A 70,170-nucleotide genomic window follows, 5' to 3' on the forward strand; every position below is an offset into this window, starting at 1 on the left:
TTGTTCGTGCTTCTCTGCGGCAGCCCAGGCTCCCTCATGACTGCCCCATATGGCACCTTGAGGATGCATGGCTCACATCTCTGCCTGCAAGGAGCACCCAGTCTGCTGCACCCTGAAATCTATGGCCCAAATGTCTGTCCCCAAGCCAATGGCTGAGTGTAGCAGGCATCCTAAGGCATCCCTTCCTGGGAGACACAGAGCCCTCTGATGGCCAATTTTGGCTAGTGGGCTCCTCAAAGGGCACCCAACCCAACCAGATTTGGGTCATCATCCTGAAAGATACAATCCCAAACACAATCATTCCAATTGTTGAAATCCCCAAAGAGCAAAATCCCTCAAGTCTAAAATCCAGAAAGATCAAAATCTCAAAAATATAACTCAGGAAAGAATCATTTAAAAAAATCTTTGAAAGACTTTTGTTTTCATTTAAAAAAAGAAATTTATTGAGAAACATAAAAACATGACAGAGCTCTTTATACAATAATAGACCTCTTTATACAATAATATAGGCAATAATAGCATGCATACTCTTGCAAGCATAGAGACTCAGGTATTCTAACAACAGTCACAGGCATAACAGTTATGAGCAGACAAATATATTCATAAAGAGCTGGGCATGGTGGCGCATGCCCGTAATCCCAGCTCAGGAGTCTGAGACAGGAGGATCGTGAGTTCAAAGCCAGCCTCAGCAACAATGAGGTGCTAATCAACTCAGTGAGACCCTGTTTCTAAGTAAAATACAAAATAGGGCTGGGGATGTGGTTCAATGGTTGAATACCCCTGAGTTCAATCCTCAGTGCCCCAAAGTAAATAAATAATGAAAAAAAAAAACTGTGATGGGTTGCCACCATGTGTGCAATTGTCTGAAGAGCTGAGTATTCAAGAAAATTTTATCTTTCACAAATGTAGATACACACAAATTTTTTCTCTTTGTTTATTAAGGAAGTTTTGACAATTTTACACGTATGCACAGTGCCCGGACATAAAGTCAACATTGTGATAATTCCCTTTGCGTGGTCAAATTTGCAAAAGAAAATACACAAATGAATTTGAATTCTCTAAAAGTCTTTATATGGTTTACATCTTCAGTTTTGGAAATGATCTGAAGATGAACTACACAGCATGGAGAATTGTAAACAACGATGCTGACGATTTAAAATAATGGGAAAAATCTAAAAAAGGAAAAACTAAAAAGAGCAATTCAGCCTGTGACACGGTGGGTTTGAGGGATAGGTTACAGGCAACTGCACAGAGCTGTTCCCAAGAGTGGGTGGGCCTTCACAATCTTGCTTGATACCTGCTTTCCCCCTTTTCTTTCTTTCAGGGCACGGCTCTCCTCGGGGAGTCTGCTCACATTCCTTTGAACGTGCTGCTGTTCTTTCTGAAATTCTTTTCTGATTCCCTCGCTGACATGACTGTTCCCTGTTACATTTTCCATCTTTTATGCCATGACTCTGTGGCCGTGGGTACAGAAGCCCCCAGCCCCCAAGCACTCACTCACATACAGACCAAGAATGTGCCTGGAACCGCCCTGGTGAGGGGAGCTCAACTTCACTGCACAAGGTCTTCTTATCCCACTGTGCACATAATGATTTTTCAACCAGTCAGTAACTTCACTGGCGGCTTCAGGCAAAAGTGGCTTTAATTCATTAAAAGCCCCCAGAATCTCATCAGCTGGAAGGAACATCAACGCCGACAAATGAGGCATTTTTAAACTCAAGTTTTCATAGCTGGCTTATTGCGGTGGCCAATGCCTTCCCTGGGGCTCAGTTTCCTGCCCTCTTCTGTAGCTTCCCCCCACCCCCTGCCACAGGAGTGATGGTTTTCAGGAATTGTAGTTTGCAAAATATTCCGGATTTTAATCTTCCAGGATTGTGACTTTCAGAATTTGAATTTAGGGGAGTATGGTATATGGGATCAGCTCTTGGGAATCATGATCCGCACCACACAAGGACCCTCCTTCCTCTCTCCCTCCCTCCCGCCTGCCTTCCTTCCCTCTCTCCATCACTCAAGGTCCCACGTGACTCATTGGGACTTCTCTTTCCCTCTTTCCTGCCTTGGTGTCTGCTTTCTGGAGGGGCCTGCTAACACCCACCCATGGACTGGCTTCCTGCCTTGGGGGTCCATGGCCAGCCAGGTGGGGCCCTGCTTAGGGAAGACAGAATGGACTGCAGGATGGGCAGGGGTAGCCTCAGATGGTGACTCTGGCCTGCCCCAGCCTGGGCCCCCCTGAGGACAGGCTATGATGGGGGAGCCCCACCCTACTCCAGGGTCCCCTGGCCAGGCCCACTGCCCAGTGGTTCTGGGCCTGCCGGAGAGTCTGACTTCACATTCGAGGTGATTCCTATAGGTGCTGTCGGCTCTCTGAACTCTTTGCTGCTGGGCAACGAGTTCTTTTCTGAAGGGAAACCCCGGGACCACCCGCCCTAGGTCATCATGGATCATCCTCCTGGATTATGAGACAATCTGCCCCCAGGTCTCTGTCTCTGCCCCAACTCCGTGCCTAGAGCAAGAGTTCTAAAGCACAGCCATCACCCTGGGAAACTCACAGAACACTCCTCACCTCCTGGAGTCAGCAGATTACTCCCTCACCAGCCTCTGCTGGGCATGCAGGGAAAAGGGCTGTGGGCTCTGACAGCCTGACCTACAGCTGGGCTGCCCCCTGACTTTCAGGATGACCTTGGGAAAGTGACTTTACATTGCTGTTATTAAAACATTTTCTGGGTTGGGGTTGTGGCTCAGTGGTAGAGCACTTGCCTAGCATGTGTGAGGCACTGGGTTCGATTCTTAGCACCCCATATAAATGAATCAATAAAAAAATAAAGGTTCATCAACCACTAAAAAAAAAAAAAAATTTCTGAAGGTGGCTGCCGGGATCCAAGGAAATGCGACAGGTAAAGTGCTCAGAAGAGTGAGCAGAGGGTCCACTCTCAGCCTCTCTGCCTGATTGAGGGCCTGTCATTACTGGCAGGAGTAGATGTGGCCCTGAGGCCCCAGGTTGCAGTGCCCTGTGAGGTGGGCCCAGCTGGGTGTGGAGAGGTCAGAGGGCACGGGAGGAACCTGCTCGTGCGGGACATGAGTGGTTGCTCAGTGCTTGGTTCTGATCCCAGTTCTAGTCCCATCAGGCTCTGTGGCTGGATTGTCCCTCACAGTCCTGACCTGCCCCTGCCCACTGGCCACTGTGTAAGAGCCTTGTTTGCTGAGTTCCCGGTCCCGCCTGGCGCCAGCCTGTCCCACTCAGTTCAGCCCTTCCTCAGGGTTGTCCCTACAAGCCATCTTCCCCAACAAAAGGCCAGTGTCCTTGGGAGGGCAGGTGCTGCCCAGGCAGGACTGCAGCCCGGCCTGCCAGGGAGCTCTGGGCAGTCAGACCTCAGAGCAGCCATCCGGGCCTGGTCAGGCCAAGGGCAGGGCTGGCAGGTTCTTGGTTGATATTTTTGGTTTTGAGCCACTGTCCCCAGGAAGAGGTCAGGGAGGTAGGCCGAGGCTCGGGCCAGGGAGCCCAGGTGCATTTGCCAAGGTGGTGGCCAGAGGCCAGATGGGGGCCTCCCAAGAGGGATGCTGGCTCTCTTTCCTCCCCACTACTGGCCCCGGCTCCACCTCAAGCCTTTAGGACACAGCTTGACCTGAGGCCCAGCTGCAAAGAGCTGGAGTCTACCCCATTTTCAAGCCAGACAGGAAGAATCCACACTTTCACAGGGAAATCTGGGCTCCCCTTCTGCTCTCCCCTCTCATTTTCTGCTCTGTCAGCCCTAGAAGCTCCTGAGCAGGCCCACCGTGTGCCTCTCTGCTGCCAGTCTAGGCTGCCTACCCATCCCACAGGGCCAGACTTCAAACACACAACTGATCAGAGATGCCCTCTGGGGGTCACTTCTCTGAGCACAGCCTGGTCACAAGCAAGATTTAAGCCAGTGGTGGGCCAGGGCTACCAACCATCTCTGACCACATCAGTAAAGCCCACGTATCTAAAACAAGGGAGGAGAGAACCGTCTTTTCTGTTTGCTGCTCAGACCTGCGGGAATCAGACTACCTACAAATATCGGAAGGAGTGACAGAGAACAAGGACAAATAAATGAAAGTTTCAGAGACTAAAGAAAGCTATAGACTTCAGGACAACACGAGGATAGATAGAATTCTGTCAAGGATTTTGTGTATGTTGTATTTCCCCCCCATCAGGCCTTAAGCTCCTGGGGGGTCTAGTTCATCTCACTAACTGCTCCACTCTCTCAGACGCTCACTGCCCGTCATCACTCAGTGGTAGCAATAAATATCAGATCAATCAATAGATGGGTAGATGGATGAGTGTGTGGATGGATGGAGGCCGGTGGATGATGGCTGAGCAGGGAAGTTGATGGACGGATGGGCTGCATGGACCAGGATGGGTGAGTAAATAACTCTGACACCAGAGGGAAGATGGAGTGGGAACTGGTTTGACTCTGACCAGCACAAAACCTAGGCTTGTCAAAGGTTTCTTACATAGGATATCAACAGCCCTCAAGAGAAAAGGTGGATGACTTTGATTTCATGAACATAGGTCGTGCCCATTCAATGGAAGACATCACTTCAGAAATGGAATTAAGAAATGAAGCCATGAACTGGTAAGGTGGCACATGCCTGTAGTCCCAATGACTTGGGAGGCTGAGGCAGGAGGATTGCAAGTTCAAGGCCAGCCTCAGCAACTTGAACTTCTGTCTCAAAATAAAAAGTTTAAAAAAAAAAAAGGCTAGAATGTAGCTCAGCAGTAAAATGCCCCTGGGTTCAATCACCAGTGCCAAAAAGAGAGAAAGAAATGAAGCCATGAAGTGGGAGGAAATATTAAAAATATATACACATGAGCAAATATATCTTGTACATGTAAAGAATTCCCACAAATCAATAAGAAAAGGTAAACAGCCTGATAGACAGTAGTCAAATGACTGGTGCAGGAGTTTCACACACACACACAGACACACACAAAGGTATCCAAATGACTCATAAGCATGTGAGAAGGTACACAGCATCACTAATCATCAGGGAAAAGCACAGTAAAGCCCCAGTGAGATACCTACCAGACTGGCTCAAATTAAAAAGGATTGCTGGGGATGTGGTGTAACTGGAACTTTCCTATGTTGCTTGTGGGAATATAAATTGGTACAATCATTGTGGAAGACTGTGTGGCACTTATCTAGTAAACCTAAAAATATACCTATCTATGACACAGAAATTCTTCTCCTAGGCATGTATCCAAGAGAAATAAGCATGTATGTCCCCACTAATAGTCTATCAGAACCCCAAACTTGAAGCAATCAAAATACCCATTATCAGTAAACGGACACATGTAAATGTACTTCCTAACAATGAATATTACTCAGCAATAAAAAGGAATAAATTATGGATATACGTAATAACATGACATCATGCCAGAGGAAGATAAATCATATACTGTATGATTCTATCTGCAGGCAGTGCAAGAATTAGCAAAAGCTCATCTGTGGTGACAGAAGTCAGAGTTCTTTGTGGGGATGGGGCTCTCTGGAAGGGAACACAGGAGCCTTTTAGAGTCCTGTGAATGCCGCCATCTTGATCTGGTGTGGATGTGTGTAAACAGTTCTAACTTGACATGGATGATGTGTGCGCTCACCATATTTATATGTTAGACCTCAATAAAACTTTTTCTAAACCAGACACATTTCCTTTATTCTAGAAGAACTCAGGGTGCAGCAGGGAAGAGGGAGGAGCCCAAGGCAGTGTTAGTTCCGCCCTTCAAAGCCACAGGATCATCCAGATTCAGCGCCAGATGTTTCAGAGGAAACTTGTGGGAAGAGGCTGAATTTTGTCCAAGGCCAGGGGCTGCAACAAATGAGGAGGAGGAGGAGGAGGCTCCTACAGGGAAGTCTGTGGGATGGGGAAGATCAAGACCGGGTGACACACACCTGGGATCTTCCCACCAGTGTGCCTCTGGCCACGCACACTTCACCTGCGGAGATATGCAGGAAGCCTGCCAGGGGTTTCTGTGCCATCCTGTCCTACCCTTCACTGCCCCCTTTGAAAGGTTGTGACCCCTCATGTGCTTCCTGCCACTCTCTCGAATGGTGTTCCTGGGAAGGAGGATCTGTGTTGGCTTCTGTGCCAGCTGCCAGATGAAGTCAGAGGTATGTAGGAGCAGGTGGGGAAGGGAAGGCCACAGCTGTCTCCTGCCCCCAGCAGCCTCTCCTCTGTGACTCAGGGAGGCTGAGCTCCACCTTCAGGTGGTTCTCCACCCCCTGGAGCTGAGAGGGCTCACCAAGCTCCTGCAGCTCTCCCAGCAGCAATCACAGCTATAAAGCCTGAGGGTTCCGTCTGCTGACCTCACTGAGCTAAAATCACCTGAGCCCCTCCCCTCATGAGTCAGGGAGTGTCATAAGATATAGGCACAGGTGACAGCTTGTGAGGCCTCCCTGTCAGCCATGGGACCAGCCAGGACCTGAGCTGGTTCAGGCAGGAAGCTCACAGATGGAATGGAACTGGGCAGAGGGGTGATCACAGGTGCCAGGAGAGGAACCCTCAAGTTGCCCTCACCTTTTCCTCCTCTTGCCAATCAGGCAGCCATGGTGCCCTCCGTATGTCCTCAGCCTCCTGCCATCCGTCCTCCCTATTCTGCAGCCCCTGCCCTAGGACCAGGCTACAGCCTCTCCCCTTAGACCCTGCGGGAGCCCTTGCTGTCCTCCAGCCCCAGCCCCTCAGTCCAAACCACCGGAGCTCCCAGGAGGAGCACTTCCCCCTCCTGGGTCTAGAAATGATTGACACACAGTAAGATGCACAGACCTTAAGGGTGGAGTTTGAGGAGTGTTTACCTATACATATCCCTGGGCAACCAGCACCGCAGTCAAAGAGTCAGTCATTTTCATCACCTGGGAAGGTTCCTGGATCCCTTGCAGGCAACCAGCCTGCCTCCCAAACGACAAGGGTGCTGACGTCTACCTGACAAAGGAGTTTTGCCGAGTCAGGAGTTTCACAAAGAATGGTATTTCATATTAGTTACATAGCAATACTCTCTAATGTGTGGCTTCTTTTTTTCACCCCTCATTCAACTTTTGTGACTTTTATTGTTGGGTAAGTTTCCATTTTATGATTGTAACTCAATTTGTTTATCCATTCTTTTATGGGTCAATAACTTGGCTGCCCCTGTCTATGTCTGGATAATGCTCCTCTGACCTTTTGTAGACAAGCTTTTATCTGGACATATCTTTATTTCTCATGGGTAAGGAGCTATATGTTGAATTGCTGGGATGTATAGTCAATATATGTTATTTTTATAAGGAACTACCAAACTTTTCCAAAATAGTGGTCCCATCATGAACTGCCACCAGGAATAGGTGGAAGTTCCGGTTGCTCCACATATATGTCAGCCCTTGGCATTGTCAGTCTTGTGAACTTGAGCCACTGGAGGATGTTTTTAAAGGCCACATCTAAATGACTTACATGTCCATCAACTGGTGAATGGGGAAACAAAAATGTGGCAAATCCATGCGATGGATTATAATTTGGCAATAAAAAGAAATGCAGCATTAGCTGGGCGCAGTGGCCAACGCCTGTAATCCCAGTGACTCTGAAGCCTGGGGCAGGAGGAATGTGAGTTCAAAACCAGCCTCAGCAACTTAGCAAGACCCTAAATAACTTAGTGAGACCCTAATCCTAAATAAAATATAAAAGGACGGGGATGTGGCTCAGTGGTTAAGTACCCTTGGGTTCAATCCTTGGTACCAAAAAAAAAGAAGAGAGAGAGAGAGAGAGAGAGAGAGAGAGAGAGAGAGAGAGAGAGAGAGAGAGAGAAAGAGAGAAAGAGAGAGGGAGGGGGGAGGGAGGGAGGGAGGAAGGAAAGACATGAAGTATTGACACGTGCTACAACATGGGTGAACTTTGAAGATATGCCAAGGGAAAGGAGCCAGTCACGGAAGACCACATATTGTATAACCCCTTTTATACAAAATCTGCAGAACAGGCAAGTCTAGAGAGCCGGAGAGTAGATTAGCCCTGCTTAGGCTGAGGGAAGGGCAGGCCTAGAGGGTGATGGCTTATGGGCAAGAAGTTTCTCTTTAGGGTAACAAAGTGCTCTAAAATTCATTGTGAATACATTAAAAGCCACTGAATTAAAAGATGCTTTAAATGGGTGTGCAATGCGTATCAATAAAGTTGTCCAAAGACCAAAACTCACCACATCTAGTTAGTAGGGACCCCCTGTGCCCCATTCCACCACCAGTGTCCTCAGGGTAAAGATCCAGATGCCCAAACCTAGAGTCATCATCTCCCTCTTCTAGAGCTGCCTCCAGATGTGAGAGACACCATCGTGCCCCTGAGTGTCCGCACACGCTGTTCCCTCTCCCTGGAATGCTACCCGCCCCCCTGACTCATCCTTTCTGGTCCAGCTCATCTGACAGCCTTCCCTTCTCCTCTTTTGTTCCTTCATCCATTCCTTGTTGCAACATTAGGCACCTGCCATGTGCCAGGCTCTGTTCTGTACACCAGGGAGACAGCAGAAAACAAAGCAGACTAAATCCTTCGTGGAGCTGATGTGTCGTCTGCTGGACAGGCAGGGACTGAGCACTTAGCAAATGCACAGTCTTGTGTTCCAGGCCCCACCCTCAAACCTCCTCCACTTCCGAATGGTGATTGTCCCCTTACCTCCTACTTTTTTTATTTTTAAATGCAGTACCGAGGAATGACCCCAGGGGTGCTCTATCACTGAGTTACATTCCCAGACCTTTTAATTTTTTATTTTGAGACAGGGGCTCAAATTGCACAGGCTGGCCTCAACTCCAACTCCTGTGGACTTGCATGATTTAGCAGTGGGTCTCCCCTGCCAACAGGCTAGAAACTCCAAGAACTCCAGCTTGCTCTCCTGGGCACTAAGGCAAGGCTGATAGTGTCCTTCACAGTTTATATCCCCTTGCACAGTTCTTTTTTTTTTTTTTTTTTTTTTTTTTTAAAGAGAGAGTGAGAGAGGAGAGAGAGAGATAGAGAGAGAATTTTTTAATATTTATTTTTTAGTTCTCGGCGGACACAACATCTTTGTTGGTATGTGGTGCTGAGGATCGAACCCGGGCCGCACGCATGCTAAGCGAGCACGCTACCGCTTGAGCCACATCCCCAGCCCCCTTGCACAGTTCTAATCTCTATCTGATCAGCAAGCAGGGAGTTGGGGAGACACCATGTGAAGGCAGGATACTCACTGCCCAGATGAGATAATAAGACCCTGAGAAGAGAATGGCTGGATTGCACAGCTGCAGGACTGTGAGAGCAATCTGGCTTCTCTCACTCCCTGCCCTGGGCAGCTCCTTGTGGCCTGGCCATCTCTGAAGGCTGAGGATGGGTGAGCCCAAACCAGGGAGTGGTTTCAGGTCAGGCTGGGGCAGCAGGGGACAGGGGCAGCAGTGAGTCCTTTGAGCCTCATTCCCTGCCCTCAACCCAGCTCAGATGAGTCACTAACACCGAAGCATGAAGATGTCCCCTGGTCTCCTCCCCCAGTGGTCATGCAGTTCACAAGGAAAGCCAAGGACAGAGGCCTGCGGGAAGGCCTCCTTCGTGGAGTGTTTAATCCTCAGATGGTTCCAGGCAGCCCTCCTGGTGGCACTGTCTTCAAGCCTTGACATACACCGGCTCCTTTTTTACTTGTTCCTTCTAGTCTGTTCCGATGGAAGCAGAGATGGGGCCTACAGTATCTGGGGCCTTCCTGGAACCAGCATCCCAGGTCCTTTCTGGATTCTTTCTCTTTGGCTGTCTGGGTTCAGGTCCCAGATGGCTGGTGGCCTTCGAAGGAAACTAGTAAGAACCTGGCTACATCTGCTCTTGGTTCCTGACTCGCCCCTGGCCATCACCTGACCTTATTCACCTGCTCTTAGTCACTTGCTTTTGATTGACTACAGATAATACCTCTGCCACGTGGGTCCTTGGATCACCTTCTCCCAGGCTCAGTCTGTGGACATCTCCAAACTCCATTCTTCCCAAAGAGGTGGATTCGAGACTCACTCTCCTGCCTCTAGGTTGCTTGTGAATAACCCTTTCTTTTGCAGACCTTGCCATTTCAGTGATTGGCATGCTGCGTGGCTGGCCAGACAGGCCTGGATTGGTCACAGGAAGCACTTTTCTTCAGCTCGGGCCCCCTTCTGTGTTCCTGGAAATGTAGCCCCTGTGAAAGTGCTGAAGGGGGGGGGGCGACACTTGAAAGTCTCAGAGACATTGTGGCTGCGAAGAGGAAGCAGGCATTAGCCCATGGAAAGCACCTGAATGTTTTCCTCACGGACAAAAGCGGTTGGTGGGGATTCTCCCCAGGCCTCTGCAAAGCTTCAACAGGTACCTCAGATTATTTTCTCCATCTCTTCCTACCATCTCCTCTTTCCTCCCCTCTTTCTCTTAGGTTACCCCATCTTTCTTGAAGCCTAAGCCCGCTGGGTCCTTGAACTATCATCCTGCTGGGACTGGCAAGGAGAGGAAGGAAGGATTGACCCCATCTCCCATTCCCTGAGCTGTGCTCTTCTCAGATTTCTACAGATCTGCACATCCAGCACCACAACAATGGCTTCCTCCAAGGTGAGGGTCTGCTCGCCATTGTTGAGTGGTGAACAACCCTGGAGCAGCTGCTTCCAATAATAACTGTGGCTGGTCCTGCCCACGGATCTGGAGGCTGACTGCATTCACCTAGGTGGCTCTGACTCGAGGGGCGTGCGGCCTCATCCAGGTGGTGACCAGGCTGGGGTCCTCTCTCAGGTCTGATGTCAAGCTGAAAAGACTTTGTTTTTCCATATAATATAATTGCTTATTTATTTTAAGTCTGAAACAAGCCACTAAAAAGCTATTTCCATGTTCAGAATGTTTGTCCCTCCAAAACTGAAGTTGAAATTAATTATCAATGTAATAGTATTTGAAGGTAGAACATTTAAGAAGTGATTGGGCCACAAGGGCTCCATTTTCATGAGTGGGTTTAATGCCTTATTCAGGAAGGGTCTCCTCTCTCTCTCTCTCTCTCTCTCTCTCTCTCTCTCTCTCTCTCTCTCTCTCTCTCCCTCCCTCCCTCCCTCTCTCCCTCTGTCTTTCCATGAAATGGTGCAACAAGAAAACTCTCATTAAACTTCTCACTCTCTAGAACTATTAGCCAATAAATTTCTTCCTATAAATGTCTCTGTGGTATTCTGTTAGAGCAGCACTAAACATATTAAGACAGCTATTAAACTAGTAAAGGATTCAATAAGCCATCAGACACATGATAACTGAAAAAAATTCAGAACTGTTTCATATACAAGCAATAATTAAATAGAAAATATAACAGACATTGCCTCCTCAAAAGGGATAAAAATGTAAATACTTCGAGCTAACCCTAAACTGAAAGTCTGCAATACTTATATGAAAACTACAAATCATTACCAAAGAAACAAATACTACATGTTCTCGAATAGGAAGAAGCATTTTTTTAAAATTTGTTCTTTTTAGATATACATGACAGAAGGGTGTATTTTGACATATTATACATACATGGAGTATAGCTTATTCTAATTAGGATCCCATTATAGATAGACTTTTTAAAAGGAATAATTAATTTTATTAGTATGAACAATAGTCGGGTATCCTTTAGCACGTTCTTTGCTTATAGTATCAGAAATAAAATGCAATTACAGAGCTCTTTATCCTAAAGTCAGAAAGAACTGGTGAATTTAAACCTTACTCCCAAACTACAATTATACCAAATGGAAATCTTGTTTAAAAAGCTGGATTGTGATTAGAAAATCTATTAAAGATATGTATTTCCAGGCTGGGGCTGGGGCTCAGTGGTAGAGCTTGTGTGAGGCCCTGAGTTCGATCCTCAGCACTACATAAAATAAATAAATAAAATAAAGATGTTGTGTTAAACTGCAACTAAAAAATAAATATTAAAAAATATGTATTTCCACCATATTAGTAGGAAGCATTTAGTGACTTCTTGGACCTGATTTTTAATCTCCTTCCTTCTTTCCTTCCTTCCTTCCCTCCCTCCCTCCCTTCCTTCCCATTTCTGAAAAGACTTTGGCAGCCAAGGCTGGAGCATCCAGAGCTCCGCAAGCATCTTTCACTTTCTATGTGTCTTTCCATGGGCAGCTTCTGAGGACTGGACTCCCAACAGTGTCTGAAGGTGACTCGAGGGTCAATAAGAAACAGTCTAGTCTCTCTGTGGTGCCGCAGTCTGGCTGGGCATAATTCAGGAGCCACTTGTCAAAAGAAACTAACTTTATTTTTAGAACCACACATGCCAAACAAAACAGCTCCTCAGGAAAAAACCCTCAGAGCCCAACTGCCACCACCGGCTTCCCACAAGCCTCTCACCCAAACACCAGCCTCTCCACCTCCCACCATCCTCCTGCTCTTGAGGCCCATTGGCTGGGTCATGTGGGTAGAGCCAAAGAAGTCCCCCAATGAGCAGCTCCGTGGTCTGAAAGGGCAGGGAAACAGCCCAATGAGCATCACTGCAGAGGAGCCAATCAGCTAGATGTTGCTGGGGCCGCTGTGAGCCAATCATCAGCCGGCAGCTGGAAGTTTGCTGGGGCTCCTTTGGCTGTGGCTCTCAAAACTGTGGTTTATATGAACTTGATGCTTTTCCTGACTGTAACCTTGACTTACTGGGCACAGAGAGCCCCCACTCCTCCCAGCACTGGATTGTACTGCAAAGCATCTCTTCCATTACTGACAATGTCAATGAAGGGCATCCTGTCCAAAGCTTTTCACTTAATTCCTGGGTTTCTCCTGGATGACAGAGCTGGTGAAGAATTTCAATTTGAAGCCACTAAAGATCACACATACACCCTCTGTCCTATTTGGTTTCTCAGAATTCTTCCCTTTTCTAACAATACTTTTCTGGACGAAGTCTTCCTTCCTTACATTTTCTGTCTCTGTAGGTCAATATATCCAGTGTCTGAGCCCTACTATGTGAGCCAGGAGTCTGCAAACTTTTTCTTCAAGAATCAGATAGTCAATATATAAGGTTTTGTAGGCTAAGAGGCAAAATTTACAGTATCAGTATTTATATAATCACTTAAGATGTAATCACTTAAAAACAGAAAAATCACTCTTAGTGTATGAGCCATGAAACAGAAGCCTGGCTAGAGTTGGATCCTGGACCTGTGGTTTTGTTCATCCCTGGTGTAAACCAAAAGGGTGCCGCAGTCTGGTTGGGCATAAGATCACGAGCCACTCACAGCTTTGTAGATTCAAACAGCAATTCTTTATTCCCGAACTCACACCGGTCTCTACACACGTTCTGGGGAAATCCAAGTTCTGCCGCCCAATTCACATCCCAAATACTTTCTGAATTCCACGAGAACTCAACGGGAACTCAGGCAGCAGGATACGCCCTATTCCCAGCAGGAATAACCTTAAACCTGGAACTGCCCTAAACCCAAATTGTCTTAAACTGGGAACGCCCTAAACCCAAGGAGCAGGATACTTCCTAAAACCTGCAGGATACACCCTAAACCTGGATCCACCCTGGTCCTTGAGCAGGGTCACCTTTCTCAAACACACATGCAATGTCACAGAGAATTTCCAAGGCAAGTCCATTTAACATGGAGTACGCTGACAAGGAAATTTTGATGCGTCATTCCTACTTGGCAATGGCCCTCAGCAAAGGGGTTCCTGGAGCACCTTCCATCAGACCCTCTCTCATCATCAGGAACAGAGGTCTGTAGAGGTGGGGAACAGTTTTGCCTGTGAATTCATCTTAACCTATCAGGTGCCTCCAAGCAGGAAGTTATACCAGGACAGGGAGAGAAAGTTGGAATTCCTTCATTCTTTCTTGTACTAGTCTGGATGAAGCCATCAGTTCTTGTTCTCAAGCTTGTCTGGGACATGCTCCTGCCTGTTCCAAGCTTTTTTTCCATTTTCCCTTCACAACCTCTCAATTTACCTAGCAGAGAATGCCATTTGTTCTTTCCTGAGGGAATCAGAGCAGGATGCTGTTGCTGGCACCCAGAGTGCCCTAATGTGAATAGTAGTAGTTTCACTAGTAGTAGTTGCCTAGCTACCACGGGATATTCTGAGAAAGCATTCCAGGGTGCAGGAACCCAACAAAGCCTGGGATGCTGGATTCCCAGAATCCAAACTATGGTCCCAGAATTTAAGACCCTACTCATTTGGGCTCTGGAGTCTCCAAGTCCTCAGAAAGCTCACCCCTCTGCTTGGGGTGGGAGACATCCCAAGCTGGGAGGAGGGAGAGCTGGCACCAGCTCTGTCCAGGTCGATATCTCTTGTGATTTTTCCATTAATCCATCTCTTTTCACCAGTGCAGCAATTGCACCTTAGGCTTAGGTTGAACAAATAGCAAAGACCTGCATTTGCCCATTGTTCCTTCATGGCTAAAGTTGTGTCTGGCAGAAACCTAAGTCAAACTTGCTTAGACGAAGGGAATTCCACTAGCTCATATCCCTGAAGAAGACATGGGATTGCTGGGATTGTAACTCAGTGGTAGAGCACTTGCCTAGTATGTGTGAAGCCCTGGGGTTGATCCTCAGCACCATATAAAATAAATAAACAAAATAAAGCATTGTGTCCATCTATAACTAAAAAATATTTAAAAAAAGAAGAAGAAGACATGGGATTGACTGAGAAGCAGGGCTTCTGGGCTGCCCAGCTCTTTCTGTTGCTCTTCTTTGCCCCTCTTTGCTTGGCAGCTCCATGGTCACCTACTGCAGGCTCCTTCTCCACGTGGCCTGAGACATGACAGCTGGCTACTCCCAAGCTCATATTCACACAGCTTCCTGGCTAGAGCTAAAAGGACTTCTCCACCCTAGCACCAGAATGGAAAGTCTCAGGGAAGGATTCTGATTGGCCTAACCAGGTTATGGCCCACCTCCTGGACCAGTAAGTTCTGGAAGGCAGGATTGTATTGACTTCCTTGGGAGGATGCAGCAGAAGCAGGCTGTGGTAGATTGCAATTGTCCAACTGGAAATATCCCCTTCCATTCTCACAGGCCTCTGTGCAGTAAGACATTGCAGGATCGTCTCTCCATCTCCCCCAACCCCTGTTGAGTGGAGGAGTCCATTTCCCCAGTCCTTGAATCTGGGCTGGTGTTGAGACTTGTTTCAACCAATGGGATGGAGTAGCAGCTATGACACTGTGCCAATTCTGAGCTTTAAGAAACCTGTGCACTTCTTTCTCATCTCTCAGAACCTGCCACCACCTTCTGAACAAGCCCAGGCTGGCCTTGTAGGGGATGAGAGACATGACTGGTTTCCCTATCACCCCAGTTGGCTATAAGCAAACTACCAAACATGTGAGTGCCGCCATCCTAAACCCACCTGCCCACTGACTGCCGACACAAGGGAGCCCAGGTGAGATTACTAGTGTCTTGCTCAAGTAGCAGACTAGACCATGCTGAAAATTAAGCGAACAAATGGTTATTTAAGGCCATGAGTAAGCAGTTGGTATTTCACTGAATGTGGTGGCACACACCTGTAAACCCATGGTTCAGGAGGCTGAGGCAGGAGAATGGCAAGTTCAAAGCCAGCCTCAGCAACTCAGCGAAGCCCTAAGCCACTTAGTGATATCCTGTCTCAAAATAAAAAAGGGCTGGGGATGAGACTCAGTGGTTAAGCACCCCAAGATTCAATCTTGGGTATGGAGGAAAAACAAAAAAAGGAGCTATCTGTTATAGTAACAAACGTAACTGATCTACAGACTAAATAATCATCACATCTGCCTTCCGGTTCACAATGACTGGTCCAGGGAGCTGGCACAAAGCTCAGCTGGACTCATCAGAATCCTTCCCTAGGTGCCTAACTAGACTACATTTCTCTGGATCCTTGCCATCTTCCTGAGCTCCTCTCCTACCATATTGGCAGCCAACTGCAGCCAAGTGATAGCGCTCTAACCAATGAAATGTGGGCCTGGCCCTTAAACTCACTCCCTACAGAATATGCCTTGGTTTTTCCCCATCTGGCAGCTGAACACAGGGAATTTCAACATTCATCTATTAAAGCAGCAAGGCCCGGCTTACAGAGTTGGGAGGAGCAGACAGAAGAGCAGATTCCCAAGAGGAAGCTGGCTGCGTTCCCAGAGGAAGGGAGGGGCGCTGGCAGGAAGGACATTAAATGTCCAATCAGAAGCCGGGAGTCACCTTGAGAGTCAGGCTACAAAACCAACCCAACAGAAAGCTTGGAGAGCTGCCAGGGCAGGACCTGGGGTCCACGTCTCCTTGCCAGCTGCAGTTGAGGGCAGCACTTGTTCTTGACTTGCAGGGAAGACACCTGGTCCTGGACAATGAGCAGTAATCACAGAAAGAAAGGACTTCCGAGTCCACTGAAACCAGGACCCTCCTTTAGTGTGACATCTCTTTCCTTTTTATCAGATATGCTTTCCGTTAAAAGCTCGTCATCTCCTTTTGTTCTAATGACAGGGGTCAGAAAGCTTAACTTTTTTTTTTTTAAATATCTTTTAGTTGTAGATGGATACAATATCTTTGTTTATTTATTTTTATGTGTGCTGAGGATTGAACCCAGGGCCTTGCAGGGTAAGACAAGCGCTCTACCACGGAGCTACAGCCCTCGCCTCAGAAAGCTGAACTCTCGATATCAAAACTTCATCTTTAAAAAAGGAAATCCTGCAGTCTGATGAGGAGGGAATAAGTCAAAGAGAAAGATGGAGCCTAGTAACAGATGTCTCAAGAGCAAGGGAAGATTCTAGAGAGGAATCCAGGCTTCAAACCCAACCTGGCTGCAGGTGGCCATTCTGCAGTCTTGGTGCCTCAGAGCAAATTCTTGACAGAGGAAGCCACAGGATTGCTCACTGGCCAGCGGATCCTCAGGTTACAGGTCCATCCTGGTCTAACAGGTGAGGTCAAGGGAGGTTTGAGCTCATGAGGGACAGGTATGGCTGCCTTTCGGCAGAGGCCGGTGGCAGTTTCCAAGAAAGGAGGACAGGGGTGCTCAGGAACTCTCAGGAGTCTACCATGGCATCCTAAGAGGAGAGACGGTCATTGGCAAATGCACAGAAGTGTGGGGGTGGCTGAAGAGATAGGATGGTTCAGTGACAGGGATGGTGGGAGATGGGTCATGTCTTTGGGATCCGCGGACCATATGTATCTCTGAAGGGCCTCAGGCAGGATGAGCCCTTCCAACTGCTCCAGAGGTACAGAACATGGTGGTTAAGTACTGTTCACTGGATTCTCACAGGGCTGGACTTGCATCTCAGTTTTGCCACTTAAACCAACATGTGGCCTTTAGTCAGAGGTCAGGAACTGGCGGACATTGAGGCAGACACAAACCACATCTGGGTTTAATTTGGGTAACATGGTTTCCGAGCATATTAATGTTTGCTCATTTGCAGCATATATATTTATCTGTATACACACACACACACACACACACACACACACACACACACACACGCCCTTTTGTCCCAGCCAGTGCTCTCTAATTGTCCCCATCTCTTCATCCCCTAGCTTCCTGTCCGGTTCCAATGCCCTGTGTCATTGACCTTCTGCATCAGCTTTCTGTGCTGTTTTATCGTAGCAGAGAAATAATTTTTGTATCTATGTGTAGCAGGCGGAATAATAGCCTCACAAAGATGTCCATGTCCTAATCCCTGGACCCTGGCCCATGACCAAAGGTAATTAGGGTTGCAGATGGAATTAAGGTTACTATCAGCTGAACTGACCACAGGTTCTTAAATGTGGCAGGGTCAGGAATGGAAAGGGAGGAAGACTCAACCAGCCATTGCTGGATTTGAAGATGAAAAGGGTCATGGGCTGGGAGGGGTTGTGGCTCAGTGGTAGAGTGCTTGCCTAGCGTGCGTGAGGCACTGGGTTTGATCCCTGGCACCACATAAAAATAAACAAATAAAATAAAGGCATTGTGTCCATCTACAACTAAAAAAAATATTTTTTAAAAAAGGGTCATAGGCCAAGGAATATGGGCAGCTTCTAGAAGCTGGAAAAGGCAAGAGAATATTTATCTTCTAGAGATCCAGAAAGGAACACAGGACTGCTGACCCCTTAATTTTGAGCCCATTCAGACCCATTTTGGAATTCTGACCTTCTAAAATATAAGAGGGTAAGTTTGTGTTGTTTCAAGCCACTGACTTTGTGGTAATTGTTGATGACACTAGAAAATTAATACATCCTGTCTCTCTCTCTTTATTTTTTTATAAGTATTTTTTAGTTGTAGTTGACACAATACCTTTATTTTATTTATTTATTTTTATGTGGTGCTGAAGATTGAACCTATCGGTAGGCCTCACATGTGCTAGGCAAGCTCTCTACCACTGAGCATCCTGTCTCTTACCAAAATGAGCATTAAACCAAGAAGGTAATGTCCTTTGGGAAAAATCATATGTCTTAAAGAACATGAAGAATGTTTTTATTTCTTGTATTTAATTTGTCTGCAAATTATATGTGACACCTGGGTTTTTCATTCACTATTCCTGTCTGGATCTGAAGGCATTTGGGACCTGCTCTTTCAGACAATTATGATTGGCCCTCTATATCCATAGAGCCTACATCTGTGGATTCAATCAACTATGCATTGAAAATATTTGTTTAAAAAATGGGTCAGTACAGAACACGTATAGGACTTTTCCCCTATTGTTATTCCCCAAACAATATAGTACAACAATGATGTATGTAGCATTTACATTGTATTAGGTATTCTAAGAAATCTAGAGATGACTTGAAGTATACAGAAGGATGAGCACAGGTTAGATGCAGATACTATGCCTGCTTATGTGATAGACAAGAGCATCCACAAATTTTGGTATCTGAACCAATACCCTGTGGACACCAAGGGATGATTATACATAAACTTTCTGTTCTTCACTTTTCTTTTTGTAAAATGGATCCACTTTATCTTTTTGTCATAATAAAAAACATTAAGCAAATGAAGACATTAATGTAGTATCTCCTATTGATTTGGGGAATGTTTACTCAATGGCACTATGATTAGAATATGAGGATGAATACATTAGAATGAGATAAGCTTTGCTGTAGTAACAAATTGATTCTTAACATCATTGACTTACTATAATAAAGGTTTATTTTTATCAAGCCACGTTTTCAGAATAGAACAGTGGAAGGCTCAGCTCCCAAGTCACTCAGGGACCCAGACTGCCTCATTTGTAGCATATGGCCTTCTTGTCACTGTGGCAGGGGAAGGCCTTAAAATGGCCTAGAAGTGACACACTTTATTTAGGCTCACAACTCATTTTCCAGAGCTATTCACATGAGCCCACATGCAATTTGATGGGGAAACACAATACTCCCAAGTGCCTAGACAGTTAGGAGAACCAAAATGATTCCGTGACAGAAGTCTCTAGTCTTCGTTTAGTGTTGCTATAAAAAAAATACTGGAGACTGGGGACTTCAATAAAGAGTTCTATTTAGCTTATAGTTTTCCATGCTGAAAGTCTAAGATCAGGCAGCCCCAGCCGGCTGGGCTCCGGTGAGGAGTGGATCATAACATGGCAGATGGCATCCCATGGTGGGGGTGTATCTGGAGGGTAGGTCACACGGAAATAGAGATGACCCTTTCTCTTGGGAACTAATCCAGTCCTGTGAAACCAGCCTATATTTCTTCAGGAAGACAGTCATGACCCAATCACTTGCCACTAGGTTCCACCTCTTTAAGGGCCCAACACTTTCAATACTGTTATATTGGGGACCAAGCTCTCAGCACATAAATATTTGGGAGATAAAACACAGATTTTCTACCACAGTGTCAAGGATAAGAATGGGGCTAAGGGACCAGTTAAGAAGCTGTGAATTTGTACAGATGAGAATGGATGGTGATCATGAGTTATAACGTCAGCATTAGGGATAGAGAGAAGATGCGGCCAAAGAGATAATAGGAAGTAATCAAAACCTCTTGGTTAAAGCTATAGGAGGGGTTGAGATGCACTGAGAGAGACTGTGAGGGAGAAAAGGGCCTCAGGCTAACCTTTAACACTGTAAGAAAGAAGAGCTGTTGTCTCAGGTGGAGTTCTGTGAGGCAGAGCCCGAGTTGCAGATTCTTGTGAAGCCAATTTATTGAGGGACTGTCTGTTCACAGCCTGTGAGAATGAGAGAAGCATGGTAAGGAGAAGGAAGAGATGAACAGCAATAGGGTCTCCAGGAAAGGCTCTCCTTGGTTGGGCCACAGAACCAGGGCATTGGAACTAAGGCAAGATGGCGGGCATTTTATACCCAGAGCTAGTCAATCATTTTGTGTGGGTGTAAACTCCCAGGAGACGCAGCTCTTGCCACTGAAGGGCAATTGACTACAGAAAGGGAATCTGTGAGCTCTTGGAATCAATCCTCACCGTAGCTGAAGGATGGGTGCATGAGCAAAACCCAAGGGAACATGGTAGAGCTCTACAGTGTCTCGTGTTCAGCCCCTGCACAGCGCCACTTGCTTCTCACATTAGGTTTATTCTGTCTGCCTATTGACAGATGCATGATGGACATTGATTTAAAGTGAGTAGTGCAAGCTGAAAGATAACAAGCCATCTTCTTCCACCTCACAGGGTGTAACCTCCCAGTTGGCCCCTCAGCTATATCTTTATGAGCTATTCTATGCTTTCTAGGTCATCAGTTTCTAGATGGTGCCACATGAGTAGGACCAGTGGATCCTATAGTCACCAACCTACTGGCATACTGCCCCTGCTGTGACTTGTAGCGATGCTGTATGAGAGCCTGCACCAGTAAATCACTCAGCCTGAGAGTCCTAAGATCATGGCAATGGCCTAAGGCACCATCAGAACAGCTTGACTCATACCCAAAAATATATATGGCTCCTGCTCAGAGTGACTCTCTACCCTTCTCATGATCTCTGTATTAAAAAGGGTCCCATGTAATAAACTTGCCACTGAGTGGATAGTTGGCCTCCTCATAGGCTGTTACCATATCAGGGTCTAAGCTTTTGTCTCTGTTGATCACCAGTTGGACATTCAGCAGTAGCAGAAGCTACATCAACCTTGATAAAAGGAAGCCCAAGCTTTTGGGGTTATGTTTAGATTCATAATTGTTACCATGATCAGGTGTCCATATTGTACAAGCACTACCTGAAGGGCAAGGGGCATTGTCAGGGACTGGCTGATGTCCCTTGCATGAGTCACCTTGCCCACCTGCTTGTTGAATGCTCTATGTACATGTTACAGTGTCACAGGGTGGATCTTCACGCATTTTGCTGACTCTCATAGGGCCACATGCCTCTTTCCCAAATGTCTCTGATGGTCCAGTCTTGCTGTTTCCAGCCCTCTGACCAATAGCTAACCATTCACTACCCACCGTTAATACACATATGTTCTTATCTCAGGTCACATCTCTTGTCACGCCAATGGCCACTCAAATCTACCTGCTGGAGGGATTTCTTCTCATCATGGTCTTTCAGGGTCACCTTCATTGGGCTGGAGTGCAGGTGCAGCTCACTTTTGGCTGGCCCCATATACCAAGTTGGCCCAAGCTCTGGAATTGTTCTTCTTCATTATCCGGTGGATATAAACCCTCTGTGTGGCAGTATGTGTGTGCCAGTCGAGAGGCATTGTTGCAAATGTCCCCATTCCAAGATTAGGGGCTCAATTTGGTATAAGAGACTGTCTCGATGGGGAATTCAGCCTTTTCTGTCAACCCACTGCTCTTGTGCAGAAGCCCTCTCCCTGATCCTCACTCTGTCTGCCCTCCGGCTGCAGAAGGTAAATGTTTTCAAGGCTTCCTGCCAAGAGGTTTCGTCTGACTCTCATCCTTTGTTTTAAATTGTTGATTAAGAGCTGTGCAGAGTAATTTCCTTTCTTCAGTGCATCACTGACACTTAGCAATAGACACCCAATGCCAAGGTCTTAATTCCTAGTCATTCTTCCCTTACCTCTCCAATGCCAGAGACTTGGTACCAGCTGGGACAGTAGCCTGCTTCATCCTATCCAGTTAGCCCAGGTGACACACTGCCACCCCTTGCCAGCCACTATCAATCTCTACCTGCCACCAGTACATCTCCAGCCTTCTGCCTGCAGAAAGTTTCCAGGAAGGAACAGTAGTGATCCCATGTGCCTTTGAGCCCACTGTCTGAGAGCAAGAGGTTGCTGGCGAGCTAGCAGGAGAAGTCTCAGAGGAGTGGGCACAAAGCGGGCATGTGGCGGGGGCAGAGGAGAGTGAACAAGAGCCTGTTCCTTGACTCTCTAAGGAGCCTGTGTGAGAAGGAGGGGAAGGCATCAAAATCCAGGATTTGGGAAGCCAAGGGTAGACCTCACAAGGGCAGGGCTGAGGCCCAGACCTAGGAAGGAGGAAGGCAGGGGAAGGGGCTGCGGATGGAGTGAAGTGCTGAGGGAAGAGAAGCAGGTTCTGGTGTCAGGGCCTGGGGAGGAGCTGGTCCCCACGGGAGGGACACCACCTCCTCTGAGCCTGGGCTGAGGAAGGATGTATGGCTGGGGGGAGATGGATGTGGGCCTGTGGGTTGGGTGGACAGCAGTGGGCAGCTGAGGGTGGGGCCCATTCTGAGGTGGGCATGGCTGAATGGGAGGTGGGAGCAGGACTTAAGAGCAATGGATGGTAAGAGGTTGGCTGGGTGACCTGAGGACCTATTGGGGCTGGAGACCCCAGTGTGTTCTGGCATCTCCCTGTGAGGCCAAATGACTCCCCCAAGTAGCATCCTGCAGGCTTCTATGGGGGCTTTGTGAAGTGGGCTAAGGGAACCCCCAAGATGACCTGTGATGTAAAGCCCAGGTGTGGGGAGGGCTGAGCTCCTGCTGCCCTGAGCCAGGGCCTTCCTGGGGCTTTATCAGTAAACTTTTCTCATCCTGGGGTTAGGGCCCCAGAAGGAAGTACTCTATCTCGGGAGGGAGAAGGATGGGCCAGCTGGTCTCTTTGAAGCCTTGGGTCAGCCACAGGCTTGTATCTGGCTGTCTCCCTGGTTCAAGGTGTCCAGCTGAAATGGCAGGGAGGTGTGCTGTTTGTCGTGACATTGGGGAACCGCACTCCCTCCCCTCTGCTCGCCCACTTCCACCTTTGGCACAATGCCATTCCAACTTTTGTTTTTAAACACAACCCACCGGTTCAACACGCGTGTGCATGTATACACACTCACACATTCACACCCTGAAAGTGGCCTGATACACTCCCTCCCTCTGTCCTGTAGGGGAGACTGCTGATATTTTCTACTTTATTTTCATTCAAAAGTGTTGGCCATGCTCCGCCATGCTGATTGACAGCTTGCTGGAGGGTCAGGCTATAAGGAGCAGGAGCAGGACCTGCCCCTCTGGGAAGTGCTTCCTGATGCCCACCCTGCTCGGCCATCTTAGAGCAGCAGCTCCGAGGGAAACGTCACTGTGTGTTGTGGCAGAGGGCAGTGCCTGCGGCTCAGCAGCAGCCTGGATTCCAGTCTTAAAGTAAACCCGTCTCCCTCACCTTCCATCTCCTACCCAAAAGAGAAACTCTGGCCACCTCAGTGCCACCTTAGAGTCAAGGGACTTCTGGGCACCCAGACCCCATAGGCAGTCCGTTGCCACCTCAGCCCAACTTAGGCACACATTACACCCCTCACTCAGTCCTGCACCCTCTGCTGACCCACATCCCCACAGACATTCCAGAATCACACTACCACATAGATTTGGGGTCCCTGCCAGCCCCCTACTTCCCCGTGGCAACCATGCCTGTTGTCTTCCTGGTGTCCGGTGGTCAGGCTAAGGGGAATCCAGCAATTGACTGCTGAGCTCTGCCAATCAGATTCACTTCCCCAAAGTTTAAATGGGACACACGGAAGAGCAGCCAGTCTGTTGGGTGCTGAGGCTGTGAGGCTGGTTGGGACTGTGGTCTGGGTGGGAGCCATCATGAGAGCAAACCCCAGGGAAAGCACAGTCCTGGAGAAGAGAAATCCCAAGCTCCCCTTGGAGGGGATGAGGATGGGTGTACAGAGAAGCAGGTGGCCAGGCAGAGCTGGGGAGGGAGAGCAGCCGTTAACACTCCACTTCCTGTGAGGCCTGGCTAGGCCTCTGTTTTTTCATTCTAGACATTTTGGATCCAATCACCACTGCGGGGGATCAACATGAATAGGTTCCTGCTTTTTAATCCATGGGGGACTATGGGTGACAGCCACCATTAGACACCCTGAGTCATGCTTGGCTATAAAGACCTGGATCTGTTCAGGCCCCATTTCAGCCACACACCACTCACTACCCACTCCATCTGCCCCACCTGCCTGTCAGGATCAGGGCCTGCTGGAGACAAGTTCCCGCAGAAGCAGGTGAGGAGGGTACAGGGGTCTGAGCACTCACTTGCCCACAGCTCCCAGGGCCCCCTGCAGGGCTCTTCCAGCTTCATACCCAAAGCAGAATGACAGGGCAGGGGGTAGTGGTTTAAAAACAACAGCCAAAACACCCAGACCACTCCTTGGCAGCCACAAAATAGCTGATTCACCAAAACCTTCATTTTTGTCAATTTATTTAGAAAAAAATTAACATGGGCAAATGAGATACCTCAGTGTTACAACAGAGTATAGAAATGTCTAGCAATAGTCAAATAATTTGATCTTTAAATACAAAATAACCACATGAACACCTAATATACAGGTTTCATCTGAATACATATTTATTAGATAAATATTAGAGGTTGTCACATCATCTAACTACATACAGCTTTGCAAGACTAGAAATCACAATTAGTTTTTCTGACCAGTTGAAAGTATGAAATGATTGCATTGTACATACGATGTACAGAGACGATGACGGTTTCTGTGGGAGTCACTTCAGGCTGCACGTGTGGGTGTGTTTATGTGTGTACGTGTGAATCACCTGCGATCATGATATCAAAAATTATACAAAGTATGAATTTGGTTACAATTTTCTTCTGAAATCCCCCGTTTCTTTTCATTATTTCCATAGCACCCTAAAAAGTACACAGGTGGCAGGACTAGTAGACTGAAGCTAAATAGTACATGTAGGTAAAATTAAAAACAAAACAGAACAAAAATGCCTTTCCACACAGGGTCAGAGTATATTACATGAGTGGGACAAAATGTGGAGAACTCACAAACGCTAACAAACAGGATCTAGTTTTTCCACGTTAAGATGGAGTTCCAAGCCTTTTTTTTTCTCGTTTTGTTTTGTAAAAGAAAAAAAAAAAAAAAAACAATACACATTCCGAGAGAAATGAATGCATCTGCTGACGTGTGTCTATTTCTCATTTACATATATACACGTCCCTCGAGTCGCTGCTGCTGACGCTGCCCTGTCTGGACGGGTCAGGCCCGAGGCCTGCTGGGAGCAGGCCTGTAGCTCTCTGGGGGTGGGGGTGGGGGGGTTAGGGCCTCCATTAGGGAGAAAGCATTAGAAGTTTCTTCAAAAATAAAATGGCTACAGGGAACATGATACATGGATAAAGCTTCAAACCAAGAAGATGGGGTGATGGCCCGCAGGGGGCTCTTTCCGTCTGCCGGCTGCCTTCCACTCCATCTTTGTGGAGAGGTGGCAGAAACATGCCTATGGGGTGGGTCAATGCGTATCATGGAAACGTGGCTTGCTGAGGCCTGTTTTTTTTTTTTTTTTTTTTTTGAGGTTACTTATGGCTCCAAGTTGTCATCTGAAAGGATCAGGCAAATATCTTTCCAGAGCTCAGGCCTGCCTCTGCTTACAGATGTTGCTCTTTTGTGCATCGGTCACTACTAAGGGACAGTTCCAGCCCCAGATGTTGTTGCTCCTCCCTCATACCCAAGACAAGCTCCAAAATTACTGTGGGAGGGGGATGTCCCTGGAGGGTGGGCTTCGGGCAGTGCCGTCCACAAGGAAGCTCTTGAATGAACTAGCTGGTGGAGGCTTGCTTGGGAGGGGGCCTAGGAAACCAGCCTGAGGTGTCCAGCCCAGAGATGGCCAGGAGAGGGGCCTGGAGGCCTCGTTGCCAGCACATCTACGGCTTCTCCACTAACGCTGTGGATGGATCTGTGGGCGGAATCTGGGCACGCAGTGAAAAGGACCAGCCGGGGCCCAGGCCTTGTCAGGGCAAAGGATCATGGCAGGAAGCAGGATCATCTAAAGCAGGCTTCTGTCAGTCTGTCTGAAGGTGAACATTCCAGATGGTCCAACCTAGACCATGGCCTCCCGCCAGGCCACAGGCCCTGTGCAGGGACGGCCACAACACCACCTGGCATGATCTTGTACCCAGAAGCCCACTGGGTATGGCTCTCAACTGTGAACTGCCTAGTCTTCCGACTCCCAGCCTAGCCACCCGTTCTATTCGTCCCTCATCTGTCTGTACAAATAGCCCTGGTTTCTTTTTTTTTTGTTTGTTGTTTTTTTTTTTTAAAAAAAAAAAAAAAGGACTCGAGTTTTTTGTTGTTGAGTCAAGGTATTTTAAAAACACCAGCAAAGGCTATAACCAGGTCATGAAAATGTTGAATATTATCAAAGACAATACTAAAATATTCACAAAGATATTTACAAAAGCGATTCTTAAAATAATTGATTTGCATACTGAACAACACACTGTTTGAAAAAACCTCGACAACGGGGACAAAGGAAGAAAAAGGGCGGGGGCGATGGCAGCTTTCCTACAGAAAACCTTGTGCCATTTGGTACGGTGACTGCAAGTCAACAGCTGAGGCCACCTTTCCGGTATAATCCGCAGAAGAGTGCTGGATTGTGCAGGCCTCACCCGAGCCGCCCACCGCCCAGAGGGAGACTGGGAGATTGATGGCAAATGAGGATACCAAGAGTGGACGGGAGGGCAGGCAAGGGCCCTGGGCAGCAGCAAGAAGGGCGCCAAGTATTTATAGCTAGGACCCAGGTGAGGGGACACTCCAGCATCCCCACACGCCATGAGGCTCAGGGGCACAGATCAGCCTGGAACAAAGTGGACATGTGACAAGCTCCCAGGGGACACCTAAGCCAGATGGAGTGAAGCAGTGGAGGAAGACCAGAGGGAGCAGGAGTGTGTGCGGAGCTGCGGGTGGAGGGGGATGCCAAGAGCAGGCTGGTGGCCACAGACACTCACACCGTGAGTTGCCTGCAGGGCTGTCCAGGTGCACTCAGCGATGGCTGGGCTGGAGTCAGGGGCAGCTTTGAGCATGGGGAGAGATGCGGCGGCACTGGCCACCTGCTGCCCAGCTCCAGTGCAGGCCTCACCCGAGCCGCCCTTGCGCCTGCCCCACCTCTCCACCGGTTACCACTGCTGTCTGGCTGGACAAATGGAACGAGGACACAGAGGACTTGAAGTGGGTGTCCCATGGAACAGTCTTGGAGAGGCGGGAGACGGGCCGCAGGAAGGAACCAGCACACGTGGAGGGAAACTGCTTGCTGTCCAAGTGCAATCTTCCTTTCCTCCAGGTGACTTCAGGACTTTCCATGTGGCCATCTCAAATCAGGGAGTAGCTTGGAGCAGAGTTGTAAGTGGTTGCCCTATTTGACTCTGGCTGGTGGCAACCCCACACCCCCCTCCAGGGGCATAATCATTTGGGTTGGGTGCACTCTCTGCCCTCTGAGGCTGAGCCTTGATCTGAGTCCAAAAGGTTATGAAACCCTCCAATGCCTCGTCCTGTCTCCCGGGAGGCCCTGATCTCCTTTCCCACCAGTCCCCAAGCAGGAATGGCAGACCCTCTCAGACACAGAATCTTGTCCTTTTTCTCTGCTTTCTGAGAAAGTTTACAGGGTATCTTGGCTTAGAGGTCAGAGGCCAAAGTGATGACCTTTGGCCTCTGAGATGTTCTCCTTCCCAGAGGTTTGTGCTTTTCTGTGGTGGGTGGTGGGGGGCAGGCCATTCTCCTGCTGCCAACTGTCACTGCTTCTCCAAAGTTTGGGGTTCCCCAGGTCTTTGGGGGCCTTCTCTCAGGCTCCAATCCCTTGCAGGAAGCTCTGGGCTGGGAAGCAGGGAGGCAGGGCTACAGTTTAGAAAGTGGAAGAACCCTTGGGGACACTGGAAGGTCATCTGGAGTCAGCACAGACAGAGGGACCTTTAGCCGCCATCAGCACAAGCCTCTTGCTGGGCCGGGCCCCCCTCAGTGGGGGTCATCCCGGGGCCTGCTCTGGGCATGGGCCCCTGCCCAGGGCATTCGGGAGACACGGGCTGTAGACTCACAGGCCTTCCGGGTACACCCTGCTCACCCTCAAGCCTGTGGTCCCTGTGAGGGGCAGCCTGAGGCATGGGCTCCCGGGTGGAAAAGTGTGTGGGACAGACGGGGTAGGAGGCAGAGTGGGGAGGGATGGCCCCAGTGGAGGGGTGGCCTTCAGTTGTTCTCAAAGAGAGATAGGAGGTCATCGTTGCTATTGCTTGGAAGGTCGGGGGGATCCAGATAGGAGAGGAGCTCGTCAGGATTTGTGAGTTCCGGCAGGAGCTGGAAAAGAATGAAGTCCAGATGAAGTGTTAACTGGGAGTGGCCCAGGGAGGGAGTGCAGGGATGCCCGCCAGCCTGGTCGTTCCCCTTCCATCTGCCCCCCAAGACCCTAGCCCAAAGAGGGACCCTAGCAGTGTTGAGTGTGGGCCTTCTGGCTGCCCACACACATCCAGGCCACTGGGCCTCGTCCATGCTCATTTCAAGCCTAGGGCAGAGGAGCTGGACTGCCAAGACCTGGGCTGGGCTGGGCTGGTCCTTCTCGGGCACATACATCAGCCCTACACCCTGGGAAGTCCCAGGGCAGGTTACACGGCCGCCCAGCAGAAGCCACGCGTGGCTTTACACGTGAGCACAAGGAGGTGGGCTGTGGGAAGGCCAGTGGTCTGTGCAGTGCTCACCACCCTGGTCCTCTCCCCAGACCTCCTAGAAAAGCCTGTGGCCCACTGTCTCCTACCCTCTATCATGACACCCCCACTGGCCTATGTCTGGGTGAGAACCCAAGATGGCAGCACAGTGAGTCCCACCTGCTGCGAAGCCTCTGCTGCCCAGTGGGCCCAGGAGGCGGAGGACAAGTGTCACTGAGCGGAGGACAGGCCTCCTCTGGGGAGCGTCGACGTAGAGGTGTAGGCCAGTCACTGCCCCCAGCAACCAAGGCGGGGATGGGAACAGCAAGCGTCTTGCCCCATACCTGCCAGTCCGTCCAACTAGTGCTCAGCCTCAGTCATTCCGTGTCCCACCCTAATTTTCCAAACTGTTTAGGCCTCAAGGTGGGGGACCCCTGAACCTCAGTTGTCCCCTGATAGTGACCCTGATAGTGAAGCTGATCTTCCTGCCCCCCCAGCTTCTGTCACCCCACACAGGGGCCTCTTGGAGTGAACGATGGAGCAAGCGGAAGCAGGGAATGGACAACACGTGGACAAGAAAACTGCAGACAGACAAGACCAGCAAGACGGACAGAAGGGCCCTGTCACTCCAGCCCCTCCCGTGCCTCAGGCCAGAGAGGGTGCAGACACAGAAACAGCAAGCTCGACATGGTGGGGAAGTGAGGGGAGGAGGTTGGGAAGAAGGGCAGGGACCCTCCTGTGCTGCCTCCAAAGCCCTGGCCCCAAGGGAACCTGCAAGGACCTGGGTGGAAGGACTGTGGTCAGGGGACTGTGGGGAGGGGCCAGCGGAGCAGGGGTTCTCAGTGACACTTCCCCCTGGTGGGGCTTCCTGGTTCTGGAGCCAGGGCAGACTGGCTGGGGTCCACCCACCGCCCACCCACCTCTTCCACCCGGGGCCTTGAGCCCTCAACACCCACCCCTTCTCTCGGGCAGGTCCCGGTGCCAGGCCTGGCCCCAGGCCAAGGCGCATGGTGACCCCAACTTACATCCAGTGAAGGCTCCGGCATGTCGGACGCTCCCTGCGCGCCGGCCTGACCCTCTAAGGCTGAGGAGGGGTTAAAGGTCAGGTCGCTGTGTGGATGGTTGCTGGGAGCGGCCTGTGGCGGCTGCCGGGGAGGCTGGGAAGGAGGAGGAGGAGGAGGAGCCCCACTGTGATGTAATGGAGGCCCTGACTGGCTGCTGGGGTGTGGTACGTGCAAACCTTGTTGTATGGAGGGATGGGGCTGGTCAGAACTGCCAGCGTGTGGCATCTGTGGAGGAGGAGAGAGCAGGAGAAAGAAAGGTGAGGTGACGAGGAACAGCCACGAGATGCCTGGAGAAAATGAAAACCAAACAAACCAGGGAAATAACAACCCCCAAACAAAGCTGCCCCCTCACAAGGCTGAATGGTTGTTGGTGGGAGGGGGCAGAAAAACAAACAAAAACCCTGTCCTCCCTTAAAACTGCCAGCCAGGGAGGCCACAGAGAGGAAGGCAGGGGACCGGGCCTCTCAGGCTGCACGCGGCCCCGAAGGGCTTTGAGACAGGCGCAGATGCTGAGAGCAGGCCCAGGCCCCTCCGAACCCCTCGGCCTCCCCACCCCAGACACCGTCACAACGAACAACAGCAAGGGCAGAATGAAGAAGCAAAATGGGCATGTTTCTGGGGAGCGGGGAGGCAAGTGGTGCTGCCGGCAGCGCGGTGCAGGCCCCCAAGGGCCAGGGCAGCAGAGAGCAGACGCAGACACATAGCACGGGGCAGGCGTGCAGCTCAGGCCCGGGGCTGCACCCCCCAAGTAGGCCCAGGAAAGGGGCAAGGCTGGGCATGAAGACGATGCACCCTGCCTGCCTCCAAGGATGGAACTCAGCTGTGACATCAAAGGGTAGAGCAAGGTGGCAACTTGGATGACCAGGGGCATCTCAGCACACTGCTGGGCCCTTCTTCCTGGCCAACTCCCTCGTACCAGACACTGAGAAGGCCAGGCACCTCCAGGCCTTGTTGAGCCCGGAGTTGTCTCTAATAGATCTAGGTAATTGTTTAGCAAGCATAAGCACCAAAAAATGGGTTGTCTGCAGATAGGTGGGTAGGTAGGATTGAAACATGTACCCTGCTCGTCTGTCTGTTGTTCCAAGCAGGCCCTCCCTCGGAGCAGAAGGCCTGGGGAAGGCTCTGAATGTTGAGCCCATGCCCTTATCCCCACTCTAAATATCCCCACAGGGCCCGCAGCCCCACTTATGTGCTGCCAATTGGAACAGGCAGCCCGGTGACCACATGTTTTCTTAGTCTTCTGGGCCCCCTCTCCGTGCCTGGCCCCATCTTCTGGGCCACACAGAAAAGCAGTTCTGAGTTTGCAAACAGTAGTCACGCTACCCCTGGTCTTCCCCAGACCCTAGTTCTTCTTCCTGTTTCTGCTGAGGGCTGTTACCCACTTCTGCTGTGGGCTGGCCTCGGCCCACAGTCCAGGTGGCTTTTCTTCTGGGGATATGGAGCCGCACCCCAATACGACGTGGGACAGCACAGTGCTCTTCCAGCCCCCACCCTGAAAACAGGGGATAACCACATGACCACGGGGTTTGGGGACCTTGGAGAAGCCACATGTGGGATGACTTGAGGAAGAGACTGGAGGAACGGGCCACTACAGCTGTCAGTGAGATGCAGATGCCCCACAGAGTCCATTCTCGGGCAGCAGGAAGGGGCTCCATATTCCTGTAAATAGCCCTGTTCTGGACAGACGGTCCTTGGATCTTCTGACACAGCCGTTCCCCTGGACCCTGATATGGGCTGGAATATCTCAGAGCCTGGAGGGCCAGGTGTTCTCTGAGCCCTGCAAATACACTTGTCAACCTTAACCTGGCAAGGGAGAGTCCTTGGGCACATCAGCACCTGGTGGGAGCTGTCCAGCCAGTCCTGGCATGCAGGGTGGGGAGGAGGGTGGACTGGCTACCTCTAGTCGTGCAGGTGTGCTGGGAGTTGACCTGTGACTGCTCACCCCACCTAGTACAGCTGTGCTTCTGGGTCTGCTTGCCTTCTAGTGATAGGCCAGAAACAAAGGAGCATCCCTGGGAGGCTCTGAAGTCAACTCACAGGCTCAGGTCCCCCTGCACAAAATGCCAGTGACATGGCTAACAGAAGACAGGAGAGCATATGGCCTTCCCACTGCCATCTCCCAGGGTCAGGACATGTACGGCTTGGGATGTGTGGTGGGTGTGGAAGTGTGATCTGGGTGTCTCCTGGGTGCAGACTGCTGAAGTCCTGGGAAGCAGAGCCAAGAAAGGAGAGAAGCCCCTAGAAGTTGGAAGCCCCATGCAGAGGAGTTAACATTCAGACTCTCTGAGAATCCAGGAAGCCTCTTGCCCACAGGACAGCCTCTAGCCCACAAGAACAGCCTCTGGCTCAGCGGCAGAGCTAATTCCATGTTAGGCATGTGGAACAGCACAAGCCAGAAGCCCCTTTCTTGTAGGTCATGTGACAGAAGATCAGAGGACTAGAGTGACCAATTAAATGTAGGTGCCCCCAAACCCTGCTGCCATGTACTGTTGAGATTCCAGACCTTCTAACTGGCTGGCATGTTCTTTGGCAACTACCTGTCCTCCCCAAGATGAGAGAGCAGAGTAACTGAGGCCTCGGTCAAGCTACTTAAGTTTCTGCAAAACGCTAATCATTCTTCCTCCACTGTGGAGGCTCCAGAAATTGTGCTCCATGAGCACAAGGCCCCTGTTTTTAGTACTGGGGATTGAACCCAGGGGCCTCGCACATGCTAGGTAAGTGCTCTACCACTGAGCTAATAATTTAATAATTTCCTTTTGAGAGAGGGTCTCACTAAGATGTCCAGGTTGGCTTTAAATGTGTGATCCTCTGTCCCAGCCTCCTAAATGCCTGGAATTAAATGTATGTGCCACCATGTCCAGGGGTCTGTCTTGCTTACAATTGGCACACAACTGATGTAGAGCATGCCTCAGGAAACAGTTGCTAAACAGAGGAGAATCCAGCACTCTCTAGATGAGAACCCTTGAGGACAGCTGGGTCTCCAACCACTGCTGTCTGGGCTACAGGAAGGGTAGGTCTTGGGTAGCATGGGATCTCTTGCCCCAGAGAGGCTTCCCCAGCTATTTGGGCAGTGTGTTAATCATTGTGAAACAGGATGAGGAGCACAGACTCCTAGGGCAGTCAGATTTCCTAGCACTGTCTTTTGTAATGACACCCTGAAGACTCAGACCCTTGGGGAATAGGTGCCTGGGTTTGGGATCAAATTCTAGGTGGCTGGAATTATGTGCAAAGGGGTATCAGGAGAGAGAGGGAGGCAGAAAGAAAGAGAAGGAGAGAGAAATAGGTAGTGGTATGTGTGCACGTGTGTGTGCGATCGCCCAAGTACCCTGTGTATGTAACTAGGAGCCTGGAGCTTCCTCAATTTCCAGAAAATCCAAATTCTAGATGAAACAGTGAAGTCCACGGATGCAGATGAACCATATCAGGCCCCTTACTCCCTTCTGAGCCACCAGGCCCAATTCTTGGTTATCCCCTTTGCCAAGGAAGGAACCAGGATACCCACATCAGAAAAGTCCCAAGGGGGGCTTTGTCCTAGACAGCTCCCGACAAGCTGGAGTGCGGCCTGAACCACCGGGCAGTGGGGAGGGTTGGGGAAGGAAGAGGTACTCACAGTTTCCTGCATGGGGTGACTGAGGGGTTTCTCGAGGGCAGCCATGTTGTTTGGCATGTCCGGGGGATGGGAGAGCTGGGGGGGCCCGTGCATGAAGTCATTCATGGATGTCCCGCCAGGATTCCCATGGGGGAAGTCGAAATTGCCATGGCCCTGATAGTTGTTGCCTGGGGAAGGAATGAGATGGGGACATGGAGTCACCCAGCGCGGTGGTGGCCACCCCCAAGGAATGGAGAGAGTAAAGGTAAAAGCCAAGTCCTTGCCCCTCAGGAGGCTAGCAAGGCTCCTGCAGCCTTACACTCCTGGGCTGCACAACGGAGCAGCAAAGACACCTCCTCTGGTGGGACAGGGTATTCTGGGGCATGCACTGCTCTACTGTGGATGAGAGGCAGAGCTGGAGAAGGGGGACACAGCACAAGGCCAAGTCTGAGTGGTTCCTCCTGATGGCCATATTTCATAATGGGAAGACCAAAGCCCAGAGGTTCTTTTGCCAAGTCCACAAAGCCTCCAAATGGACCAGGCTCAAAGTGACATGAGAGGGGATAGCGGTCCAGCTTCTTCAGTCACCACACCCTCTACCACACAGTGATGGTGAAGCTCAGAGGGTCAGCATGCCGGCACACTGGAGTCCTCAACAAGCCATGGGACATGAACCAGGAGGGCTAATGTCTCTGGGCTGCTAATCACCCAGGAGTCCTGGGGACCTAAGATCAGGGATCCTGGTTAGGGAGATGCCACCCTCTGATTTTTGGGGTGGGATATTTTTTGGACCAAGTAGCAAGCAGTAGGGGTGAAGTGAAGTCTGGCCAGCAGGGAGTAAGAGCCAGTGATGGTGAGCTGGGTAGTCAAAGGCCCTGGGGATCCAGGTACCCGGACTCTGTCCTGGGAGAGGGGAGAGTTGGAGGGACAGGGACAATAAGAGATGTCACAGAAAAACACAGAAGGGTCTGAGGGAGGCAACAGGAGAGTGGCTCTGAGGCCTTGGGCTTTGGCTGCCCTCCCCTCCAAGTGCAGTGATTTTAGGATTCCTGTTTGGAGGCAGGTCACCTCTGCCTCTTCACCTTCCCCTCTGCACCTGCTGCTATCAGCATAGAACTTCTGTGTCCCCACTGGACTCGGGGCTCCCCCACCTCGTCTGGCATCACCCACCTTGGCTGCTGTAGTCGTTGGAGTTGGTGCCCCCGGGGGGAGGTGGGAGTGGGTAGGGGGATGGGCCAGGGCCCAGGGCTGCAATCATATCCATGACGTTGGGCATGATCATCTGGCTGGGGCTCATGGTCTTGAACCGCTTAGAAGGGATGCCGTCAGGATCGTCCTTAATGTGTAGGTCTGACTTGATGGGCACTGGCCGCCAGCTGCACGTGGGGTCAATGGTGACCTCTTCAAACTCAGAGCTGTGGGAGCAAGGGGATCGGAGCTGAGGCTATGGGGTGCAAAGCCTCCTGTCCCATTTCACCACACTCTGTAAGAACGGAAGCCTGGTGGGGATGTTGACAGCTCTGGGAGATGTGGAGACTGAGGCTAGGGAAATGAGTGGCTGGCCTAGGGCCCTCAAGGCCTGCCACCCAAGGAGCTGCTGTGAGGGTACTGCCAGCTTCCTGCCCTGGCTAGTTCTGTTCCCTCAGAACATGTTGGAACATTCATTTGCCCCAGGTCCAGAAATTCCCAAGGTAAAGTTACAGAGAGATCAGGGATGTGGTCAGGGTTCTGTCTGTCTGACCAGGGACGTGATCGTTGCTATCTGCAACCTCCCTCTCCTCCCCGCCCCCAGTCCCCCAATACTGGCCACAGTCCAGCCAGAGACCACTTACTGTTGAATGGCGTTCAGGATCCCCCACATGTACTGATCCACCTCCAGGCCCTCGAGCAGAGCAGTTTTACTGGAAGAGGAAACGAGGGCCTTGGCCTTAGCTCTTGGGCTCAAGGAAGTGGGGCACAGCTGCCTGGCCCCACCCGTGCCCACCAAATCCCACCCCTGTTGCTGCTACACAGGAGGCGGCCCTGTGACAAAGGTTTCTTGCAGAGCCCATGGAAGCCGAGCTCCTCTGCTGGGCTTTGGTTCTGCTTTGCTTTTTGGCAGGTGAAAGTGGCTGGAGCCCAAAGAAGGGGGACAGCCAGAGGGAGGGGGCGCTCCTCCCCTTTGCAGCCCCCCTGGGGGAATTCTCTGCCAGGACAGTCATCACTCACTTGCACACAGGACACCTCCAGGTCCCTCGCTCACAATTCAATTGTAGATAGGACTCCAGGTCAAAGCACTGCACAAGTGGAGACAGACAATAGACAAATGTTGAGACGAGGCCTATCAGAAGCTGCCTTGTGCACCTTGGGGAGACTTGGAAGACTGCCCTACCAGGGATGGGGACAGGCAGAGGGTGCAGCAAAAGGCATACCAACTTTGCATGTGAACCAGCCCCTAGTCCTCTGCCTGGCACCCTTCACACCCCTGACCCTACCTCACACCCTTTGAGATGGCTTCCTGGCCCTGCATCCCAGCCAGGTTGCCCTGTGAAAGCCTCTCAGTGAGGACAAGGGCAGTGTGGACTCTGACCACCCCTCTAGCCCAGCCCAGACACTGAGGACAGCTCTGATCGCATCCATCCACCCGGCTGGTCAGATAAACAAAGTGACCAGGACATCCATCACACTCAACGTTCTCTCAGAAGGAGGGAGGCTCCTGTTCCCTGGCATAGCCCTCAGGACCAGCCATGTTTGACCACAGGGTTCCGGGTGACGGCCCAGTGCCACTCAGCATGCCCTTATGGGCTGGCTCCTCACCCCTCTTCTGGGAGACCTTGCCTGAGCAGTCCCTACACAATGAATCTCTCCCAGCCTGGACTGTCTACATGCTCCTAGAGCCCTGTCACAGCCTACCTGGACTGTGACAATCCCTCATGCCCTCTCCTGCTTGAGGCAAGGCCTGGACACAGCAGCTCACCAGGCAGGGGTTCCCTGCTCTCAGGTCCTGGGCCAGCGGTGGTATCCTGGCAGGATTCCCAGTCAGATCTACCATCTGCCAGGATAAGGACTCTCTAACCCTGATCCTGTAGCCCTGCGGACCCAGGCCCTGACTTGGCAGAAAGGGTGCCCCAAGCATAAATGATGGCTGCAGGAGTAAGTGAAGGAAGCTGCTGACGGCGTCCTTGGGGGTCAGAGACAGGCCCTGTGGGCCCCTCGCCACCCCTGCCTGCTGCAGGTGCTTGTCTTAGAGCTGCCCTGGGAAGGCTCACCTGGACGTGTTTGCAGTCGTGGCCTCGGGCAGGCAGCTGGATGCGCCGGAATGTGATGGGGCACTTCAGAGATACCTTGATGGCTGTCTGCTCCACGCCGTCCTCCCCGTTGAGGGTGGTGTTGCCCGAGGAGGCAGCCACGCTGCTGAAGTTCCGCTTGACTGTGGGGCGGGAGGAACAGGTGGTTGAGGGGGCCCAGAGGGTGGGTTGGCAAACACACCTGAACAAACCCTGCCCATCAAGCACTGGAGAATGGAGCGCATTCTTTCAGGGGTCCTGCGGCCCAGCAATGAGGAATAGCAGCCTCCCAGTGTGACACGTAGGAGTGCTCATGCCCAAGGTAGAGACCTGCAGCTCCCCAGTCTCTGCAGAACAGGATGGGCCTTGGCTAGCAATGGGGGACTTTCTGCAAAGCTCAGAAACCGTCTGGCACTTCTCTGATTTACTGAGCCAGCAAAAAAAAAGCCCCTCAGGCGCCTTTGCACTTGATTCTGGAGTATGGAAACGGAAACGGAGGATGGCGCAAGGTAGCAGTGTGAAGAGCAATACCAGAGGAGGAGGGGCCGTCTACACCCCCTGCCTGGGGCTCTCCCCAGGACAGGACCCCCTCCCAGGCCCAGCCGCAGGCTGTCACTCCTGTGCCCACCCAACACCCACTCACTTTTCGTGATGCAGTGCTCTGCAGGTAGGAGGCGCTTTTTGAGGAGGCCTTGCAGCACGGAGCGCACAGAAGGCCGGTGCACCAGCTGCAGCACGAAGAGGTGGGACTGCAGGAGAAAGCAGGAAGCCTGCTCAGTCCCCGCCACTGTCCCCAGCCCTGCTCCACCCGTAGCTTCTACAGCCTCTGTTGCCAAGGCCCAGACTTTTGAGATCCCAAGGTATTGCATCTCTAGGAGAGGGTCCCCCAGGACCAGGGACAGAGCCCAAGAATAGTCAGTGTATTCTAGTTGCAAGTCTGGGGCCTGAGCCGGGGTGTCACCACTCTCGTGGCTATCTGTTTTCCATGTCGACAAGGTGGAAGAACTTATGGGACATGTGGCATCAGGAATGGAACTCAGCTGGCTTCCTACCCACCCCCACCCCATATTGCTCCCATCCTGCGTCTTAAGCCCTTCCTGTCCCAGGGCGATGGGCTTTCCCCCCTCCAGGCCACCGTCCAGGACTGTCCACCCAGCCTCCTCACACTGACAGAGGAATGTCCTTGCCTAGCTCCCCTAGTCCTGTGACTCCCAGCTCTGTGGCCTCAGTGCTCCTGTGCTCGCAAGCGCAGAACCAGAGCCTCTCTTCTCCTGGGTCCTCAGGGAGACCAGGAAAGCAGCGCATGCGATTCACCCCATGCAAGCTGCCCCAGTACACCCCATGTGCCAGCCCTGATCTGGGACAGCATGGCTCAGCCATGGTCCCAGATCAATGACTCCTAGGCTGGAGGGACAAGTGCTCACAAGTGTGGCACACACCCCTCCATGACAACAGGGCTGGTGGAGAAGGACAGTTAACTCTGGACTTAGTGGAGGTGGGTCTGGGGGAAAAGGTGGTTAGAATATAAAACTCTTATGCAGATGAGGTGAGTGCAGGCCCTGGCTTTGAGGGATGCACCAGACTTCACAGAAGAGGGGTGCAGGTGGCCAGGGGAACCTGAGGAGTAAGGTGGAGATACGTGGACAGAGTGGAGTATAAAAGGGGAAGAGGCTGGGGCTAGGGTTGTGGCTCAGCCGTAGAGCACTTGCCTACCAAGTGCAAAGCCCTGGGTTCAATCCTCAGCCCCACATAAAAATAAATAAATAAAGATATTGTGTCCAACTACAACTAAAAAATAAATATTAAAAAAAAAGGAGGGGGGAGGCTGAGTCTGAGATCAGAGCACAGTGGCTTCAATCACTCTGACAGCTGTGGGGTGGGGAACAGCAACCCAGGGCGTAGCTGGAGGGGACCCGGGGATCCCACGCGCCCCACCCCGCCGCACACTCACACAGCAGCAGGCGGTGACGGTGATCTGGATGGTGTTGCGGCCCGGCTGGCACACGTGCTTGAGGTGCAGCGGCTTGTGTGAGGTCTTGTTGTCCCCACGCTCGATGGTGAGGGGCGTGGCGTTGACACTGACCTGCACCGAGGCGGGCCAGTTGGTGTTCATCTGCCGGTCCTCATGGTGGTAGCACTTGAACTGCAGTTCCAGGTCAGACCTGGGGGCAGGGCTCAGGTCAGCTCTGTGAGGCACCCTGGTGCCTCCAAACCACCATCACCCCTGAGTCCTGTAGGACCCGACCCCCGCTGCTGCCCGTTTCCTTGCCTGACCACCTCCTCACTCATCCTGGAGATCCCGTCTCCAGTCAAAACGCACCCCCACCAAGGCCCACCATTCCCACATACGACCGGCACTCCGTCCATGCTTGCAGCTCTGGCTACTAGCTACCTGGTCCCTGCTCCCTAAAAGGGTGACTCCCAATACCTCACAACAAAGACAGAGGGCCTAAAGGACAGACGCTATTGACAAGATCGACTGTGAGGTGGTTACACCCATCTCCAGGCCAATCAGGGGAGCAGCCTTCCACATGGGGCTCCCGGGTACGAAGTATGGGTCAACAGGGCCCACCTAGGTCTGTCCATGGGTGGGAAGTCTTGGCCACTCCTGAACGAGTGTCCCAGCTCCTGTGTCCTGAATGCCCACTCACACAATAACAAGGTGTGTAAGTCTATGAGTGAGTGTGGAAGTGTGGAAGTCTACAAGTGTGGAAGTGTGCATGTGCCCAGAGCAGAGACCCTTCTCCAGCCCTCAGGATGCTCACTGGGCAGCTGTCTAGTCCCAGGAAGGGGGAGGCAGCATGAGGGAGCCGTGCCTGAGGATGAAGGACCCAGGGGTAGGGGATACAGGCTGGTTCTGGCATCCAGAGACCCAGGCCCAAGTCTTGGCTCTGCGACTTGCTAGCCCTGAGAACTCCCACCCTTTAAAGCACTTCTCTAGCCTCATTTCCTCAGCTGCCAAAGGGGAAAGCAATGTCACCCACCACCCAAGATCACAGCAGGCCGTGAACACAGGGCCTGGCCCAGGAGGGGGCGCCTAGACCCCATACTTGAGTTCCCCATGTGAGTGGCAGTCCTGCCCAGTGGTCAGCCCCTTGCCCAGCCTTCCGTCAGTTCCAGCCTCATCTCTACATTTGAGGGTCTGGCCACGGGAGCCAAGTTCAAATTCTTGACTGCTTTTTCCCTCTTGCCAACTCAGGGCCTCACCCGGGACAGCCTCCTTCTCAGCCACCTTTGCGGGTGGGCAGTCTCCCCCACACTCAGGACCTGGGTAAGTGATGCTGCTTCCAGCCCCTGGGCCACTGTGAGTGTCCCAGGAGCTCCCCAGAGCCTCACACAGGGCAGGGCCCAATCAATGATGCCGAACAAGTGAAGGTAGCAGGAAGCTGCTGCTACCACCCATGCAAGGCCACACCGGGCCCGGGGCAGTCTGTGGCGTTGTGGGAGCTCCCCCGTCCCACCTGGGCTGCGCCCCGCTACACTCACCTCCACATGAGCGTCTGGTGGACCGTGGGCCGCAGGTGAAACACGTGGTTGCTGACAGCCAGGTTGTGCTCCAGGCGGAAGGGCTCCAGCACCACGCCATCCCGCACAGGGAACGTGAGCCGCAGCTCGTCATTGTGGTTGGCTGGGCAGGGACAGGGGCCGGATGAGCCACAGGCTGCCACGGGAACAGTGGCATAGGTTCTGGGGCCTTGGGTGGGACTCACCCCCGTGAAACCGCCTGGGTTGCTAGCTCAGAGGAACTTGGGGCTGGGCCACAGAACCCCAGAAGCTGGGCTGTGACCAAGTACACACCAGGGAGCCAGGGAGCCCACCTGTGCCCTCCCATGGATTCCGTCTTCTCCCCTGGGCCTCCCTGCTCCAGAATTTTAGGCTCCTCCTCCTGGCCTCCTCCCCAGCCTTTGGCCACCCAAGTGGGTGGGCAGCCCAACTTCTAAGCCCCCTACTCCTGGCCCACTGGGGAGCTCCCAGGTGAAAATGACTGGGGAGGAGACTGCGGGGTCCTCACCTGGGGGTGGCGGCAGAGCGCTCATATTTGGCTTGATGTCAGGTGGGAAGGGCGGTTTAACATCTTGACTGGGGGACAGGTAGGGAGGGATGCTGCTCCCAGGGGTCATGGGGGGCGTGGGGTTCCCTGGAACGGGCGAGTGTGGGTAATTTGCCACAGGAACTGGCCTGGGAGGCTGGAAGGAAGAGAAACCACAAGTAAGATATGGGGTCACAGGGAAGGAAAGGACCTGGCTGTGGACACAGCCCCTCATTCTCCAGGGCCCACGAGGGTGACCACTCACTCCCCTAGTGGAGGAGTCTCCCAGGAAACCACTGTCTCCTATGGACTCCGCTCTCCCTGGAAGAGTACACCCCACCCTTCATCGGATCTCACACCATGAGCTGCTTCAGTGCCAGGAGAATGCAGATTTCCAAACCCATTTGACAAATGGGGACACTGAGGCTCAGGGTAACTGGGGACTTGTCTAATCTACCCTAGGAGGAGAGGAGAGCTGGGACCTGCCAGGCGGCCTTCCCACATCAGGACTTGAGGCCATATCCCCCAGTCCCAACCCATGGAGGTCCCCGTCCCCAGGAGCCCTTCTCCTCTCAGTCCTCGCCTTGTTCCCTCTCAGACCCACAATCCTCATCGGCTCACCCACATAGAACTGTGGGCATCTGGGCCCCAAAGCAGGTGACCAGAAGGTGTATCCCCCACCCGTGGACACTGCCATCCAGAGAGGCTGGGCAGGCACAGCGAGGGCCTCTGGATCCTCCTGCTGCCCGAGGGTGAGAGGTCTGCAGACTCAATGGGAACATACCCTGTTGACATTCCCTTGGCTGTAGTTACTGTAGCTGCTCCCCGAGAAGGTGTTATTTTGTCCATTAAACTGTTCTGGCTGTTAAAACAAGAGAAGCAATGGTAGGAGCGGGGCAGGAGGCAGGGGCGCCCTCCCTTCTGGCAGAGCTGGAGGCTGCCTGGAGAACCAGGGGATGCTGAGGAGGCTCTGCCTGGGCGGGAAGGAGGGCGGAGCAGGGCGTCCCCCAGGGACCGTGTTCTGCCCCCTCCATCCATAGTGACTAATTTAGCTAAAGAGCCCAGCAAAATAGCAACACCAGCGCTGCTGAAGTCAGAGCAAAAATGGTAAACCCACGTGGCAGATGGCCGCGTACGCTGGCACGGTTCTTTGGCAAGTAAATGCAAAATAGTGACGTCTTCTTCACGCCTGAGAATGTATTTTATAAAAATCCGGAAGGAAAAGTCTGGATGCCTGAAGAGGTTTATCATAGTATTATTTCAAAAGTGAAAAATCAGAAATAACACAAACATCTAACAGAGGGAGAGAGTAGTAAATCAGGGTGAGATTGTTGGAGTATTAGGCAACTGTGAAAAGTAAGGATGAGCCAGGCGCGATGGCACATGCCTGTAATCCTAGCGGCTTGGGAGGCTGAGGCAGGAGGATTACAAGTTCAAGGCCAGCCTCAGCAACTTAGTGAGGCCCTAAGCAACGTAGCAAAACTATCTCAATATAAAATATAAAAAGGGCTGGGTTATGGCTCTGTGGTTAAGCATCCCTAAGTTCCAACCCTGGTACCAATACAAACAAACAAAACAAAACTGAAAAAAAAACAAAACCAAAAACCCACACAGAAAAGAAAAAGAAAAGTGAGAGTAACAGAGACACTATAGCAATAGGTAGTATGCTTATTAACTCAGATTAGGTTAAAAAAAAGATGCAAAATTATAGGTGTAGCTGGGAACGGTGGCTTATGTCTGTAATCCCAGCTACCTGGGAGGCTGAGGCAGGAAGGCCACAAGTGTGAGGCCAGCTTGAGTAATTTAATAAGACCCTGTCTCGAAATAAAAAATAAGAAAGGCTGGGAATGCAGCTCAGGGGTAGAGCACTTGCCAAGTATGTGTGGGGCCCTGGGTTCAACCCCCAGTAACAAGAAACAAAAAGATCACAGCTGTAATAAGAGTTTTATAATGTGTTGGTTTAGAATAAAATGTTAACATAGTCAGAGTGTATAGTTTTCTTTTGAAAAAGGCATTTCCTTATTGTTATTATCTTGTGTGTGCCATTTATGAGCAGGAAAGCCTCATCTAAACCCATAAGAACAGGAACCAAGGGGCTGGGGCTATAGCTCAGTTGGTAGAGTGCTCGCCTTGCAGGCACAAGGCCCTGGGTTCAATCCCCAGCACACACACAAAAGAACAGGAGCCAAGAGACAGGCCAGTCTGACTTCCTGGCCACTGAAACAGCTCTGAGCATACCCAGAAAACCAGAGCCGCCCCCACCCTGCCCTCTGGTGTCTTGGGGGGACTCATGCAGCCCTAGAATGTCACCAGTGAGGTTGAGGATATGAATGTTAGGAGGGTAGTAAGGTGCCCGGAGGTGGTGGGACTCACCTTATAATACTGCCCCATGTTGACCGTGGGGGGCGGGTACTGCCCGGTGCTGGGCTGGCTCGGCATCCTTTGCCCAGGGTAGTTGGGAGAGGTGAGTGGCCGTGGGGGATTGGGGGTGGGGTACTGGCCTGGCTGGGTGGGGAACTGGCTGTTTGGTCCGTATTGCTGGTTTCCATAGTTGGGCTGTGGGTAGCAGGAAAAGGAGAGGGGAGAGGTCACCAGTGTTTTGTAGCCAAGCTGCTCACTCCAATGCCGGGACCAGGCCTACCTCCCGACCACGGACCCTGCTGTCCTTCTACCCTGAAATGGCCCGCCTGGTGGAGAGGAAAGGCTGAACCCAACGATGCCGAGCCCCTTCTTGCCTCGACACCTGGGGACATTACACTCTGTCTGTCCAACTCATGGGACACCTCTCCATATGGTCATTTGTCCTGAGGCTCATGCCCTGGGGACTCTCGGGCCACTTCCAGAGCTTCTCAGTCCTGCCATTTTGAGGAGGCTCTTTCTAAAGTCCCCCTCTGTGTCTCTCCTAGTGTTTGCTACAGGTCCATGTTCCCCAGGGTGCACCTAAATGTGGCAGGGAAATGCAAGCCACAGAATGCTCTTCCAGAAAGCTGACACCCCCAGTTATTCTGAGGCTGAGTCTGGGTAGCACTGTCCCTGAAGCCCACACTGAGCAGAACACACACACGTTCAGTTCCAGGCCATCACCAATCAGTCGTCCATGCAGAGCCTGGGAGCCCTCTCCAGTAAAGGGACAAGATAACCTCTCCCTGGAGAAGCAATTTAGAGAAGATTCAGCGCCACTCTCCAAGTCCAGAGTCAGGTGATGCTCAGGCCCACCGACAGCCCAGACCCCCAGAAAATGACCTCCCGTGGAGTCGCTGGTTTCTTCTTCCTTCTCTGTTGACATTCTTGTCCAAGTGTCTCTCCAGTCCTCTTGGCTTAGAGATCCAGTTGGTGACCATGCCCCAGTGCCTGGCAGGAAGCAGGAGCTCAACCAACACTCGCTGACCAAATGAATGAAGGGCTTGGGGCACACACGAGTGGTCAGCGCTGAAGGACCTTCCACGATACACACTGTCAGGACCTGGTGGCTGCTCTGTGAAACTGTGACCCTCCTTGCTGCAGATGTGGACCTGGATGGCACCTGCCCTCATCTGGGACCAGATGACCTGACTCTAGCCCGCCCTAAGGCTGATCGTTCAAATGCGGAGGCGCCATAGTGAGGAGGGGGCAACCTTCCCACAGGGGTCAGGCCAAACAGGTGGGAGCATCCAGCACTGCAATCCAGGACCAGGCAGTTTGTAACGGGACAGCAGTGTTCCAGGAGGGCGACAACTTCTTCAGGAAAGATGAACAGGAACTCTTGGGGTGTTCTCCTGGGGCAGGCATCACATTGGTGCAGGTGCGGGCTTAGCATTAATGACCAGGCCTCTGCAGTAGCCATGTTTGAGATTACCTGCCTTATGCTGGCTGCCCAAGGTTCAGCTCACAGAAGCAATCCCAGGGCAGCCAGTGGGGACACTGCAAGTGTCAGCACAGGGGGACTGAGAAGAGAGCTCAGAAATAGCGGGGGCTCTGCGCTGGGAGTGAGGCCAGCCAAGGCCTGGGAGGGGGTCCATGGTCCTTTGCTGGCCCCTCCCTGAACCAAGGGATCAAGCCTTGACCCAGCCTCCTGGATGTTGGAGGATGGCTCCCAACCTTTGAACGGCTCCCGATCCCAGGACACCTCCGCGGGTGCCAAGTCACCCAGCTTGTGCTAGAGGAGATGCTGAGGGGGCTGCACAGACGTTCAAGGACCTTGTGCTCTTTGGGATTGAAACTCACTGCAAGCCCGACCTGAAGGCCACAGCAGGGAACCAGGCAGGAGGAGGAAGCAGACCTGACAGAGAGCCAGGGCCTGGTGCTCTAGAAGAAGCTGCAGAGGTGAGCAAATGGGTAGGCTTCACGAGCATTCAGGCCTCGGGAGTCCAGTGTCTCCTGCAGGTGAACTAAATCCTTACGTGGTACCAAGATGGGCCAGTGGCTACCAATTTGTTCTCCTGTGTCACTGGGGGTCTGGTAAGACTCCCTTTCTCTGGCCTCCTGTGGAGTTCTGTACCGCCTGCAGTGTTCCTTTATGGGTTCCGGTTTAAGTCGTTTCTTTCCTGCTTTAGTCTTGGGTTCCTGAGGCAGGAGGTGTGGGTTTTGCTTCCTTGAGTCTTCCCTAGCACCTCCCCTTAGCTGACTGTGTGCCCAAGAGCCAGCCACTGCCCGTAGCATGGCTGAGGCTGATGGAGATGTGTCCCAGTACTGTGCAGCTGCCTGCCAATCATTGATCTCTCTCTCTCTCTCTCTCTCTCTCTCTCTCTCTCTCTCTCTCTCTCTCTCTCTCACACACACACACACACACACACACACACACACATTTAAAGGGCATCGTCTCAGCTCTTGCTCTTAGGGGGAAGCCGGGAAGCCCTCGTGTGGACGTGAACCCCTGTTCTTCACGCAGTCACCCAGGCAGCATCTGAGGCAGGACAGAGAGAGTAGCAGCAGTGGCTACTGGTTACTAAGAAGGACTTCTTGTACATGACCTCAGCCAGGAACCCAGGCAGCCCAGTAGGTGAACTGGACTGTAAGTGTTTTTACAAATGAAGAAACAGTGGCTCAGGGAGGGGGCCTGACTTGCTCAAGGACTTCTGGGTGGGAAGCAGCAGAACCAGGTCTCAACCCCAGGTGCCCCAGCTCACAGAGTCCTGCTGCGTGGCCCAGGTTTTCTGCTGGTCCAACTGTGCCCTTTCCACGGTAGCACCCACAGCCCTGGCACCTTCAAGCCCAGACCTCCCACTGCCCTCTGCACCCCCGCAAGCTGCCGCCACTCACCTCTCCGGGGTATGGCCTCTTTATGCTCTGAATGGGAAGGGACTGGGGCCGGGGGCCTGGATAGGTCTGCTGGGGCATCCGCTGCCCGTGCGTGCCAAAGGGGCTGATGCCGGGCGGCCGGGGCTGGTTCATGCCCATGGGAGGGCCGCTCATCCCCGAGGGTGTCATGCCAGCCGCCATGCTGGCAGGGTTCATGCTGCCCCCCATGGAGGCAGGCCCCCGAGGCCCGGGCTGGTTCATGAATTGGCTGTTATACGCCTGGGTGGGACCCATCTGGAAAGAGGAACAGACCTTCAACGGGAGAAGAAGAAGAAAAAAAAAAGAATAAAATGCCACATGCATTGAAAGTGCAGGGAAGAAGGGGGGTTAGGGGAGGGAGCACTTTCCTGTGTGGCTGCTGCTGGAGACCAGGCCCCAAGGGACCCCGTCCTCCTGGGCTCACTGCTGTCCTCTGCAGGCCGCACAGGGAAGATGCAGCTCCAGGGTGTTATGGAGTGGGGTGGGGAGCAGTCACTCCAATGCACAGGCAGCATTTCCAGGGAAGCAGGCAGGGGACGGGGAAGAGTGTGCAGGGTGAGGAGGGACATGGGGAGTGGCACTGGAGGGTGGAGGCAGATGAGGATGGAGGCTGAAGCCCCTTTCCTGGAAGTTCTGGTCCTTGGGTAATGGAGACACACCCTCCATCCACAAGGTCTGACTCAGTTCCAGTTTTCACTTCTGCTATGTGGTCCCCACCTCCACACCTCCTGTCCTGCATTGCTATGGGGATCCTCCTGCTCACACCCCAGGGCCTTCCTGAACTGGCACAGGTAGCAGATGCACCAGCGGGCCTACCCAGGGCCCCGCCCCAGGCCTCAAAAAGTGTTCTGGGAGATGGGTTGGTAACAGGACTATCTGTCGACACTGAGCCCACTCTTTGGTGAACAGGGGGGCCAGACAGCAATACAGAACTTCTTTGCTCATATGCAGGCACACCAGCCCACACCGAACACACGCAAGCTCCCACATACCCGCACCGCACCCAACCAGGCTGCCACACTCACATCCGAACACGCAGTCTCTGTGTGCTTCAGAGAACACCCGGCACACCCTGGCACCATAGGCTCTCCAGCACACACAGCCCCACAAGCATCTGCACTCTGACTTTCCAGGCTGTCCGGGCGAGGCTGGGGCAGGATGAGCGGGAACTCTTACCGGTCCATACTGGTTAATGTCCTTGTTCTGCGTCTCCTGCAATGCTGCCACAGTGGCCGTGGCCGTGGCAGTGGCTGTGGCTGCCGCTGCTGCTACTGCAGCTGCTGCAGCAGCAGCTGCCGGCTGAGTGAAATCAGCAGGTGGCCTGGTGTGCGGAGGGATGCCCATGCCGCCAGGGGCACTGGGACCCCCAGGGTAACTGCAGGGATGAGAAGGACGGAAGAGTCAGACACTGCCTGCGCCTAAAGATGAACTCAGGACTAATCTGGGGCTGGGGGTAGGTGGGGATGGGGCTATCCCGGGGCCTTGGACTCCAGCTGTTGGGTGTATGAGGCACTCAGATGCAGAGATCAGAGGGAACAAGGGACTCCTGAGGTTGGCAGCCATGGTGCCACTCAGAGATGACCAGTCCCTATGCCTGGAGCCCTGGCTGTTGTGACACCCTCACCACATGCTCTTGGTCGCCTGGTCAGCTGTCCTCTAGGGGTCGCTGGGCCCTAGCAAGCCTGAGCAACTTGCCCAAGGCACTCAGGCACTGAGAGCAGAGCTGCAGATGCAGTGCCAGGTGCGCCTGACACCTGAGCTTAACCAGCAGGGCTGAGGTCTGTACAGGAGCCAGGGAAGGTTAAAGCCAAAGTGGGGGTTTTGCTAGGGTAGGGTGGGCACCTCTGCTTGTCTGCGTCTGCCCTGCCTCACATCCCTGGAACTCCTTCCTGGGGTTCCCTGCTTCCTTCACAGACCAGCAAGACACAGTGGCTTTTCCTTGGTTGCTTAACAAGCCTGGGCAAGTGGGAGAGCCCTTTCTAGCTGCTCTGCAGCTCTCCTGGTTCAGCTCTCTCGATGGCTTCCAATATAAAGATATGAGGCAGAGAAGAGTCACTGGGAGGAGTGGGAACCTAGTAGCCCTCCACCCCTGCCTGCCCGAGAGCGTGCCACTCAGAGATGACCAGTCCCTATGCCAGGACACGGCCCAGCTGCCGCAGCACTGAATCTGCAGGCCAGCCCAGACAACTGAGGGGACGGCCAGGAATGAGACAAGTGACAGCCCCTGCCCAAGCTTCTCAGGCTAGGAAGCATGACACTGGGAATTCAACTGGACCCTCGCATGTAGATGGAGGGTGGACATATGGCCAAGCTCCCCGCTGCCCGCTCACCTGGCCCCGAAGCCCCCGCTGCCGGGGTAGTTGGGCCGGCCATACACGCTCTGCTGGATGTAGGGCTGGGCGGGGCCGGCCTTGGCCGAGAACTGCTGCTGCTGCCCAGCGAACTGCGGGGAGTTGAGGCCGGGGTTGCTGGTGGTCATGCCCGACGCCATGGGGTTGCCGCCTGGATTCATAGGGTTGTTGGCATTGGCCATAGGGTTCCCAAGGACCTGTGAGCAGAGAGAGTGGTTATCCCCCAAACTGGTACCCGAGGTGGCATGGAGACAAAAATGGAGAAACAGAGAGGGGGAGGGAGGAAGAGGGAAAGGGGGAGGACAACGGAGGAAAAGTAGGTGGCGGTGCAGAAGGACTCCCAGAGTTTACAAGGGGGTAGGCTGGGAAGCAGGCAGCGGGGGGGGGGGGGGGGGGACGCTCTGAGCAAGGTCCACTAGGTCTGGGCAGTTCTGGAGAAGGGAGTGAGGCTGGGCCTGCAGCAGGTGGTGAGTACTGGACTCCTCGGTCCCTGGCCTACAACGGGGTCTGGATGCCCAGAGGGTTGGGCACACAGAGGCCCCGGGCTGCTACTCTGGAGGGCAGAGGATCCTGGCCAAGAGGCCTCCTGGGGCCTGAGATGACACAGAAGCACAATGGCTCACTCCAGCGTGGCAACCAGCCTTGAGCTTTCCAATGGGGCTGTGGCTGACAGAGGTTGGATGGGTGGGAGACCCTCTGTTAGGGAGTAAGAAGGGAGGAGGAAGGAACAAGCTGGAGACAGGCTTGACTAGGGGGATGGCTGAGGGCTTGTCACAAGGTCAGTGCATGACCTTTTTTGCTGAAGTCTGACCCAGGGCATCTAGAGTCAAAGAACCCAGACTACACAGGAAGTTCTCCTGCTTATTCAACCAGAGTAAATGTGGCTAGGGAACATCCTTGTAACCCGTCCAATGAAAGTCAATCTCCCAGGAAGGCTCTAGGATGGGGGCAGTCCACAGGGGCTCAGTTGTAGCCCTCCTAGGTAGGTGCAGACCCTAACTGGGGTGGAGATGTGCTGGCAGCTGGCTGCACCCTGAAAACAGGGGTGCCAGCTACAGCCTGGGAGAGCAAGGGGGACTGGCACAGCAGGGGACCTGGGGGCCTCAGGAATGGGGGGGTGCCTGGAAGAGACTGTGGATGGGGGCAAGACAGGCTCTTACCTGGCTCTGGGATGTGTTGGTCACTCCCCAAACCGTGGTGACCACGGACAGGGAGCCGGGAGGCTGGTTGGTGTTCTGCTGCCAAGGGACAGAGTCATAGGGGAATGACCCATCACTGCAAAGGGAGACAGAGGGAGGTCCTCAGGGGCTGGTGCACAGGGCTTGGGTGGGGCCATGTTCTTCACCCCATCATTCTGCCGCTGCTGCAGCAAGTCCCAGGTGACCCCATCCCAGTTAGCACAACCCTCCACTCCCAAGCCTCTCGTGGCGCCTGGTGCAGAACAGGTGGGCCTTGCATGGCGGCAGGCTGTACAGAGAGTACCTCCCCCATTCCTGAGGGGCCAACCCCGTGTCCGCCTGCCTCACCTTGGCCCCAAGTCCACAGTCCATGAAACGGAAGGAAGCCGTGTGTCCTGAGGCTTGACCTACGCCCCTTCTGCAATCACGCTAACTCTGTGCAGCCCTCCAGGAAGAGCCAGGTCCCTGCACCACCTCCCCTGGGGGACTGCCGGGCCCCTTCTCAGCAGAGGCTAAAAGGGTTTGTGGCGGAGAACCTCAGCTCTTCCCACCCCCTCATAGCAGGCTGGCTACTGAGCCCAGCTGGCCTGGCCTTTGGAATGCAGGCTTCTTAGGTCACCCTTCCCTCCTGAGCGAGGACAATGCAGGTACAGGCCAACCTGCCTTAGTCCTTCCCCTGCCCCCTCCCATCTCTTGTGTGCATCTCTGCTGAGCTAATCCCCCGCAACACCTAAGACCCTCAGCACAATCAAAGTCCTTCAGTGGCTTCCAGTGTTGACAAGGCAAAGTCCAAACGCACGCTGAGAATGATTTACCCACTAACTCCACGGGCCCCGCATCTATCCAGCTCTGCCTCTGAGCTGCCCTGGACGCCTGCCCCTCCCTGACCTTGCATCAGGCCTGCCAGTGCCCATCTGACCTGGTGAAGTCTCTCCAAGGAGCCCTCAGCATCAGGGCCAAAACTTAACTCCCCCCACGTCCTGTCCCAGGCAAGGAGTGGCCAGCAAGGTCTCCTGCCAACCGCTGAGGTGCGGGAGCAGGGAGGGCGCCTGCAGATCTCAGGGAGAACAGGAGCTTGAGAAGGAGCAGGTGGGGTCCCAGCCCCGGTAGGGACTGAGCTGAGGCCACAACACCCCTAGAGCCTGTGCCGGGTCTCCTGTACCACCCTGACAGGGAGGCCACAAAGTCCCAGCACACAGGCCCCAGGAAGGGCAGAAAAGCAGAGCGCCCACATCCGTGGCCCCAGCGAAGCCCACAGAGCACCGTGTGTGTGCGCATATGCACACACGTGAGCCACGCTAGAGACAGGGTCTGGCAGAGGGCAAGGTGGTGGGAAACAGCTCGTGTCTTCCTTAGGAACTCAGTCCAAGGTGAAGGCTCACCTGAGCCCTGCCCAAGGGGCCGTCCAGTCCTGGAGGCTGGGGTGGAGGTGGTGGAGGTGCTGAGGGCACTGCACTCATGGGAATGCAAGTGGGTACGAAAACCAGCCCGAGGCCAGCGCTCCAGGAGGGAGTCCCGCGTGCCAGGCAGGAGTGAGGAGCCAGCGCAGCTGCTCTGGTGCCTGTGCTGCCTGGGCGGGTCCTTGGCGATGCTGGTCAGGTGGTGGGACCCTGCAGCGGGCTGTGTCACTGGGGCTCACTTGCCCTTCCCCTGCCTCGGCCACCTCTCTCCTGATCTCCTTCTGCCTGGGGTCTCTTTTCAGAGGTCACCTGTGTGGAGGGGCTGGCCCAGCCTAGCCCTGCCCTCCTAGTATAAGAGGCATCTCTGCCCCACACTCCTTCTCTCCCTTTCCCTGGCTTTTGAGTATTTCCACAGCACTTTACCACAGTTATGATCATCTATTTTGTTATTACCCTCAGCAAGAGCAGAGCCCTGTGTTTGTTCAGCATCTACCTGGACCCTGAGAGTGAGCTAGACCTGGATGTCTGCAGTCCTCAGTGAATCGAAATACTGAGGGACAAGGGCGCTGGCCTGTGGCCTGTCTCTAAAGGGAGTCCCTGCGCTCTAGGAAGCTCCTGCCCACCCTGCACCAGCACAGACTTCCCCCCTGTAGAACAAAGGAGGTTTCCAGTCTCACCCTGCACAGGGGTCCTAGAGCAATCGGCCTCACTGTTCTGGACCCTGATGCCCATCCAGAGGCTGACCCTGGATGCAGGTTCTACTCCTCACGAGCTCAGGGTCCCGGTACAAATCCCCACATTGCTCCTTACATAAAATGGGCAAGCATGATGCCCCCCTCTATTCCCTCGGTGTTTTCTAGGTATAGGTCACAAAAACACGAGTGGGTCAGGACGCTGAGCCAGCACGAGAGGAAAAAGTGATCAAGCCTGAGCTCACAGTAGGACGAATGCTATTCCTTAACCTTCTGTGTTGGTCTAAAACACACGTGGGCTGTGGGGTACTGTGTGTCTTCACCGTAGGTCTCAGGTGCTAAGACTGATGCGGCTCAGAGACGAAAAGGCTTCCTCAATTGGAAAGTGACACACTCATGACTCATGATGTCTGACGGGGAAAGAGCAGGAGTAGAATCTGGGGGAGCAATGAACTCAGCCGCACAGACAGGATGAGGGTCAGCGCTGCTGCTGGAAGGAGGGAGCACAGACAGCAACAGAGCTGGCAGCCTGGGGACCAGGAGCCTAGAGGAGCAGGCTGGAGCAACATGGGAAAGCAAAAAAAAAAAAAAAAAACTAAGCAGGCTCCTTGGGAATCTGTGCAAAGGACCCCCTGTTCTCCCAGGGAGGCAGCTGAGCATGAGGTGGCTCCAGAGTGGCAGAGCAGCATCTGGCAGGGAGGCCCTGCAGGAGACGGTTTTAAAAACAGAGATCCCCAGATCCCTGACACTCACTGTCCTGCAGGGCTCGCAGCCCAGGTGTGCTGGATAAACACAGGTTCCCCCGGCAACGGAGCAAAACACAAGCTTGGGTCTGTTTTCTCTCCCCAGAACTCTAGCCCACAGGTTCCCACTGACCCTCCAGGCTGACGGTGTAGACAAGGTTTCTGTCCTTTTAGAACTTGCCTGGCCATGCTCAGGAAGTGACCCCCCCCTCCGGGGCCCAGGCAGCTGCTGGCTCACCACCTCTGCAGGGGAGGCCCCTTGCTCATGGGGATACTGTGCTGGAGGCCCACAGGCAGCTCCTGACTGCCCTGCAGCTCCGTGGGTGGGCCTTGTGGGAGGAAACTGGCTCCTTCCTGTTTCGCCCACTCCACCCCAAACTCGGTGAGAAGCAAAGTTAACTAATGTTCCCAAAGTGGGCATCCCACTGCATGGCTGGAAGGGTCACTGTCCCAGAGCAATGCTGAGGATGCGTGCATATCCGGGGCTCTGCTGCTTTGCTGCCTTGCACGCTGGGGGCAAGAGAGCGCACTGGGGAGTGCAGTCTTGGTCTTGGGGCCTCCGTGTGCACCTGCTACAGAAGCAGAAGTGGCAGCCGCGCTGGTGCAGCTGTGACTCATCCTGTGTGGGACAGATGCTCCTGCCGGCACTGAGGGCTCTCGCCCCCGCAGGCCGCCACAGCAGCCAGCCCTCCTGCGTCTGCCTGGACTCATGTAGTCCCAGGGGGCTACCCGGTCCCTGTGCCCAGGCAGGGGCTTGGCTGTGGTGGGAGGGAAGCCTGGGGCAATATAGAGAAGGCCCCAAGGCCTTTAGGGGATAACTGGAGACCCCTTCTGATCCCCTGACAAGCACTGGTGACCCTGCAGGCACGCTCAGCCCCGGGCAGGGGTGTTTGGCCTTTTGGGACTGCCTATCAGGGGCCACGTCCCTTCCCTGTCCTTGCCTCGCTGCAATGCAGAGGGAGGCCTGAGAAGCCCACTCTGGGCGACTCTGCTCTGCTCTGTACACCCTGAGCCAGCACGCACCGTCCCCAACTCATGTCACAGAGTGTCCTCAGCCACAGTCCTGTCCAGGCACAACCGCCCCAAAGATCCTGGTCCATCCACAGAGGCACCAGTGCTGTGCGACAGAGAGGCGACTTGTGTGGGCTCTGGGGTCTGACTGGGGTCCAACCTCAGCTCTGCCTTTGCCAATCCTGTGACCTTTACCACTTCATTTTCAACCAGCCTCAGTTTCCTCATCTGTAAGTGGGACTTAACATTTTCCTAAGAGGAAAGGTGAGAATATGGGTGAAATGCCTGGCAGTCAGACCCTGCGCAGCTGCCCTTTCTCTCCCTCCAACTCTCCCCGCCAGCCACCTGCAGGTACCCATATTTGTTCAAGGATACACTGAAAGTGCTTAGAAGTTTTACAAATATGCTATTGATGAGAGGGGCCATTACCATTCCTCTCGGTCAACTAAAAAGAATGTTTTCCAAGCCTTTGAGGCTTACCTTGGTATTCTCCTGCCTTCCCATCTCTAGCTAGTGAACTCCTACCTATACTTCAAAGCCCAGCCTGCATACTCCCTTTCATGACTTTCCTAAGTAAAACCAAGGGCACGTTCCTCTGTTCCCTCAACCTTTTTGTGAATATTTTATGGAGAGCTCTTCCCACTGCAGTTACAGGAGACGGCTTACATGTCTGTACCACTCCATGGCACCCAGCGAGATTTGCTGGATGTGAGAAAATGAGGTAGGCCTGGGGTGAGGAGTGATGACCCAGGCCTCCAGGTACTCCCAGTGCCAGTGTCTGCACAGACATTCATGGAAGGCGGGGAGGCTTGCGCTTGTAGCTGCTGCTTTATTTGGGAGAAATAACCAATTCTCATGAAGGGTCTTGTCAGAGCCTAATTAATTTCCCTGATCCGGCTGCGTTGGCCCTGGCTCCGCACAAGGCTGTAGCGTGGCTGCTAATGAAGCGCCAAGCCGGTGAAGGGCCTGCGCTCCTGGTCTCTCTAATTTAGGGGAAGCATTAACATGTTCTCCATCATCACAATTACTGGGGCCTCCTTCCTCCCCTCCCTGCGGGGAACTCGGGAGGCTTCCACAGGAAGGAGGAACGGAAAAGACCTTTGCATCTTAGCAATCTGGAGCAGGTGGGGCAGGAGTTAGGGGTCTTTCAATTCTTTCTGTGCTTCTCTTTTAAAAAAGGAAATTTTTCTGGGGGCAAGAAGGGCTCATGTAAGCTGAGCTTCGCTGCAGCTATGCAAAACAGAGCAAGCAGCAGCAGCTGTGATGACGGTAGGGATGTGACCAAAGTGAGGGGAGAGTGGGGCTGGTTTTGACTGACCCATCTTTGTGGGTTGACCAAGAATGAGCAATCAGGGCCAAATGGCACCAGGCCAAGGCTCGGGGCAATAACGACTAATCTGTGGGGCTCCAGTGTGCCAGGGTTGGCCATAAGCATGGACTTCCAGCCCCTGATGCCACGGCCCTTCTATGGATGAGAAAGCTGAGGCACAGAGAGGTTAAGTAACTACCCAAAGTCACCCAGCTAGAGGACAGCAGAGCTGAAACCCAAGGCCCAGGAGGCTGGCTCCAGGGCCTGTTCCCACCTGCTACCCTCAGGGGACCCCTCCTCTGAGTGTCAAATCCCACACCTGGAACAAGGGTGGCACCCTTTGATCTTGGAATCTTCCCCAGTTCCAGCTAGCTTTAATTGTAATCAAATTAACAGCATAAACAAGATTTATTAGGCTTTTAATTACCTTTGCAACACTGATTTGCATATGGACAATGTGCTAATCACAAATGACTTTCTTAACCACTCATTAAGAATCCAGGGGAGGAAGGCAGAAATAGTTGTTGGCATGAGTCTGGGTCACTGCAGGGACACAGAAGGTGTCCTAGTGCCGGCCCGTGTCTGGAACCTCACAGGACCACAAGGCACCCCCTGGCCTCTCCTTCCTCTGCCATACACTGTGTCCAGTAGCAAGGACAGAGTGGGCTCCTCAAGACTTTCACAGTGTCCACATTCCTGTGGCCATTCTCAGAAACTGCCACAGGGCTACAGTAGCCCAAGCTGTCCCTGGCACCTCACTCATACTGCTGAATGTCCTCGTGTCCCCTAGGAACTGTGGGACTCAGCTAGGCCAGCACCTCGTGTGCAGCCACCACCCTGGGAGGGAGAACAAGCCGGGACTCTCAGCCTCACCCAGTGGCACAAAGTGGACATGACTGTGGCAGTTGAGCTACAGGAATCCTGCAGTCACCAGGGACCTTCCCAGGGCTTGGGGGCGGGACGGGGGGGGGGGGACGGACATCAAACTTTCAGGCTCCTTGGCCCCGCCCCTCTGCTTGTCCTGGGACCTGAGTCTTCAGACAGCCAGCCCCCTCTGAGCAGCATGTCCAGAGCATCCCAGAGCCCAGCTCTCCCTGGCCCAGCGTCTGTCTCCTTAACAAAGGCACAGAAGCCACCTTCCTCCAGGTCGCTAAGGTCATGGCTGAAGGTGATGGGTTCTGTTTTCCAACTCTGAAAGCTCTCAGTCTTCTCTCCCATTTCCTTCCCCTTCACGTTTAGGAAATTACATACATGAAGGGCTGTGCTGGGGTTCCCCTGGAAACAAGTGATTTCTCCCTTGGGACATTCAGGAAGGTCACAAGGAAAGACATGGTTAACTTGACCTGAGTCTTCAAACAGCCAGACCCCTCTGAGCAGCTGTCCTTGGAACAGTGCTCGGAGAAGAACAGGATGCTGGCCCTTGTTCAACTAATGACAATCTTCTTCCAAATTATTACTCCCAAATGAGTAACAGGTGGATTGGATCAGAACAGTAGGTGACCCTCTTCCAAAAAGACCCCCTTGATCAAGCTAATAACTAGATACCACTGACCTTGATCTACGAGTAGCAGGGTGACGGTGGTGTGCAGACCCCTGCTCTGCTCCTTACTGGCTGTGTATTCTTGGGCAAGTCTACCTTCCCACTCGAGGTCCAGTTGCCCTTTCGGTTCTGCCACTCAGAAATGGGGAGGGCATTATCCAGAAAGCCCACCATCTTGCTTGGCTGAGAGGAGCCCTTATTCCATGGGTTGGTTACCCATCCACACTTAGCAAGACTTTTCTTGCCCACAGGGCTCTCCTTTCTCTGCAAGACCATCTGGGTCTGCAGAGTAAACGCCAGCATGGTCTTTGAGCTCCCAGACCACCTGCTTGGCACTATCTGTCATTTGGCTGGACCTCTGGGGAGCCAGACTTGAAGTGGTGGCAGAGGAACAGGGCCTGGGATGCTGGCTGGTGGCTCTTTGGCTCATGGCACTTCTTGGCAGGGCCAGTGTGAATTCATAGAATGCATGTGCCTACGCCCAATCCAAGTCCTTGACAGTTAAGATCCCTGTCCTCTGAGCAGCCTCCTGACACTCGGCCCTGCTCACCTTTCTCCTTTTGAACCGAAAGTTACTTAACCCTAACCCTGCCTGGATCCAGTGTCCAGATTGCCCTATGAGCCTTCCTTCCCTGGCTGGCTATCTAGAGCAGAGACACTCATCATTTCCATTTGGGATGGAACAATCTCATGCCTGAGCTCAACTGACAACTAGACCTGCAAAGGGCTGGCTGTGGTCTAGCTCTGTAGCCTGATTACGGTCAAGCAGGTCTGAGGCGGGTCTCTAGTGGAGAACAAGGGGGTTCATGCCCATCATCAGCATCTGCTTTGCTGAAATGACTTGGAGGAGAGAGGGTTGGGAAGGAGAGGATACCTGGACTGATGGGTGCAGTGATTCTGGAGGGATGGCTGGCCAGGCCAGAATCCTGAGCTAAGGCATCACAAAGGCATTTACCAAATAAGCTGCTTTGGTTACTATTTAGCCACTGCCTGTGCTCAGAGGCTGGGCCCCAGACACGACCTGCAGAAGCTGGAGCTGGAGCAGGGATCGCAACACAGGAGGCAGTGATTTTCAGCCAAGGGTGATGCACTGCTCTCCAAAATGTGTGAGGGTGCTTTTTGCTTGGTGGGGAGGGGTCAGTCATGAGAAGACTCAAGCAGACAGCGACCAAGGGAAATGTCCTGCGAAATCCTGCACCACAGAAAATTCTCCTGGCCAAACGCCAACCCGTCTGAGCAACACTGCCACAGAAGGGAGGCAGCAGCAGTTGTCAGTGTCCGGGTCCAGAGTCTAGCAAGGCAGTGACCCTGGATGGTGGTGGGCTGGCTGTGGTACAAGGTGCCCCTGACCGAGGCAGGGCACCACATGTCAGGGAGATCCTGCCCAGGCAGGGACTGGACTTGATGAGCACTAAGGTCCTTTCTGGTTCTGAGAGTCAACAAGCCTTTAATTTGATTTATAAAGCATGGTTGACACTCGAGTCCCCAGCAGTGCCTCTGTGGTGCAACCCAGGTCTGCCTGCAGCGTGCTCTGGGCTGTGGGTTCCTCGTTCAGGCTGGATAATGAGAGCAGAGCTCTGACTGCAAATGCCCCTCCCGGTCATTAGCAGGGACCCGCACAGGGAGTGCAGACAGCATGACAGGCTCCGTTGTTCCAGGGTCAGCCTGCAGAGTGCTGGAGAGAGCATCCCGGCTCAGCAAGGGACTCTCGAGATAATTAACTGAGGGAATTGCCGGGCTTGGCCACGTGCTCTTCTGAGGCTGGCGCAGGGCGGAATGGCCAGTTCTTTGGTGCCTGGAGGCCTCCAGCAAGCCTGCTCCTGCCTATGACCCCAGACTTCCGGCAGACCCAGCCCAGACTCACTTGACTCCAAGGTGATTGACCTGAGCTGCTTCCGTCCCCACCTGGGGCAGGACCACCAGCCCTGTGACCTTCCTGAGACTTTGTATGCTCCATTTTTTTTCTGTCTTCCCAAGACCCTGAGTTCAGGACTTTTTAAGATTCCTGTAGAAGTCCAGAATCTACAAAGAAAGAGCCCCATGCAGGAACAGGGCAGTGGGGCTGGGGAAACCTGGTGTCCTCGACCTGTTCTGATGGGGGAGAAATGTGCTCACCAAGAGGATTCAAAACCCAACTGTATCTTTGCAGATGGGGCATCTTTTCTGTGTCAGAGGCCCCTTCCCAGTCCTTATGCTTGAGGGGTGTTTCTAAGGAGACCAGGGCACCCACCCGGGCAGCCTGGCCCCGCCCCCTGGTGGCCTGTGCCCGCTCACCTGTGCGACAGAGTGGGTTTCATGGAGCTCATGGAGTTGAGGGGGGGCTGCATGGGGAGTTTCCCGGGGGGGTCGCTCTGACGGCTCTTCTGATGTCGGAGCAGCAGCAGGCGGCCAAGCTCCTCACACCAGGAGGACAGCAGGGCTGCAAGGAAGGACAGGATGGTCAGTGGGCACCTGGCGGCCATGCCCTGCCACACTTGGTCCCCGCCTCACCCTCCCCGGACTGGGTGGTGTTGACGCCAACTTTGCTCCCGGATTCAAGGGACACCAGGAGACTCACTAAGTCATCTTGGGAAGCCTCAGCGTTCTCAACTGTAAGATGGGACCAGCACCTCTGAAGGAGGATTCAAACGCACCTGTTGCCAAGAGTGGATTGGAGGAGGGTTTTAATGGCCACCACACAGAGTGGTATCAGTCGGGGCAAGAGATGGAGGAGAGGGTCTAGACACTGAAGAGGAGGGCACAGACGGAGCCAAGGTAGGGACAAGGGATTAAGGGCCTGACACGCACGACCCGTCGGGGCCTGGGTAGGCACTGCTTGCCGCCCCCAGACTCCAGAGCAGCCCATCCCTTTACACTTGGAATGGTCAGCTCAACGTGACTTCTAATCCTGGGCGTGGTCAAATTTTAAGTCTGGACAAAATCCACAGCTTTCTTGGAGCCTGCTGACAAGCCAGGAGTGTCTGCAGGGCTCTCCCCGAAATACCTGCTAAGCACACAAGTGGGTACACGCCTCCTGGTCCCCACACTGCTGGACACAAATGCTTAAGGAGGACAAAGGGTTTCCATAGCAGAGGGTGGTGGGTGCTGAGCAGGAGACTGCGCAGGTGCAGGCACGTGCAAGAGCTGTCTGCATCCAGGCCGAGCGGCCTCGACTACCCTGGGTGAAGGGGAGAGTGCTTTTCTTTCATCCTTCACTGTCTCAGTAAGTATGGCCACCAGGGGCCAAAAGCAAGCTCAAGATTAGTGTGTCTCAGCCTGGGCTCCAGGCCGGCTGATCCTTCCAAAGTGCAGGAGGACGGAGCCAAGGTTGGAGGGGGGGTCAGGAAGCTTGGGCTCTGTCACCATCTCTCTGCGTGACTCTAAGCCACTCACAGACCCTCTCTGGACCTCAGTTTGCTTGGAGGGAAAGAGGGGCAATATCTCTTGCCCTGCCTTCCTCCCCCGGCTGTGGGAAGGGGCAGGTGGAAGAAGCCAGATGGTGTAGCCCAGAGAGACCCCTCCTCAGCAGATGCCCCACTCCTGCTCCAAGCACTTCAGCCACAATGACCTCAGGGGTCGGGAGGCAGCTGACCTGTCAGAGGGCTCTGCTTAGCCATTTGGCTGGGTGCAAAGCCTATTCCCTCACTTCAAGGGTCACCCATCTGGACACCATATGACACTCTCCTGCGTCCTTTACTCCCATCTGCCCCCATACAATCCAGGACATTCCCTGTTATTGTTCCCATTCTACAGACGGAGCCTCAAGCAGGTTGAGTCACTAGTAACCACAGCTGGAGAGTGGCAGAGACAAGCGACGGTGCCCCTGCTCCTGGCAGAGGCCTGTCATAAGGGAAAACCCCAGGTGGTCTCCTGGCTCCTCTGATTTCATAAGGAACCTTCGAGTCACCCCGACAGCATGCTCCACTGGTATTGGGGGAACGTGACAAAATACGCAGTGACCAGGAGTGGCTGGGCACTTCACACAGAGTCCCCATCGGTGTAAGCCCCAAGAGGTCTTGCCAGGGCCACTGGGTACATCTGCTTGGCTCACGAGGGGAAGAAAGATGGCCATCCCAAGAAGGCGAGTGGGGGCTGCAATCCCAAAAGGGCACCTGCTTGCCTGGGGGTGGGCCATGGATGGTCTGAGTCTTAAAAGATGGGTCCTTTCTCTCTCTGCGGGGTCACCTTGCTGCCAAAGAGGGAGGAGGGTGTCAGAGAGGAGACACCCCCCCTCAACCCCGACCTTGTGTGTCTTCCCAGAAACTGGTCAAGGTTTCTGCAGTGGGTGCCCAGCACACATCTGCTGCCGCTGGAGGGCGGGCGGCCTGCCTATTCAGAGAGGCTGGAACAAACAGAAACGTGTTTCCAGATCGCCCCATTCTTCTCCCAGGCCCCTAGTTACCGCTTCTTGTGTGGGGGCACTGGGCATCTGGAAACTCATTTGCACGCCAAGCACGAGGCCCGCCCGATCACAGCCGTGGGGACCGCTCGGCTGCCACACAAAGGACAGCTGCAGACGGTGCCGCCTGCTGCCCGCCCATCCCCTCCCAGCCCTCGCTCCTCCTGGGTGTCAGCCACGCCATGCGCCATGGGGGACGCAGGGCTTTCCTTCAATGCCACAGGCTGCCCCCTGCTTGCTCAAGGACAGCCCTCATCTTCCCATCCCTAGTGAAGTGGTTTTCTGTTAAGGAATAAAGGAAGGACCGCTTTGTGGCAGGGCTTGGCCGAGACCTCACGTAGGGGAAGGCTGCATTCCTGCAAGGGAGAGGGGAAGGCGGTGCTGGCGACGGAGGCACAGGCCCTGGCCCCGCTGGGTGGCTGGCTGGCAGAGGCTGTGTCCGCACCCACCTTCTGCAGCTCCGCTCACGGCGGGCGGGCAGATGCGGTGCATGTTCTCATTATGGCGCAAATCAACGTGAGTCTTTAGGAGGCAAATGCCAGCTGATGACAACACACAGGAATTTATGGCCAAAAAAGGAGCCTGGTCCCTGTCAGAGGACCAGGCGGCCGGACAGGGCCAGACCGAGGCAGGCGGGGGATTACGCAAGGACAGGGTGACACGGGTCAGGCAGGGTTCTGTGTGTGCCTGGATCTCGGGTCACGCACACATCTGATCTGGGAAAGGCCATCTGCTGCAGCGAGGCGGGTCTGGCCTCCACACCTGCTTGACCTGCCTTTGTCCTGTGCCCTGGCTGGGTGTGGTACAAACAGCCCGAGGACGGGTGACAGTCCAGGAAGGTCAGGTGTGGTGTGCCAGAGTGCCTGGCAACAGGGCAGTCTCAGTCCTAACCAGCACAGCTGCCCCTTGCCTTGTCCTGAGAGTCCCACTCACCAGTGATAAGAAGGCTGTCCCCAAGTCCCCTTTTCCACATTAAAACAGCAGCTAGGATCACACGTCCCTTCCCCTTTCACAAAGTGCAGCTTGCCTGCCCCAGGGCAGCCCTGGGCAGCAGGTGTGACTGCCTCTCCTGTTGACAGCGGTGGGTGGCTTCCTGCTGATGCACCTGTGGCCAGATGTGTACAGGCAACCTGCACAGCTGACAACAGAGGCCACTGTGACCCAAGGCCACCCTCAAGAACTGAGCATGTCTAGGGCGAGATACCCCAAAGCTGACCGGACACTTGGAAGTGCTCTCTGGCCTTTCCGTGCTCCCTTCTGGCCACCTCCCAATCTGGGGTGTTGGCAAGGGGAGGACCTTCTGCCCAGTCGACACTGGGAATCAGAGGTCAGCCACAGCCAGGGGGAAGGTGGCAGGGAAGGCCGGTGGAGCTGGCCATGGAGATGAGCCAGAACCCCCCACCCAGGGCTGCCCCCTCGCTCCAGCAAGACCTGAGAGAAATCCCCTTTGCCACCTCCCGTGGGGCAGGCCTCACACCAGAGCTGAGCTGGGCGGGGGTACCTGGGGCTCTGGGCTCCTCCTCAAGCCCCATCTGTCACCCTCACCAGCCCGTCCAGGCCACTGGGGGCCTTTCCAGCTGACCTCATAATGCCTATAGGGGGACTGGGGAAGCAGTAGGGTCACCTGAGACCCCAGCTGCCAGGTTAGAGCCTCAACCGCATTTCCAAGCACTCCCAGAACTTCTTGGCATACAGTGCACAACACACACAACCTACCCGTCTAAAACAATCCCTTATCGCCAGGCTCCCAGCACTCCATTCCATTCCCATCTTAGGTACCAAGGCATTCGATCACCCACCCAGCATCCATTCCACAGCCTCTGAGCATCTACTGTGTGTCGGAGCTGCCGTGGGGAAGGGGACCAGGTCAACACTCCTGGCTGAGACCCTGCATAGCTCCCACCACAAAGTCCAAGCCACTCAGGACAATTGCCAAGTCCAGCACGCTCATCTCTCCTCACCGAGGAGGCAGCTGCCACACTCTGGCTCAAGGCAAGGAACCCCAAGAATCTGGGATCAAAATCCAGTTCTACCCTCACAGCCATGTGACCTTGGGCAAATGACAGAATCTCTCTGGGCCTCAGTTTCTTTACCTGTCAAATGGGCATAATACAAATGTTTACGACTTAGGATTATTGTGATATTTCCAAGACACTGATACCTGTACAGTTTAAAAGAGCATCTGGCCTGTAGGAGGTGTGGGGTCTGTGTTGGCACCTTGTGTGGTCCCAGCAGGTAAGACACCTGCAAATGCACTCTGCTCACTGTGGCAGGACAGCACCTCAGAGACGGGAGGTGGTCTCTTGTTCCTCTGTCTCTAGGCCCAGCAGGCTCCAGGGCCACCTCTCTGTGCCAATGCCACCACCTCCCCACATGCCAGTCCCACGAGACATGATAAAATTTCCCACCTCTTGGCTGCTGCCTAGAAAATACTTCATCGCTTCCTCCAGGAAGCCATCGACCCCTCTCCTGGGTGTGACGCGGGCCAGGCACCCAAGGGAGAGGCTGGGAAGGCTTCCTGGAGGAGACTCCATCAGAAATGAGCCATGATGAGATGCAGTGTAGTCTAGGCAGAAGCCAAGAGGAAGGGAGGTGCTTCTGCTCCCCTGGGGTCCCCCACAGTCCTGTCCAAGTGCTTTATCTAAAGTGGCAGCAGAATGGCTGGTCCAGGCTGTGTGCTGTGGAAATGGGAAGGAAAGCACGTGGGGACGGAGGACCAGGGGGGTTTAGGAAGCAGGTCTGAGTGCAGGCACTAAGGAAGATCCAAGCTCCAACACCTGGCCCCAAGACCTTCCAGCAGCGCTCCTTGCAGCCAAGAGCCACCACAATGTCTTTTAGGGAAAAGCAGCAGGAAACTAGGTTAAGGGTGAGGTGGACCTGGATGGAGCCCCAGGGTGCTGGAGTCTTGGCTGCCCCGGCATGTCCTCCCTGGGGGGCCGTGACAGGCCTGTATTTGCCTCACCAGCATTTCCCAGCAGAGTGGGGGGTCAAAGCCAGGTTGACCAAAGAGAGGAGGCAGAAGGCAGAAGCTGCAGTGCCCCAACTTGAGACTCGAGGGGACACTAGGTGGGGAGGGGGGAGCTGCGCTGTTTCCAGAGCCGCGGAGACCAGCCTTTGTTGGTGGCTGGTGAGGGGCTGTGGTGGAGGGGAGAAACAGGCTGGCTCTGGCCCCCACAGGGAGCAGAGAGGCTTGCCCAGGCACAAAGGGAAGGCTGCCCCTCGCCAGGCTGCGCTCCAGCTTGGAAAGGAGCAAGAAATCAGAGGCGGCAGCGGCCACAGGGAAAGAGGTGATCCTGGTGGAGCTGGGTTTGGGAGGTGTGGACGGTGAGGGGAGGCCTGGAATGCTCGTTCCAGGTGAGATCTGGGAGCAGGAAGGCTGGGAGAGGCCTGGGAGGGATGAAAGGCAGTCTGAAGGAGGGGACAGGGACCCGGATGTAAGGGCAGAGCAGGCGCTTTATCCAACGCTGCAGCCCCGGGAACCACACGCCAAACGAAACAAAGGCGGATTGAGTATCAAAGCATGTGTCAGCTGCTAAAAGGCTGCCAGAGAACAGAGGAGCTGTGTGTATGTTCTGGGGGAGATTCTGAGACCCACGAGACCCCCAGGACAGCACAGAACTCAGACATGCCCAGCAACAGGCCTGCGAGGCCGAGGGCCTCTCATTCTCAAACCCATGCCCAGGGGAAAGGACAAGGGCAGAGAGTCAGGCAGAGGAACCGGAGGGGGGGGGGGAGAAACCTTGGGAGAATGCAAGTGGGGCTCACCATTCCAACAAAATACCAGTGAGGCATTTTTAAATGCTTCTATACCATCAGCTTACTAAGGCCACCAGAGACACTCTGACACAAGGGAAGAGGGTGAGTGGTCCTGTTCCCTTGCGGGAAGCTGGGGGAGCATTGTGTGATGAGTAGGGCCAAGAGAGCTGGGCCCCTCTCTCCTTTCCCTTACCTTGAAGACATATTCCTGATCCCACATCCTCTGGAATCCCAGGAGTACCTCCAGGCACCTCTGGAAGACATGCCCTGCCCCATGCCCCCCACTGTCATCACCTGCATTTGGATCCTCTTTGCAGCCAGCTCCTTTGCTCCTTGACTACTCCAAGCCAACAACCTCTAGCATCCTTGACGGTTCTCTCTGAATTATGCCAAGAGCGTCCTATCATTTGTCTCAGTCAAGAGATCTGCCTCCTGCCAACCCCCCCTCCACGTGGCTGTCAGAGGAATTTTTCCCACACATGCATTCTGGCCACCTTGGGCAGATGGGAGATGATCAATGGACACAGATGTGAATCACAGCCTGGCTGGCCAGGGGAAGGCATGGGGTGCCATGGCGTCGTGGGCATGTGCCCCCAAGGGCCACAACAGGGTTGAAGAGGCTGGCTTCTACAACCCCAGCATGGGGTTTAGCACATGCTCTGCAGCCAACACATGACTATCAGGTTGCTGTGAGTCACACACAGAAATAATCCAGCATGCAGGGGCAAAGAGATGGTCACACACAGAGCCCAGCCTCTGGGACTCAAAGGTGGGGGCAGTACCCACGACCCAGTGCCCTGCGCATTTTTAAACTTGCCAGCAGCTCATCATTCCTGGGGGATACCCAGCCCCAAGGGCAAGAGCCTCAAATGCAATCCTGTCAGAATGTGTTCAGAGATCGCCAAAGAAAACCCACAGAGGAGTCAAGCAACACCTGTCTCGCAGCACACACAGCCACGCACAGTTGTGCAGGTAATGTGAAATAAAGGGTTTCTGGTAAAAAAGGTCCAGACCACACCCTCTGACCCTCTCACCTTCTTTCATCTCCTATAAACAAAGTCTGGGACCTCTGCTGAGGGGATGGGGGTCAGAGCCTGTGCCCAGCACCCTTCCAGACCCTATTCCTGTATGCAGAAAAATGGTGATGGGGAGAGGCAGGTATGTGGGGTGGGGGGGACACATGGTTTGAGATGACCCAGGACTACTCTCTTCATCCTTTCTGTAAAATAGAGGAACAATAAGGAGTCCTTCCTACTCATTGACCTGGTAAGAAGAGACCCAAGATGAAGGATAAATGAGCTTTGTAGCCACTTGAGAGATGGCAAAATCTTTTTTTTTAATTTTTGTGGTCCTGGGCATTGAACCCAGGGTTACGCTACCGCTAAGCTGCCATCTCCAGCCTTCCATGATTTTTTTTTTTTAATTTTGAGATGAGGTTTCCCTCAGTTGCTGAGACTGGCTTTGAATGCACCATCCTCCTGCCCTCGATTCCCGAGCTGCTGGTACTACAGACGTGCAACACTGAGCCCATCAAGAGAGACGTCTTGAACAAAAGAGTCCCAAGTAGAACCCGGGAAGCTAGAAAATGCTGACTACCACCTACCTTCAGAAGGCAGAATGGCCCAAAACCTAGGCCCTGGAGTTAGATTGCCTGGGTTCAAATCTCATCGACCCACAGCTGTGTGACCTTGACATTTCCCTTAAGCTCTCTGGGCTTTGGCTTTCCTTACAAGGATTAAACAAATGCACACACACGATGCTGGTACAATGGCCGACACGCAGAAAGCATCCTATGAAAGAAACTGTTGCCTGGATGGCGAGACCCCGATGGAACCACCAGGACACAAAGATAATCCTTCCATATTTCCAGCTGCTCTGCACTTCTGCTTCACAAGGGGCCCTCAAGTGGTTGCCTGAGTTTGCAACTACAAGATTGTCAGTGGGGAAATTAAGACCCAAGATGGGTGATCCGAACACCATCACTCCACAGGACAGCAGGCCTGCCACTAATGCAGGAGGATTCCCTTTCGTATCCCAGCCTGTGACATCATGCCTGAGAGTAGGCACTGGCATATCCCCAGCTTTGTGTCCAAATCAGCTACCACTTCCTGCGTGCCAACGGGCAACTTTCTCCCCTCTCTGGGCTGCATGTGGGAGTGGGTAGGCAAGCCCCTGTGATCTTACAATGGGGCCACATCTCTCAGGGCCTGGGTGGGCCTCAACCTTGACGGGGCACACTCCTCCACCCTACGATTGTGCTGTGGGAGGAGCCGTCCACCCTCACACCTGCAGCACCCTCACACCTGCAGCACGCTCCTGAGAAGCAGGAGGTGGAGGTGGAAGCACCACCTTTCCCCAGGGCCCAGGTTAGCAAAGTGGAGCCAGCAGAGGGGAATGGGGACAGGGAGATGACACAGGTGAGATCCCGGAGCGTGAGTCAGCTGGCAGCTCTCTGCAGCTTCAGCTGAGGGGCCGGGACTTCTCCTTGGTTACAGGAAGTGTCCTTCCTTGGGGGAAGTAGGATGGACTTTGGTGGCCCTGACAGCTAACTGCTGGAACCTACAACCAGAGTGGTTTTCCCTGAGGGAAAAATCTTACTATCCTGCAAAACAGGCTGTTCCACCACCATCAGCAGCACGTGTTCTGGGTTTCAACTGCTTCTGGGTTTTCCAGATCATTCCTGCCTTCTGCTTCCTGCTCTGTCATCTCCATCACTATGTAGGCAGGAAGGACAAAACTAGGAGAAACCATCTGATGGCCCTTTGGCTTTGAGTCACTGTGACACCCTGCCCACTTCCTTGTCCTTGCATGTACCCAGGCCCCACATGCAAGGGGCTGGTCTGGGGTACAGGTGGCCCCATATACAGACACACACAGCTTGTCCCCCTGATGCTACCTGCTCCCACAGCCTGGGTATGTCCTGCCTTCTCGGGGTCCTGTGGTCCAGCCCAGGCAAGAGAAGGCCTCAGGCTGTCCCTCTCTCCAGAGCACTCTTTCCTGCTCCCACTCCTCTCCCCAAGGGCTCCTGGGTTGGCAGGAGCTGGAGTCTCTGAGTGTGTGAACTCACCCTGGGAACTGAACTCTGGGGGACCTCGGAGTCTGCAGGGCTGACTCCTAAACCGGTTTGGCTGTTCCGCACCCAGCGTGGAAGCTGGACCAGAGGAACAGGATGCAGGGACCAGGAGGAGATGCCAGATGGTTCGAGCCTCTCTGTGGGCATCAGGAAAATCCCAACCTGAGAAATTCCCTGCCCACCTCATGCCACTTTCTGGACCTGCCTGGATAAGGCAGGCTCAAGTACAAGGACACCTCAGTTCCAGATCAAGAGCATGTTTTCATCAGAAAGTGAATCCCCCTTGGTTCTTGGGAGTTGCATCTCTCTGCAAAGCACCTCTGTCAGTGGAGAGCATCGGGCAGGGAGCAGTCGCTGGGGACTGCACCCCTAAGAGAGGCTGGCCTGTCCTTCCCTCACTCCCCAGGCCCTCACAAGCCTGAAGGAGTAGGGCCTAGCCACAACTCCCATCTTGGGGAAATGAGGTAACCTGCCTCAGGACACACCTGAGTGGGTGGCACCCATACCCTGGGGGTATGTATTTGCTGACTATTGGGGCAAGGATGGGGGAGCTCCAGACCACTTCAGAGGGAAACCAGGTAGTTTTAATAATGAAGCAAGTGTGCGGCGGGCAAGGCCTGAGGAGCGCAGTTACAATTCCCCTCTCAGGGCCCTTGGCCACAGGCCTGAGTCCTCCCTTCCCAACAGACTGATGCCAGGGGCGGGGGCGTCAGGGGCTCTGTGCGCTTGCCCTCTCTATTCTGGGAGGAAGTGGGCTCCAACGCGACAGATCTCCTAGGCCCTCGAGGAAGCACCAGTGAACATGGGAGTGCTGCTGAGAGCCAAGAGTCCCCCTGCCTCCACTTCATCCCCGAGGACAGCCTGAGCAAGCAGGTAGAGGAGAACCCAGGGGTTCAGAGCGGCCACTAGGCGATGAGGTCAGCCTATGCAGGGAGGTGAGGAAGCTCTCCCCAGGCTGGCGGTGGGTCACCACGCAGTGCCAGTGCATCTGCCAGGTGAGAAGCGAGCCACACCCGCGGTGCCCGGAGCCCTCCACCCCCAGGAGCCCTGGAGCTGCACGCAGGTCTCATTCCAGCACGAGCCACCCTGAGAGGCTGTTTTCCATTCTGCACGCACAGCCTCTCCTCTGGGCTAAACACCACTGCCCGTTGCTCGCTCTCAGGGAGCTGGAGGGCTAAGGAGGGGTTACAGGAATCAATTTCTTCCCTGGGTAATTTACTTTTCTGAGGCTTCTCAGCAGGATGCTCGCAGTCTGGCTGAGTCTTCCCCACCAGCATAAAATGGAGAGTTTGGAGGGAGGCCAGGCCCTCCTAACACCCTACAGAGCCCTGGCTCTCAACATCTCAGCCTTCAAGAATGGCAACAGACCATAACTTTGGGTCCTAGAAGGCCTTGCGGTACACTCCCTCTATTTGCTCTCGGTCCCATGTCCAATCCCTTGGCTCTTGACCAGGGAGCCAGCAGCCAGTGACAAGCCCCAAGACCCCTCAAATGGTGGTTTCATTCAACCCTGTCTAAGCTTATGAAACCAGAGACTCGGTCTTGGGGTCCCGGTGCAGACACTAAAGCCTTGGGAAGCCGCGGATCCCAGGGCATCTTTGTTTGACAGTGGAGCCACCTGCACAGCTGCTCAGTCTAAAGAGGGACTAAGGGAGGTGTGCCACGGTAACACGGATCAGAGGCACTGGGCTGAGTTTTACTGGGTGATCTACACCTTCAAGGGCCAAGTTTGGCTCCAGCCATTTGAACCCCTTGCCTCAGCCCACGCTTACCTGCTTCTGCTTGCCCTGGCTGAATGACTTGGGTAACTTCTTAAGACCTCAGGTTCCTGATGCAAGAAACCCAGAGAGTAACCCTTCCTTCCGCTCTGGGCTGGCGAGCCTGAGATTTAAAGCAGATCAAGCCCGGGCCTCCGGGCAGGTAGACCTTGGAGGTCGAGGCCGGCTTCCTGCCAGCTGTAGGTATTTTATGCTCAGGAGGCATCTGGCACTGGCGCTGCTCTCCAAGCACGGCATGCAGTGGTGGAGACAGTCTCCCCTGACCCCACGCTGTGGGAGATGACAACCTTCAAAGCCACTCTCTTTTACCCTCTCATCCAGTGAGCCAGGGGCAGCTTGCACGCTTCACGTTTCCCCATCCGGCTTCCTGGCTGGTGATTTTATGCCTTTTCCAAGAAGCCCCAAGTGTCGATTCCTTGGAAAACCACCCTTGCTGGCCATCATGACCTCTCCAGGTGCCCAGCAGGTGCTGGAAGATGGATAACCCTGCTGCCCGAAACGCCTGACTGACCTCTGCTCATTCCACCGGGTCCTCCTAAACGAGTGTCCCTGGCGCATTGTGGGAAATGTCTGTCCATTTCATAACGCTATCTGCTGTTTTCGTCACAGCTGTCATTTGTTCTAGTCACACACCATTCAAAGAAGACCTGACACAGAGTCTAAAATCATAGACCACTGGAAGGTAGGGCAGGAATCAGAGAATTTTCTCTTTGATTCTTTGGGAGGCTTCTAAATATTCAGTTGCTTTGTTGCAATGAAAATAAGAATGGGTTACGAGGACTCCGTTTACATCTAGTGCTTCTGGGTTACACCTGTGGTTCAGGGCAGAACACATCTGGGTGATGTCTGGGTGATCCACATCCTGGATGGGGGACTTTCAGGGCAGGACTGAACAATTTGGATCTCCAGGCCAGGGGTTCTCTGTTGTTATGGTTTAGATATGAGACTCCCCCCCCCACCCCGCCAAACTCTCGTGTTAATGCAGGAATATTCAGAGGTAAAACAATTGAATTTTAAGAGCTGTGACTGAATCAGTCCACCCTATTTTGAATGACTGGGTGGTGACTGTAGGCAGGTGGGGCATGGCTGGAAGAGGTGGGTCCCTGGAGGCCATGTCCTGGAAGGACATCTTCTCTGTGACCCATTCCCCCCAACAATCAG

General features: G+C 53.4%; 1 protein-coding gene across 5 annotated transcripts; it reads right to left on the reverse strand.

Annotated features, from left to right (window-relative positions):
- Positions 1-24,354: 24,354 nt before the first annotated feature.
- On the reverse strand, positions 24,355-58,501 carry Zmiz1 (zinc finger MIZ-type containing 1). 5 transcript variants are annotated; one of them, XM_078039182.1, is made up of 18 exons: positions 58,299-58,501; positions 49,312-49,426; positions 48,131-48,348; positions 46,977-47,175; positions 45,783-46,055; positions 42,918-43,100; positions 41,329-41,406; positions 40,527-40,701; positions 40,001-40,142; positions 38,466-38,676; positions 37,158-37,263; positions 36,497-36,657; positions 35,457-35,524; positions 35,081-35,149; positions 34,419-34,663; positions 33,270-33,436; positions 29,621-29,884; positions 24,355-28,251 (listed from the first exon to the last, which is right to left on the reverse strand). In XM_078039182.1, the coding sequence occupies exons 1-18, from the start codon at positions 58,484-58,486 to the stop codon at positions 28,144-28,146; spliced, it is 2,970 nt and encodes a 989-aa protein (XP_077895308.1). In that variant the 5' UTR covers positions 58,487-58,501; the 3' UTR covers positions 24,355-28,143. The 5 variants fall into 5 exon arrangements, with proteins under 5 accessions (XP_077895308.1, XP_077895300.1, XP_077895301.1 ...); XM_078039174.1 differs by having other exon boundaries at positions 40,001-40,175; XM_078039175.1 differs by having other exon boundaries at positions 45,783-46,073.
- Positions 58,502-70,170: the final 11,669 nt, after the last annotated feature.

The sequence above is a fragment of the Ictidomys tridecemlineatus genome, chromosome 1 (genome assembly GCF_052094955.1).
Source record: "Ictidomys tridecemlineatus isolate mIctTri1 chromosome 1, mIctTri1.hap1, whole genome shotgun sequence".
NCBI lineage: Eukaryota > Metazoa > Chordata > Mammalia > Rodentia > Sciuridae > Ictidomys > Ictidomys tridecemlineatus.

Coding starts and splice junctions, on each gene's coding strand:
- Zmiz1 (XM_078039171.1), bottom strand. CDS start 58,486: ATGGCCGCCAGGTGCCCACTGACCATCCTGTCCTTCCTTGCAGCCCTG. Junction 35,150..35,456: donor TGGAGGTGTCCTGTGTGCAA/GTGAGTGATGAC, acceptor TTCCTCTTCCAG/TAAAACTGCTCTGCTCGAGG. Junction 28,252..29,620: donor TGCCGGAGCCTTCACTGGAT/GTAAGTTGGGGT, acceptor ATTCTTTTCCAG/CTCCTGCCGGAACTCACAAA.